Source organism: Phoenix dactylifera, chromosome 13, assembly GCF_051530095.1.
Source record: "Phoenix dactylifera cultivar Ajwa chromosome 13, Ajwa_hap1_PhDact_Kaust_v1.1, whole genome shotgun sequence".
Lineage (NCBI taxonomy): Eukaryota > Viridiplantae > Streptophyta > Magnoliopsida > Arecales > Arecaceae > Phoenix > Phoenix dactylifera.
The window spans coordinates 21601191-21673124 of NC_143202.1; the positions used below are offsets into that span (position 1 = coordinate 21601191).

Sequence of the window (71934 nt, forward strand, 5' to 3'; positions counted from 1 at the left end):
ATCTATCAAAGCCATACCCTGGAAATCAACAAGTGATTGATCCATGGGTACTATGGAGGTATGTATAAAGGTGCAGAGCAGGAAGCCCAGGCACCTTTTGGATGGAATTATTGGAGGACTTGGGAAGGTGTTTCTTTGGTGAATCTACCTTCACTACATTCTCATACTCCAATCATCAAAGAAACAGACAAAAGAGTAATAAGAGATGGTTAATAACAACATGAGAACATGCATCACATGTCCAATTGTCACCACTATTAATCACCCCTCGCAGTTTTATTTTTATAAATATTAATTTCTCTTTCATTATCTCATCACTGAGATTCTGAATCAACCAAACACTTATGCCAATTTTCAGGTGGAGATCAATACCAGTCAGTCATTTTTAAGTAGAACTAAAATAGGCCTAACAACTATACACATCAAACATTAAAACCAACCACTGACTTCATGTGAAAACAACACCGAATTATATAATCCTTGACATAGATGAAATCATGACAAGAGTTTTCTTGAAATATTTGATGATGATTGAACTGAATGAGATAGTAAAGATTAATAAGCGAGGCTAGGGAAATCAAAGAGTTCTCAATTCCAAAAACTTCTTATAGCTACCAACCACTACAACATGCTATAGTACACTTCATTGACAATGATAAAACATTCAAAACTGTAACTTCCCTTAAGGTTCAAGTGCACAACTGCCTTAAGCAGCTAGAGAAGCTCCTTTCACTGGAATATTTCAAGAAAGCAAACTATCAATTGTAATGAGGCTTCAAAATGACAGATGAAATTTCCTTATCTTTTCCATCTCAACAAAATATTTGGGATTCTCCTATGTAATTGGGTCTTCTTAAACCTTTGGGGCCAAATTTATTTGTTCCCCATAGAACAGGAATGTGGTGTCAAGCAGGCTTCATTCTAGAACATGAGCTACCATTTGAGGGTTATGAACTAAAATGAACAAACAAATGCTCAAGGATGAAAAGAAATGCTCCTGAAGAGTCAAGAAGATGCATTGATATGCTTCTCCAACAAACTCAAGAGATCGCCAAAGATTTTAAGAAACAATCCTTTGAACACGAGACTCTCCTTTCCCCTTGATCTTTTTTGGATGTTTTGCTGTTTATTGTTTGTTTTCCCAATCATCTTGTAACAACCAGTTTTATAACTTAATTTAGGCTTAAAATTCTATTTGTTTCTTTATATTCCATGGTCATAATGCCATTGTGGATCCTGAGGCTTGATGGAAAACAAGAAGGCTCTGTGTCAGGTTGACAGCTAATCATTTGAAAAAGGGTTCAAACTGCAAAGTATGTCCTTGTGTCATGGTTTTAACTTCAAGTGTCTGCCCATGCCAGACTAGTATCAGCATCCAGCATTGGGTCAGTATCGGGTACCAGGCAAGCCACTCACTACATCTTGATATGAAAGTCCTTCCTTTCTTTTCAGCTGTCAAGTTAGCATAGTTTACAGCTAAGCACTAGATCATAATGCAGACCGACAATTGATAAATGGACTGTAATTTGGTTTGCAATGCCTCTTAGTGGGCTTCAACAGGAATGGAAAATGAAGATAGGCTCAGCAAAATAACCTATTAGGAATGAAAGGCATTTTGGTTCAGTTAGTGGTTGTCATTTACAAATGTTGTTATGAATGTAACAAATAACAAAACTATGCGTAGAAGTTACCTGATCCATGACATATGCCATAGCCAAAGATCGAGAAATCATAATAGCTCTGGATCTTTTTTCACTAGTAAACTGACCATGAACTTTCATCAAGTCTTCTTTGAAAACCTGAATTTCCCAGGTTTTCTTATCAGAAGATGGTGGTAACCCATATGAACCATCTTTAGATGAGCTGAACTGCAATTGTTGTTCGTCAGTGAGTGTGTTTGCAACCATACCCATGTCAACCTTTGGAAGCTCTGCAACTAGAAATCCCACAACAAATGGATGTTTCACCATTGGCAGAACCACAGCACCAAAGTCAGGTATAACTTCCACCTACAACTCAAAGCACAAAGAAATCATCAGCAATTACAAGATTAACAACTAATATCTTTAACTAATGGATTCAACCAGGCTGATCTCAGCTGTCCTTGATCAGACCAAAGAGAGGCCAGGTCCTCAGACAGCAATGGGATCTGGGGTCCACATAAACTGGAATCCCAGTCTATGCCGGTGGGTCCTGGCTGGGTTAGTAACTGGGTCAGCCAGTACCAACTGGTACAGGACTGGGACTTGGTTAAAAGGAACAGCCTGAGGTTCTTGTGTCTTTTTTGTCTGGTTTTGCACATGGAGGAGAGTTGAAAAGAGAAAAGAGAAAGCAAAAGAAGTGGAGAGTAAGAGATGCTACCAATAGTGGTACCACAAACCTAACCTACCCTATTCCTATACTTTGACAAACAGAAACCTAAAAACCCTCTAGAGTCTAGACAATAATTCAAAAAACAAAAAATAGAAAGAACAATCAAAACAAAGAAAAATAAAAAAAGGTGTCCTGGTGAATCACCCGGATGCCAATTTGTCCCAAGTGTTGGGATGATACTATTTGACCCAGTCCCTGATCAATATCATGTCTGGAACTGGGATTCAAAACTTTGCTTAAATATTTATCAAAAATGGCAAAAAAGATCAACATACCTGCTGTCTTGAAAGAACAGCTTCAGCTGCATGTAAACCTGCCGCTATTGCAAATTTACCAACTAATATCACACAATCTGTACTTTCTGAGATGCCAATTCCTGGATAAAATGCAACTCGACGTAGTTCTAACTGGTCCCTAACATAACTGCCAGCTGGTCTGACATACACCTGCAAGATAGACAATTGAGGATTGTTTCTCAAGATGAAAGGAAACAACTATTAGATTGCACAAATTATAAAGTAGTTGTTCATAAAAAAACTGTTCTACAAATTGGCATTTGATTTAAATTTTTAATCAGAATTTTGTACGGCAGTACATTGCAAGGCAAGATGAATGATATAAAAATACAAAATTCCAATGTCGTGATGAACACCCAGCCCGTATATTGAACTTAAATTCAACTTCTCACCAATTTAACACTATTTTTAAGGAAGAATTTAGAGTTAAGATATTGCCAAATGATCAGATAAGAAGTACTCTTGTATCAATCTATAAAAGTAAAGGTCATAAAGAAAAAATTATTGAATAATAAGCCATTCAATGACATTGTGAGAATGATGATAAAATAAGAAATATATAAAAAAAAAAGTTATGAGAATCTCAGACAACCAACTCAGTCATAGACCCAAGACGATCAACAATAGAAGCTATCTCATGCTCAGGAAACTGATGAAAGATTTTGATAACGAGGAAAAAACTACAAATGGTCCTTATCAACTTGGAGAAAGTACACAGTAGGGTACCAAAAGAGTATTTTGGGGGCATTTAGGATAAAATTTCAGCATAGAGGTGCATAGAAATTGTTTAAAACAAGCATGATGGAGCAGTGACAAATGTTAGTAGTAGTTAACTTCACGATGACATAAACTACGGGTCCACACAAGCCTAAAACTGTCTGTACTGATTGTTTTAAACTTGCTGACACTATCCAAGAAGATATACAATGGGATATGTTAAATGCAGATGATAAAATGTTAACTGATGATTAAGGAACATTAAAAGCTAACTACAAATTACAAAGATCCACCACGGATCATGTCCAAAATTAATAGAAAAATAGAGCATATTGAATACAATTTCAACAGGAAGTCAGGAATAAAAATGAAACTTGTCCCAAGTCAAAGTTGATGGATAAGAAATATTTTAGCGTGATCAGCTTCATTATGTAGAATATATTATGGAAAAAGACAGTAAGATAGATGAAGACACGTCTAACAGAATTAGGGTTGTGTGGATTAAAAGAAGAGATCTACCCAGCGTCTTACATGGTCGATGCATTTTTTTCAGACTTGAGCCAAAGTTCTATATAAAGACAGGCAATAAGTCCTCAATGTTGTGAATTGTAGAATATTGGGCTATAAAGAGGGTTGTGAGTTCTCATCTGCTTAATTCTACTGACTCCATGTTGCTTCTTCCACCATCATGTTCTCTCTCTTCAATCTTCTCGTTCTTCTATCTTTCCAATGCGCACCAAACATTCCCCTACTACTTACTGAAGAATCATCAAGGAAAGCTTTTGACATACAGAAGCTTTTATGGGAGTGGTCGTGAAACTGACTTTATAAACATTCTTCCTTTATTTCAATCATCTAAAGAGCAACCAGTAAAGTTCCAAACTTCTTGGAAATCTGACATACTAAAAAAGGTTGGCCCAGTGCACGAGGCTCCTCCCACTATGTGGTTTGGGGAAGGTTAGATGCATGCAGCCTTACCCTGCATGAGGAGAGGCTGTTTCCATGCTTGGAAATCTCGTATATTGAGCATCAAAATTAGATGAATACCGACAACTTATTCAGCTTACTAGTAATCAAATAGCATAAAGGCAGCATTAACATCACAAATAACATACATGAAAGGAGTCGAAAGACAAATGCAATCAATCTAAGATCGAAATCCAAAGTAGATTTCCTTTAAATTCATCAACATTCAGTAAATGATTTAACTTGTACAACAAAGATACCATCCAGGAAAGTGCGAGGATCAACTGACCGACAAGATGGCGTCCTGCTCGACAACCATTCGGAACAAATCCAGCTGCTCGACGCAGAGCTGCAGGAAGTCGGGGCTCGGCAGGACCAGCCCGCCCTCACCGCGCTTCTCCACGCGCCGCGTGAACTCCACAGGCGAGGCGTGGGAGGCCCGGCGGATGGCCGCGGCCAACGCGGCGGCCGAGGAGGGGGCCAGTTCCTCCGCACTGGGATCCAGGAGGGAGACGGGGTGGAGCGGAGGTTGGCTCCGGAGAACTGGTGATGGGTGGTGGTTTTGGGTCGGGTTGGGTTGGGAGGGGAAGGGAATACGGGCGCCCACGGAGGGCCTGCGGCCAGGGGGCTGGAGATGCGTTGCGGTGCTGGAATTGGGGCAGTAGAAGAGAGGTATATGGGTGGCGCCGCCGACACCGGCGGCGGTGGCGATGGCGGAGAGCAGCATCGACACGGGTGGTTTGGTATTTGCCGAGAGAGAGGTGGGGAGCGGAGCCAACGGTCCCATGGAGATTATTTCGAGTTCAGGGGTGGCTGCGGTGCAGCCACATTTCTTTTGGACGCGATTGGTGGTGGAGTTATGTTTGATGAACGGGTTGTGATTCAACCAAAAAAAAAAGGATTATGCTGGAGATGTCCAATGCGGTTGGTGACTAAAAGATAAAATTAATTTTCTTTTTTATTTATTTTGTTAAGAAAATCAGTGATTTGTTGCTCTCTTTATAAGTACCTTTTTTTTTTTTTTTTTTCAAGAAATACAAAGTTCAACCAAGAAATCATCATCTCGTGATATGAATAATTGGTCATGGTTTTAAATAATGGCATTATAACATTGTAAGCAAGTTCTGTTTTGCCAGCACACCATACCGATTATCCGATAGCACAAGTTAGTATAGGCATGCATCGTATCGTGCCGAACCTATACCAATGCAGCAGACGAGGCCAGAGAGAGAGCGAATGGGAGAGAGAAAAAGAAAGAGAAGGAGAAAAGGGAGAGGGAGAGAGAAGGAGGCTGGTGGATAGTGGTGAAAGTCGGCACTCGAGTAGGAAGCAGAGGCCGCGGCTGGGTCTTTGTTTCATTTCAAATAGAGACCTGGCAAATTTTTAAGTAAACTCGGCAAATCGTTTGCCGATTTCACATAAATATCACAAAATTAAAAAAAATATGTAAAAGAATTAAGTGAAGTCAGTAATGGGTTTGCCGTCTTCAACTTAAAATATGCAAAAATAAAAGAGACCCCTCCAGGCTCCTAATTCGAATAAAACAAAAAATTGAAGGCGGAGCCCCGCCTTCGCTCTCTCCAACCTCCAGCAACCAGCTCTGGCTGGCTTCTCTTCCTTCCTCTCTCTTATCCTCCCTCCCTTACTTTCTTTTTGTGGAGTGATTGATTAAAACCCCATTTGATTTTGATGAGCTCAAAGCATTTGAGTATATCTTTTGATTACTAATGAATTCAATTGAGTGTTTCAGTGAAAATCCTGTCTAAGTGTCCCAAGACTTGATTCATAATTTTTGGATAAGTTAAGGAGTCTGTTTGAATCAATGTCTGAGACTCGAGTCGACTCCCGAGTATCACGAGTCGACTCCAAGCGTATCAAGTTCACTGGCACGAGCTCGAGTCGACTCCAGATAAGTATGACTCGACTCCGACTGAGAACAGACAGAAGGACAGAAAGCTTCAACTCAGAACCTGTCAGCGAGTCGACTCCCGAAGTGCGCGAGTCGACTCCGATGTTCACCGAGTCGACTCCAAGGAAGTAAGAGTCGACTCCAAGCAGTCACAGGCAGAAAAGTCAGAGAACAGTTTTCGGGTCTGAGATTCGAGTCGACTCCAGTGGAACGCGAGTCGACTCCGATAGGTGGCAAGTCGACTCCAGAGAAAGCAAGAGTCGACTCTCAGCGGTACACAAAGAAAAAGTCAGAGAGCATTTTATGGACTCTGAGATTCGAGTCGACTCCCGCAATACGCGAGTCGACTCCAAGACACCGCGACCCCAAGACAGACAGAAAACCAAGTTACTGCCTCTGAGATTCGAGTCGACTCCCAGACAGCTCGAGTCGACTCCAAGACAGCTTCACGTCAAAAGGCAGAAGACCATCTTTCGGAAACTGAGATTCGAGTCGACTCCCAGGACAGTCGAGTCGACTCGAGTGGACAAAATTCAAAATTGGATCCACGGACTTCAGTGGATGAGCCGACTCCAAAATTGCCAAGTCAGCTCCAGAAGTTGACGAGTCGACTCCAGGTCAAGACGAGTCGACTCCCAGTCGTGAAGGCAACTTTAATTCAAATTTGGAACAGTTGCCGAGTCGACTCCGGAAAAGCTTGAGTCGACTTCCGCTACAGCCGAGTCGACTCCTGATCGCGCGAGTCGACTCCAACCCACCAACGGTCATATTGTCAGGCTGCGCAGAGTGTTCAGAACGGGCAGAAAAAGCACTCTAACGGCTAGTTTCCGTGGGGGTTAGCTTAAATAGCCACAGAGGACTGTAGCAAGGCAGAGAACAACCATTCCACTCCAACTAATCAAGCATTCAAGCTCTGCAATGTGCTTTTCAACGAAAAAGAGGAAGATCTGCATTTACTGCTTCCAACTACATCTTCCCAGCAATTAAAAACTCCTTCTCCTGCATTCAAGTCGACTACTCTTTCAAGAGGAGACCAGAAGTTTAAGAAGCCATTCCTCATCTCCAATCTAAAAGCGTTTGAGGCTTCTTAACTTCATTTATTGTTCATATTGTTTTCATCTGCTTTTTGAGAAGCTCATTTTCTGTTTTCTTTCTACAACTTGTATTTACTTGGTTCAATCGGGGATTGAATCAAGGGGATTGAGGTTGGTTGGTGAGCCGAGTTAAAACCAACGTGTGTAAGGGTTTGATTGTGATCCCGAAAAAACAATCGGGGCGGTTCTAGTCGGTGAGCCTGGGAAAACCGACCGAGTTCGTTGTGAGCTCGTAAAACAACAAGTTTGGTTGTGAGCTTGGAAAACAACCGGCTGTAATCCAAGGGGGTTATAGTGAATTCCCAAGTGAGACTTGGGGAGTGGACGTAGGAGCAAGGGTTAGCTCCGAACCACTATAAAACCTTGTGTTTGTGTTGGATTGTCTCTCTTCTTCTTTCCCTCACATCACTCACAGCACTTAGCATTAATTAAATAACTTGCAATAGTTTTTAATTAGTCAACCACATCGTTTTAATTATTCAAATTATTTTAAAACCCAATTCACCCCCCCCCCTCTTGGGTTGTCTATCTAGGCAACAAGTGGTATCAGAGCCTAAACTCTTCCACCCAAGAGTTAAAAGATCAAAATGACAACCCCATTTGGATCTTCCCACATTGAGGGTCAGTCCACCCAAAGACCCCCTTTCTTTAATGGATCCGACTACTAATACTGGAAGGCTAGGATGAGAATATTCATCCAAGCCCAAGACTATGAGATGTGGACCATTGTAGTAAATGGCCCATACATCCCATCCATATATGTAGAGGGTATCAAGGTACCCAAACTAGAAAAGGATTGGGATGAACATGACATGAGGAAGGCACAACTAAACTCTAAAGCTATGAATGTGTTTTATTGTGCCTTGGATAGAAATGAATTCAATAGGGTCTCTACTTGCAACTCTGCAAAAGAGATTTGGGATAGACTTGAAGTGACCCATGAGGGCACGAATCAAGTTAAAGAATCCAAAATTAATATATTGGTTCATAAGTATGAACTATTTAAAATGGATTCTAATGAGACAATCACTAGCATGTTCACTAGGTTTACTGACATTGTCAATGGCCTAAAAAGCCTTGGCAAGAGCTATACTAACAGTGATCTTGTCAGGAAAATACTTCGCTGCCTACCAAGGTCATGGGAAGCCAAGGTGACGGCAATCCAAGAAGCTAAAGACTTGAACAAGCTTCCACTTGAAGAGCTCCTTGGATCCCTAATGACTCACGAGCTAACCATGAAGCAACACAGCGAAGAGGAGTCCTCCCACAAGAAAAAGGTAATAGCTCTTAAGTCTACTTCATCTAACAAGGACTTGTCTTGCAGTAGCAGCAGTGACGAAGAAGAGAATGAGGAAGATGATGGTGAGGCTCTTCTTGTGCGCAAGTTCAAGAAATTCATCAACCACAAGAAGTCCTATCATCAAAGGAGAGGCCCCTCAAATTCCTACCGCAAGGACAAAGGTAAGAAAAGGGAAAATGAGGGGATTGGGTGTTACGAGTGCAAGAAGCCGGGTCACATAAGAGCTGAGTGCCCCTTACTGAAGAAGAGGAGTAAGTACAAGAAGAAGAAGGCTCTTGTCACAACACTATCCGACTCCGACTCATCATCCTCCTCATCAGATGATGAACAAGAAGAGAAGGCCAATTTCTGCTTCATGGCCAATGAAAACGAGGTAACTTCCGATACGCATCCTGATTTTTCTTTTGATGAACTTTATGATGCATTTAATGAATTAATGGTAGAATATAAGGCCATAAATCTTAAGAATAAAGAACTAAAAATAGCTAATCAATCATACCTACATAAATACGATAAATTAGTTAAGGATAAGGATTTAATCATCAAAGAAAATATAGAACTTAAGACAAGCAACCAACTTTTAACTCAAAAGACTAGTACCTTAACTAAAGATAATGAAAAACTAACTAAGGAACTTTCAGAACTTAAAAATCATAAACAAATCTTAAATAAGGATCTCACAAAAGAACTTAATGACCTAAAAGCAGAAAATCAAACTCTAACTAAAGAACTTAACAAATACAAACCCTTAGTTGAAAAATTTATATATAGTTCTGAAAAATTAAACATGATACTTAATAGTCAACGAGCCGTATTTAATAAAGCGGGTTTAGGGTATAAACCAAGAAATAAACAAAAACTTTTTAGTAACTTCTTTGTTAAAGCTGGGGAAACTAAAACTAAGAAAATAACTTGCTTTTGCTGTGGTACTATAGGTCATAAAGCGAATGTGTGTAATTTTAGAAAAAATAAAACAAAAAGAAAAATTAAAAGAGTATGGGTTCCAAAAGGAACCAACTTGACTAACCATGAACGACCCAAGAAAACTTGGTACCTAAGATGACATGATTTGCTTGTGTAGGAGTGTCTTGCAGCCAAGGTCAACAAAAACTGTTGGTACTTGGATAGTGGCTGCTCAAGGCACATGACGGGTGACAAAGATCAATTTTTCACCCTTGAAGCTAAGAAGGGAGGTGCTGTGACTTTTGGAGACAACAACCAAGGTCACATCATTGGTATTGGTAAAGTTCAAATCACCCCTTCTACTTTTATTGATAATGTTAGATATGTTGATGGTCTTAAGCATAACTTATTAAGCATTAGTCAATTATGTGATAAAGGGTATGATGTTATGTTTAAGCCATCACTATGCATTATAACAAACCCTAATGATAATAGTTTAGTTTTTAAAGGGATTAGACGTGGAAATGTATATGTTGTAGACCTAGAAGATCTTGCAAAACATAACCAATGTTTAGTTGTAAATGAAACTAAAGATAATGATGCTAGTTGGTTATGGCACCGTAAGTTAGGTCATGCAAGCATGGACACAATAACTAAACTAGTTAAAAGAGACTCCGTGATAGGTTTGCCAAAATTAAAATTTGAAAAGAACAAAATATGTGAAGCATGTCAATTTGGCAAACAATCTAGGAACTCTTTTAAATCCATAAAATGTGTCTCTACCTCTAGGCCTCTAGAATTATTACACATGGACCTATTTGGTCCAACTAGAACAACAAGCCTAGGTGGAAATAAATATGGTCTAGTTATAGTAGATGATTACTCTAGGTACACATGGGTCATGTTCCTAGTGCATAAGGATCAAGCATTTTTTATGTTTAAGAAGTTCCATAAGGAAGTAACAAATGCTAGAGAGTCTTCAGTCATAGCCATTAGAAGTGACCATGGTACCGAATTCGAAAATCAGTCATTTAATGAATTTTGTAGTAAGAAGGGGATAACCCATAATTTCTCAGCACCTAGGACACCACAACAAAATGGAGTGGTGGAAAGGAAGAATAGAACACTAGAGAAAATGGCTAGAACTATGTTATGTGAAAGTAACCTCCCTAAGTACTTTTGGGGAGAAGCCATTAATACCTCTTGTCACATACTAAATAGAGTTCTATTGAGACCCATTATAAAGAAAACACCTTATGAACTGTGGAAAAACAGAAAACCAAAGGTTAATTATTTTCATGTGTTTGGATGTAGGTGTTTTGTGCATAATAATGGGAAAGATAATCTAGGGAAATTTGACCCTAAATCTGATGAAGGAATATTCTTAGTTATTCTACAACTAGTAAAGCCTATAGAGTCTTTAATAAAAGAACCTTAGTTATAGAAGAATCTATACATGTTGTTTTTGATGACTCTAGTGATATCTCGTCTAGTAAGAAGGTTAATTTTGATGATGATATGGAAATACTTGAAGAAAAGATAGATGAGATGGGATTACAAGATGATAATCAAAAGTTGATTGAAGGAGAATCATCAAGCCAAGAGGCTATTATGGATCATGGGCTAACTAAAGCTTGGAGGTATGCTCATGGGCATCCTAAGGAACTAATTCTAGATGATCCATCTCAACCCGTTAGGACTAGAGCATCCCTTAGGAATTTGAATAACCATCTAGCTTTTGTTTCACACTTTGAGCCCAAACATATAGAAGAAGCCGAAAATGATGTAAATTGGATAAATGCAATGCAAGAAGAACTAAACCAATTTACTAGAAACAAAGTATGGAATCTAGTAGAGAGACCTTCTGAATATCCAATTATTGGTACTAAATGGATTTATAAAAATAAACTTGATGAAAATGGAATTGTTATAAGGAATAAGGCTAGACTAGTAGCAAAGGGGTATAATCAAGAAGAAGGTATAGATTTTGATGAAACCTTTGCCCCCGTAGCTAGACTTGAGGCGATTAGACTACTATTAGCATATGCATGCTCTAAGGACTTCAAACTATTTCAAATGGATGTAAAAAGTGCATTTTTAAATGGGTATATTAATGAGGAGGTATATGTAGAACAACCTCCTGGTTTTGAAAATCATCAATACCCCAATCATGTATATAAGCTAAATAAAGCACTTTATGGTTTAAAACAAGCACCTAGAGCATGGTATGAGAGGCTTAGCAAATTCCTATTAGAACATGAATTCTCTAGGGGAAATGTAGATACAACACTATTTCTGAAAAAGCAAAATAAGGATATGTTATTAGTACAGATTTATGTTGATGATATCATTTTCGGTGCTACTAACAATCGCTTCTGCGAGGAATTTGCTGATTTGATGCAGAGTGAGTTTGAGATGAGCATGATGGGAGAGCTGAACTACTTTCTCGGGCTTCAAATCAAACAGTCTGAAGGAGGCATCTTCATCAATCAAGCCAAATATATCAAGGAGATACTCAAGAAGTTTGACATGGAGGGAAACAAGTCAATCAGCACCCCCATGAGCTCATCATGCAAGTTAGACCAAGATGAATCAGGTAAATCTATAGATCAAAAACTTTATAGAGGTATGATAGGATCTTTACTGTATCTTACTGCAAGTAGACCTGATATTATGTTTAGTGTGTGCATGTGTGCTAGATATCAGGCTAATTCTAAAGAATCACATATAGTTGCAGTTAAGAGAATTTTTAAATACTTAATAGGAACTAAGAACATAGGGCTATGGTACTCTAAAGAATCTAGCCTAAACTTAATAGGGTACACAGATTCAGACTTCGCTGGATATAAGCTTGAAGAAAAAGTACCAGCGGGTCGTGTCAATTTCTAGGAGAAAACCTTATCTCATGGTTTAGCAAGAAACAAAACTCGGTTGCATTATCCACTGCAGAAGCTGAATATGTTGCAGCCGGGAGTTGTTGTGCTCAAATCTTATGGATTAAACAACAATTAGAAGATTATGGCATTAAACAAGATAAAATTCCCATTAATTGTGATAATACAAGTGCCATAAACCTAACTAAAAATCCAATTCAACATTCAAGAACTAAACACATTGAGATAAGACATCACTTCATAAGAGATCATGTATTGAATGGTGATGTGACACTCTAATTTGTTTGTACTGATAATCAATTAGCAGATATTTTTACAAAACCCCTAAGTGAAGAGAGGTTTAGTGTGCTTAGGAGGGGATTAGGAGTGATTGATCCATCCTAGTGGTTCCACTAGATACATTGATTTTGATGATTACAATGTGGTTAAAAATAGAGTTTCTTTCCAATGATCATCAAATCAGATCTTAATTAAGTGATTTTCCGTCATTCGGCACGATTATAGCATGAGTTTTAGGTGCGTGCCAAAGTTAGAGACGACTCGAGTAAGTTTCAGAGCCGGCTCCTAAGGGGGAGTCGACTCGCGCATTGGCGGGAGTCGACTCGCAAAGATGGCAGCAGAGGGGGAGTCGACTCGCATACTGTCGGGAGTCAACTCGAGGTCCACAGGCGCATAAGGAGAGTCGACTCGCGCATATTCTGGAGTCGACTCGAGGTCGAGTCGACTCGCGACTCAGTGGAGTCGACTCGCAGTCGGGATCCGACTTTTTAACCCTAGATTTGTCGTTTCGAAAACACTTTTCTTTCAAGCCGCCACTGTTCAAAAAGCCCTAGAGCCGACTCCTAGGTCGTCCCCGATCGTCTGCAAGCCATTTTCCCGTCGATTCTTCGCCGGATATTGAGTTCTCCTCCCTTCCTAGGTCATGCCCGGTCGGTTCCGAGTCTTTTCCGTCGGTCCTTCACCGTCCTCTAGGTTTTTCCTCTCAGTTTAGGTCAAAATGCCGCGTAAGACCGTAGTTAGGAAGAGGTCCCGACCCGAGGCCGGTCCCAAGCGGCGCTCCAAGGCGCGGCACGATCCCGCGAGGCAACCACCTCCGGCTCGTTCCCCGCCTAGGGCGGTTCCCGCGAGGCCATTGGCCGGGAAGGTCGTCTCCACCGGGAGGTATGTCGATTTCGACTTCCTCTCCCGGGAAGGGTTCACCATAGGTGATAGACTTAGGGCCCAGGGCCTAGAGTACTTCCTTACACTGGACCTCCCCACATACCCGGGCCTTATTAGAGAGTTCTATGGTACCGTCCATCGGGGAGATGGAGGTATCGAGGGCACAGTAGCCGGTGTCCCTTTGCGTGTCACGGAGGATCTTATTGCCCACATCCTCCACCTTCCATTAGCAGGGGTGGCTCCCGCACACCCTGAGGATAGGGTTGAGGCCCTTACGGCCGTTCTAGGACATCCACCCCAGTCACCTCTAGACGAGGTATCCGCGAGCTCACTACCGATTGAGGTGCGGATCCTCTTGAGTATTTTGTCTAGATCCATCTTCCCTAAGACAGGGAGATTTGATTTTGTAAATGAGAGAGACCTAGCTCTTATGTTCTATATCCTTCAGGACACCCCAATCAACTTCCCTAAGCTCATCTATAGGTATATGTGTGAGCCCCTAGATAGACCTAGGCTCACCCTCCCATACGGCATGATTTTCACCCTTCTTTTTAGGGAGTACGAGGTTCCCATTCCTGAGGGGGAGCCCTTTCGCGCTTTGCGATGGACTGATCGCACGCGTGCGGGGATCCTACACAGGATGGGGTTTCGGAAGAGAGAGGGGGTATGGGTTAGGAAGTCTACCCTCACCGCTCAGACCACCAGACCTTCACCCAGTCCTGAGCCCGATTCAGACTACCCAGACCTTCCAGACCATCCAGACCTTCCATCCACTCCTCCTGCTCCTACCACCTCCGCCGGACCTTCCTCCTCGGCTCCACCATCCATGGAGGTCCGGATTGATCCTGAGCAGCTCCGGGAGCTGCGACAGGAGATAGTCAGAGATGTGAGGGATGAGCTGCTTCGGGAGCTCCGAGGTGCGGTGCCTGCTCCCACTCCTGCACCCGTATCTTCTCAGTTGGTCCCTTCCTTGACAGCCGTGACTGACATGACGGCTCATGTACGGGAAGAGATCTACAATGTCCGGAGTTTGGTCCAGGCCCAGTTCCACAGCATGAGTGAGGTCACGAGCACCACTCGACAGATGCGAGAGGACATAGGTCGTGACATGCAAACCACCACCGAGGGGGCCGAGCGCTTGTCGAATGTACTCATCGACAAGCTGGACGCACTTCAGACATCGGTGACTGGGCTTCAGACGTCGGTGACTGAGCTCTCCACTACACATAGCAGAGCCACTACGTCTATTATCACGCAGCTTGGCCATGTTACAGATGCAGTCACCCTCCTCATGGAGCAGAGCCGATTGAGAGGAGAGCCACATCCACGAGAGGAGGACCCACATCCTCGAGAGGAGGTGCCTCATCCTCGAGGAGGCCATAGATGTTTTTGTGTTTTGTCTTGTTTTACTTTACTTATTGTATTCTCACATGTATTCACATTCATATCAATACAATGAGTAGACATTTTATCTTCAATTATGTGCCATTTGATGATTGGTTGTGCCATTGATTGTGTGTGATTACCTCCTTTTTGATATGATGACAAAAAGGGGGAGAAATAAAATATGTAAAAAAAAAGGGAGAAATATGTATAAAGTATGTAAAAGGGGCGAAATATGTAAAAGAAATCAATGGAAATCAATAAAAACATAAAACTCTTAAAAACACACAAATTTGTTCTAAGTGGATTCGGTACCTCGAGGCTCATTATCTCTCTTTTGGGGCTCCTAATGGAGTAATCTCCAGAATCTATTCAAAGGATATTCGGAGATTAGCTGAATCCTACACAAGAACAAATTGATAGATTTTCCCTCTAAATACAAAAAATTCAGTTCAAAAACTTCAAAGCATTAAAAGGAAATTCAGAGAATCAAAACATAGTTGAATGCATATGTTGAGGGGGAGAATCTGAATTTTAATCAAACTAAATCATTAATGACATATAAGCCAAACAATTGATTGCATAATATGAAGGCTTATATAATTCCAAATGAAAGGGGGAGCTTTAACTCCGAAATTTATTGTTTCACTCCTTTCAAGCTTGGATAAATTGAATCCAGACATTTGAATTCATTTATGGATTTTATTTCATTATTTATTGAGCAATTCATTTTACATATACTCAAAGTTTTGTCATCATCAAAAAGGGGGAGATTGTGGAGTGATTGATTAAAACCCCATTTGATTTTGATGAGCTCAAAGCATTTGAGTATATCTTTTGATTACTAATGAATTCAATTGAGTGTTTCAGTGAAAATCCTGTCTAAGTGTCCCAAGGCTTGGTTCATAATTTTTGGATAAGTTAAGGAGTCTGTTTGAACCAATGTCTGAGACTCGAGTCGACTCCCGAGTATCACGAGTCGACTCCAAGCGTATCAAGTTCACTGGCACGAGCTCGAGTCGACTCCAGATAAGTACGAGTCGACTCCGACTGAGAACAGACAGAAGGACAGGAAGCTTCAACTCAGAACCTGTCAGCGAGTCGACTCCCGAAGTGCGCGAGTCGACTCCGATGTTCACCGAGTCGACTCCAAGGAAGTAAGAGTCGACTCCAAGCAGTCACAGGCAGAAAAGTCAGAGAACAGTTTTCGGGTCTGAGATTCGAGTCGACTCCAGTGGAACGCGAGTCGACTCCGATAGGTGGCAAGTCGACTCCAGAGAAAGCAAGAGTTGACTCTTAGCGGTACACAAAGAAAAAGTCAGAGAGCATTTTATGGACTCTGAGATTCGAGTCGACTCCCGCAATACGCGAGTCGACTTCAAGACACCGCGACCCCAAGACAGACAGAAAACCAAGTTTCTGCCTCTGAGATTCGAGTCGACTCCCAGACAGCTCGAGTCGACTCCAAGACAGCTTCACGTCAAAAGGCAGAAGACCATCTTTCGGAAACTGAGATTCGAGTCGACTCCCAGGACAGTCGAGTCGACTCGAGTGGACAAAATTCAAAATTGGATCCACGGACTTCAGTGGATGAGCCGACTCCAAAATTGCCAAGTCAGCTCCAGAAGTTGACGAGTCGACTCCAGGTCAAGACGAGTCGACTCCCAGTCGTGAAGGCAACTTTAATTCAAATTTGGAACAGTTGCCGAGTCGACTCCGGAAAAGCTTGAGTCGACTCCCGCTACAGCCGAGTCGACTCCTGATCGCGCGAGTCGACTCCAACCCACCAACGGTCATATTGTCAGGCTGCGCAGAGTATTCAGAACGGGCAGAAAAAGCACTCTAACGGCTAGTTTCCGTGGGGGTTGGCTTAAATAGCCACAGAGGACTGTAGCAAGGCAGAGAACAACCATTCCACTCCAACTAATCAAGCATTCAAGCTCTGCAACGTGCTCTTCAACGAAAAAGAGGAAGATCTGCATTTACTGCTTCCAACTACATCTTCCCAGCAATTAAAGCCTCCTTCTCTTGCATTCAAGTCGACTACTCTTTCAAGAGGAGACCAGAAGTTTAAGAAGCCATTCCTCATCTCCAATCTAAAAGCGTTTGAGGCTTCTTAACTTCATTTATTGTTCATATTGTTTTCATCTGCTTTTTGAGAAGCTCATTTTCTGTTTTCTTTCTACAACTTGTATTTACTTGGTTCAATCGGGGATTGAATCAAGGGGATTGAGGTTGGTTGGTGAGCCGAGTTAAAACCAACGTGTGTAAGGGTTTGATTGTGATCCCGGGAAAACAATCGGGGCAGTTCTAGTCGGTGAGCCTGGGAAAACCGACCGAGTTCGTTGTGAGCTCGTAAAACAACAAGTTTGGTTGTGAGCTTGGAAAACAACCGGCTGTAATCCAAGGGGGTTATAGTGAATTCCCAAGTGAGACTTGGGGAGTGGACGTAGGAGCAAGGGTTAGCTCCGAACCAGTATAAAACCTTGTGTTTGTGTTGGATTGTCTCTCTTCTTCTTCCCCTCACATCACTCACAGCACTTAGCATTAATTAAATAACTTGCAATAGTTTTTAATTAGTCAACCACATCGTTTTAATTATTCAAATTATTTTAAAACCCAATTCACCCCCCCCCTCTTGGGTTGTCTATCTGGGCAACACTTTTTCTATCTCTTTTCCGCTTTTTTTCTTCTTCTCCCCCTTTTTTTTTTTGATAAAAGCGGCATTTCATATAGCTCTAACTTGAGTACATCCAGCCATATCAAAAGAAAGTAAAGCATACAGGGTAGGAGGAATATCTCCTATAGATGTCCATGTGACCTCTCCAGAATGCCGGGCAACAAAAGAGGCAACCCAGTCTGCTGCACTGTTTGCCTCCCGGAAAACATGTAACGCCCGGAAATCACTCGACTCCTGCGCCAATCTCCGAATCTCACTAATGAGAGGGTGCCCATCACCATATCTGTCCACTCCCCGAATCCACTCTATCACCACAGAGGAGTCCTCCTCAAGGCATATATGCTCAGCACGAAGTACCCGCCTCGCATAGGATATCCCCTCCCAGGCTGCCTGCAGCTCCGCACCGACAGCGGTGAGTCCCGGCGCACAGCGGCCACCAGCAGCTATCAGACCACCCAGGTGGTCTCTGATGATAAAACCAACTCCTCCAGACACCCCGTCCACCGACATACTACCATCAAAATTCATTTTGAGATGACCAAGGGGTGGGGGTACCCAAGAAACTAGGACGAACCTGGGCGCTGTGACAGCGGAAAGAGTACCTCAGGTGTCCCTGGCCATCTCAGAAGAAGACCTAACGATAGTAGTGGTAGCCTCCCTGGCAAGCCGCATAGCTCTGTCCACCACCACCCTCGGGGGTAACCGTCTGCCCTCAAAGATACCAGCATTCCTGTCCAACCAGATAGAATGGGCCAAATAAGCCCACTGGATCCCGGCCTCAACAGTACTGGGCCTCCGCATGAAAACTCTCAACCAATGAATCCAATCCTGTGTCGACTCGACTGAGTAGGGCAGCAAAGATGGTGATCGGCTCCAGATTCCCCTAGCTCTGGGGCACTGCAGGATAACATGATCAATCGTCTCCACAGTCTCCGTGCACTCCTCACAACACTGAGTAATCCTCACCCCACGCCGTGCTAACACGCTCCTGGTCGGTAGGCAACCCCATGCCACCTTCCATATGAAGAGCGCGACACGCGGGTGAATCTGCATCCTCCAAATCCATCCTCCATCTATCTGTCGGGCTGGCTCTCGGCTCAACAACATGGAAATATCCCTGGCTCGCACCTGCGATCGCCCTGTCGGCATCCAGACTAGTCTATCCGACCCCTCCCGGGCAGGAATAGGTAGAGCCAAGATCATCTCTGCCAACTGCTCCCCAAAAGCCTCTCTAATCAACTCAACCCTCCAACGCCCCCCTCCGGGCTCCATCAAATCTCTGACCCTGAGACCGACTAACCTCGACGTATCCACCATGACCGGTAGTCTACTCATAGGCTGCTCCGTCACCCAGCGATCCTCTAACACATCAATGGATCGCCCATCACCAATAGCCCATCTAATCGCGGGAAGCACCAACCCTGCTCTAGCGCAAATCTCCCTCCAGATCGGTGAGTGGCGACGCCCCGTACGGGCCCAGGCACTAGACCACCATACTTGGCCCTCATCAATGAGGCCCACATGCTATCAGGCTCTAACACAACTCTAGCGGCGTGCCGTGCCGCTAGGACCTCCCGTCTCGCCACCAAGGACTGCAACCCCAAGCCACCAAATCTCGTCGGCTGACATACCACCTCCCATGCCATGAGATGGATGCCCCTTCCGCCTCCGTTCCTCCCCCAAATAAAGTTTCTGAAGATCTGCTCAATATTCCTCACTGTCGCCACCGGTATAAAAGAGGTAGATAATAGGTAAATCGGGATCGAGGAGAGAACTGACCGTACCAAGATAATCCTGCCCATCATAGAAAGTGAATGTATCTGCCACCCCTCCAACCTGTGCCTGATACCGATCTCCAGGGAAGAGCAATCACTGCTACGTAGACGCTGCCCTGAGATCGGCACTCCCAAATACCTCAACATACCCTCCTGCTCTTCCACCCCCAAAATCTCCAGTATGGAGGTCTTCACATCCGATGTTTCGGTTTGCTTGGCAGAATCCTCCTAGTAAGCCGATTCGGACAATTCCGCCAACTATGATTGTAACAATTAGTATAATAATTCAGCCCCTCGTATCAGGCTAATAATGTAGAAAATATAAGGGGTGCTGTTTTTCATCATGGATCAGTACAATATGAATAAAAAACCATTATAATATGAATAATGACACTAATTTACTTGTTAAAAATTTAATATTAAAAATTTGAAAGTTGCTTTTTTTGAGACGTGGTTGTTGTAACTTTTATACCGGTTAATAATGATTTTTTAAGAAGCTGTTATAAAAACTTTTATAATGGCATAATAAGTTCTTTAAAAACCTTGTCATAGTTGGCCGTCATAACATGATAGATAGTTACAATTCTATCAGGTAAAGAAATTTTGAACATTAGATTTTATATATTTGTATTTGAGTTGATAAATAAACTCTCAATGTTAGTTTGTATATTTCTCTTGTTTAAATCATCGCATGCCAATATCCAATCAATCTAATATTCAAACCATAAAGTCTTTAACCTTTGTACCACGCGTTATCTTGCTTTACCCCATCTATAAATCATATCAGCCCATATTTTGGATCTAAAGAGTGCCTAATCAAAAACTTATAAAATATTTATAAATTTTTTTGCATGAATACCTTTGTAATATTTAAATTTGCATGAATACCCTTCATAAATTAATATTTATATGTATATCCTCATAAATATTTATTGTGCATGTATGTATATATATGTGTGTGTATATATATATATATACATATATATATATATATATATATATATATATATGTATATATATATACACATATATATATATATATATATATATACACACATATATGTGTGTATATATATATAGGTGTATATATATGTATATATATACACATATATATACATATATATATATATATATATACACATATACGTATACATATACATATACATACTTATACATATACATACATATACATACATATACGTATATATATACATATATATATATATACACACACACATGCATATACACATACACATATACATACATACATACACACATACACACACACACACACACACATATATATATATATGTATGTATGTATGTATGTATGTATGTATGTATATTGCATATGTACCATACCATCTAACACAATTAAAATACGAGAGATTTAAAATTGAAATGATTGAAATACCCTTGACAAGTAGACGTGTAAAAAAGAAAAATTTACAGGCGTATACACATATATAACAACTTTATAAGGATATTCATATAATTTCTCATATTGAGGAGGGTCTATATGCAAATGAAATGCCTCTAAAATATTATCATATAATAATAAAAAAAAATTCATCCTTTGTATGCTAGATCATGATTTAGTAAATGTACCCAACTCCTAGAGTTATTATCTAAAATTTATCCGAACAATATTATCTCTTTCTTTTTGAAAAAAAGAAAAATAATGTATGTCGCAATTTTCTCAACATTTTACTTGCTAAATGAGGACCAAATGCCAAGATTTTTCTCATCAACCATTTCATGTGGACGCGTTCCTTAGTTAAAACCCACCAAAATTTCAATGGTCACAAGTTACTACCAACATTTTCTTTTTTTTATGTTACAATCCACCAACATTTTGTGACAGTCCTACACTGAAGAACTTGAGAAAGGCTCCAAACGCCTCATTGGAGCCTTGCAGCGCCAGAGGCATTCAGGGTTCATTTCATGGACCCAAGACAAGAGGCCCTCCTCAGCCCACATCAAGACCGTAGATAGTAGATAAGGCTCTCCTCCCCTTTCCCCCTTCCTCCTTGTCCCAAACCCCATCTTCTCTCTGCGGCTCTGCCCCTATGGCCTCCATCACCATGATAGCCGCCGGAGCTGCGGCCGCCGCCACCTCCAAGCCCCTCCTCCCCTCCTCTTCCCCTAAGCCTCCTCAGACTAACACCTCTTCTTTATTGTCCTCTTCCTGGTCTCTTTCTGGCACCCACAACATCTCCATCTCCGTCTCCCGGAGGCCCGCAACCAGCCTCCCGCCCCGCCGTGGTGGTGGCCTGCACGTTGTCCGCGCCGCCCGCGGCAAGTTCGAGCGGAAGAAGCCCCACGTCAACATCGGCACCATCGGGCACGTCGACCACGGAAAGACCACCCTGACCGCTGCCCTCACCATGGCCCTCGCCTCCCACGGCAACAGCGCCCCCAAGAAGTACGACGAGATCGACGCCGCCCCCGAGGAGCGCGCCCGCGGCATCACCATCAACACCGCCACCGTCGAGTACGAGACCGCCTCCCGCCACTACGCCCACGTCGACTGCCCCGGCCACGCCGACTACGTCAAGAACATGATCACCGGCGCCGCCCAGATGGACGGCGCCATCCTTGTCGTCTCCGGCGCCGACGGCCCCATGCCTCAGACCAAAGAACACATCCTCTTAGCCAAGCAGGTGGGCGTCCCCAACATGGTGGTCTTCCTCAATAAGCAGGACCAGGTCGACGACGAGGAGCTTCTTCAGCTCGTCGAGCTCGAGGTCCGGGAGCTCCTCACCTCCTATGAATTCCCCGGTGATGACGTCCCCATCATCTCCGGCTCTGCCCTCCTCGCCCTTGAAGCCCTCATGGCCAACCCCAACATGAAGCGTGGCGAAAACCCCTGGGTCGACAAGATTTATGAGCTCATGGATGCCGTCGACAACTACATCCCCATCCCCCAGCGCCAGACCGATCTCCCCTTCCTCCTCGCCATCGAAGATGTATTCTCCATCACTGGTCGTGGGACAGTCGCCACTGGCCGTGTCGAGCGTGGCACGATCAAGATCGGCGATACCGTCGAGATTGTCGGCCTCAGGGATACCCGCACCACCACTGTCACCGGTGTGGAGATGTTCCAGAAGACTCTTGATGATGCTTTGGCCGGCGACAATGTGGGGCTCCTCCTCAGAGGTATCCAGAAGGTTGACATCCAGCGTGGAATGGTGCTAGCCAAGCCCGGCACCATTACGCCGCATACCAAGTTCACAGCTATTGTGTATGTGCTCAAGAAGGAGGAGGGTGGCCGGCACTCGCCGTTCTTCCCTGGGTACCGGCCCCAATTTTACATGCGGACTACTGATGTTACCGGCAAGGTCACGACCATTATGAATGATAAGGACGAGGAGTCGAAGATGGTCATGCCCGGAGACCGTGTCAAGATGGTTGTGGAGCTTATCATGCCTGTTGCTTGTGAGCAGGGTATGCGCTTTGCCATCAGGGAGGGTGGCAAGACTGTCGGGGCCGGCGTCATTCAGTCCATTATTGAGTAATGGATACGATTATCTCTTATTCCTGTGTTCCTCCTTAATCTATTGCTTTCTTTCCAGCTAGTTGGATGAGAGGGGCTGCTCGACTCAATTGTACTGCTGTTCAGTTAGTAAGTCTGCCATTTTTAAATCAAAGATAGCCAAAGACCTGCATTTGTGATATATTTCCAGTTTTGCTTTTCTTTTTGCAGTATTGTTCAGTCCTTGTGGCTAGAAACTTGAAGCAATAGAACTGTGTTATTTCATTATGATTATTGTTTTGGATGAAAGATTTTCAGTAGAGGTAGTTCCTAGACAATAGTAGATTGTTGCTTTTATGAATGCACTAGGTTAGTTTATGAAAATCATGCTTCGATATGAAGGTACTATTCATGCTTCGATCTCAAGGTGCTTTCACTTGTATAAGCAGTACAGTTTCAATGCCTTTTCTTTTACCTTATTGCCTGGTAGACTTGATGATAAATTATAGCCATTATGGCTGTTGAGTTATCTACTATGAAAGGTATCGATCTTGTCAAATTATGTTGTTATCGATGTTGTTATCAGATTATTTTAATTATGTTGTTATCCTATGAATCCTAACCTGTTGAATGCCATTGAATTAATAATTAAAAATTATTAGTACTTAGGAAAGTATGCTTGACATTCTGCTTTCCCTCCTATATTGATGCATTTTTCGTATTTGAGCGCTACAAATTCTGATATATGTCTACATACTGTCTTACAATAAAAGATTGTTGGTGTCCTGTTCATCAAGATTATTCTGTTTTTTCCTTTTTCAATATGTGGTTCCAGGCATGGATGTCTTTATTGCTATTGTCAAACAATCTAGTTTACATTAAAAAAAAAACAAAGAACTAATAATTCATTATGGAAACTTATTTGTCTGTCATCTTACTTAGTATTGATGCTTCGTACTTTTTAAATGGCATGTTCAGTTCCTTTATTTATTTATTTATTTGTTTGTTTGGGGAGGGGGTGGGGGAGGCAAAGGGAGTGTCCAGAGGATTCTTCCATAATACTGTGTTCTACTGTTTAGCCCACATTTTCCAGCATGTAATACCATTTTAGGATCATAGAAAGCTTCTAATTTTCTAGTTTACATTAAAAAAAAAAAAACCAAAGAACTAATAATTCCTTGTAGAAACTTATTAGTCTGTCATCTTACTAAGTATTGATGCTTGTTGCTTTTTAAATGGCATGTTTGATTCCTTTATTTATTTTGTTATTTTTGTTGGGGATGGGGGGTGGAGGGGGAGGCAAAGGGAGTGCCCGGAGGATTCTTTGATAATAGTGTGTTCTTCTGTTTTGCCCACCTTTTCCAGAATGTCATACCATTTTAGCATCATAGAAAGCTTCTAACTTTTAACAGCTGGTCTTTTAGTATCAGTGCACTGACATTAAGTTGGAAATCTGGTACTAACTTCCGTATTCCATCATATGATAATCTGTATGTTGGTAACTGGCCGTACATTGATGGCGGCTTCCTCAGAATTGTTGTTGCAGAGCCTAATATTTTACTTCACAGTCATGTGCTCATATTTGCACTCTTCAACCCTTTTGATTAGTTGGATTTCTTGTTGGTTTCAACTTCTTCTAGATGCCTTCCAATATATTTATAGTTTTGTTTATTGCCTATGTTATTGCCTATGCGGACAGGTTGTGGGGGTAGTGTTGGGGGTGGGGGCATAGGGTGTTGGCAAGAATTCTTGTTTCGATGCTTAATGTTTACATCACCGTCATGTTCTCAAATATTTTTACTTTTATTACTTGCGTATTTGGATTTCTTGTGGATTTCAGCTTCTTTCAGGTTTCTTAAGATCATAGATCTTAACAAAATTTCTATCTTGCTATAACTGATCTACAGGTGTCATTGACTGCAATTTTCACTTATTTAGTTGCTACTACTGGTTTATTTATTCCATAATGTAATTTCTTTGTTGGTAAACAGTTTTAGATTGATGAGGGCCCGACCGGAATTCCTTGTCTCCCAAAAGGTTAGCTTGACAGTCATGTGCCCAAATATTTTTGGTCTCTTGTCACCATCCATCAATTGTGTTTTATTGTTGGTTTCATCTTATATTTATTGTTTTAAATATTTTGAAACATTCATATTAACTGCTTATGCAGAAATCTTGTGAATAATGTTAGATGTTTGTCGTCCTTCGTCCTAGCATCTCTGTTGTCAATTGTCACACCTTCATGTAAGATGTTGGAGAATAATGCAGAAAGAAACTTTTTAGCATTCACAATGACATCTAAAATTGGGCCCTTTTGTTTCAATCTTGACTCTTTAAATGTCCCGTTCTATTACATATCTCCTCTAAGAACTTTTTTACTTACTCTAAACTGTGCACATAGTCTCGACGAAAGCCATTAGATGAAAAATCTAAGTGCTTTCCCTTGCTAATGTGCACTTAACATTTGCAGGGTAAATTGTCCGAGAGTTGTTTATACAGATTATGAATACAAGAATGAAGCTTATTTTCTCTTGCTTGTCTCTACAGTTATTATAGAATGTTCCAGAAGTATTTAGGCTGCCTTTTGAGTGAAGTCATCTTAGGACTATTTTTGTTTGATTGATGAAATGGATTTTGTTTTTGGTACATATGAAACATGAAATTATTAGATGAAGGATGACATTTTGTGAAAATTTTGATGTAACTTTAAGGTCTTTCCGGAAGCATTCTTCTTTACTCATGCTTTCTTTTAGAAGTTACTGTTTTTGTCCGTCAATGATTCAGCTGATAATCGAAGACAAATAAGAGAACCATTTTCTGTGCATCATTTATCTCGTATCTTGATTGATTCCACCTGAATTGATCTAAATCTATATTTGGTATTGGTATTTGCTGCTGTTTCCTTTTTATTGGAAAAATGTTGACCTAGCCTAGTAGAATAGCACAATTTTGGAACCTATTCTACCTAGAATCAGCATCCTATTGTGGGATCTCAAATTCACACAAGCAACTGGAATTACTCCTTTCAAGCTGCAAAGAAGCATGTTGAATTACTTGGTTGCAGAACCAAATATTAAGTCGGCTTAATAAGCTGATGTTCCTTTTATGCAGTTCCCCTCTTGTCATAGCAGGGAGATGAAATTGGTCGGCATTCATTGACAGCATATTTACATCATTTCATGTCGATTTGCATTTTATCATGCGACAATTTTGATTCTGGAAGGTGTTACACATAGGTGTGATGGTTGGATTTTGCTGAGATTAGAATGGAGCCTAATTATGCTATCTTGATTTGGGATCCAGGTCAAAATACTGGTGGCCCTTGTGGCTCTTATAGATGCAGAAGAAAACTACCATATAACTCAGAGAGTTCATTCTATTGGCACTGGGGGGAAAAGGCATGTAAAATGGTCAAGTTGATGGTGTTAAAAAACCTACATTTAGGACAGCATAACTGTGAACTATATTTGGAGAAATTGGGGTCCCTTATGGTGATAGGTTTGCACTGGTGTTCAACTTTTACATACTGCGCTTACCATGGTTGTTGTTTTGGGCAATGTGTTGATAATGTTGCTTGGAATGTTTGGCAATGGTAACAGTGCCTTTATGAAAGTTGAGCTCAACAAAGACAAGAGACTTCACACTACAGTTACTGTGTGATGAAAATTCAAAGAATAAAGTTGAAAATGAATATGCCACAGTAATGATTAGGTAAATAAGTAGTTATGATTTGCAGAAATATAACATAATTGTGTGGTCATGCTCTGTAAGAATGGAGGGGGCATTCATAAAGGAGGCATACCGTGCTTGCATGAAAGGGCAATGAACTGGGAGAATATATGTGATTAGAATTCTAGAGGGGCTACTAAAGATCTTCTTTATATTAAGAAACTCCTAATATATTTTTAATTATTTTTGTAGCTGTTCTAAATCTTACAAAAAATTAGATGCGAGGAGTCATTGGGTCAGACAAGTGATGTGATGTTTATATGACATTTCTGTCTATTTTGTATATTTTTCATTATCTCTTGGCTAGTCTACGTGGAGCATTAAGGAGCAAATTTGTGGATTAATTATTTCAAGTAGGTTTTAAGTAAGATAAATTATCTATTTGACCTTTCTATTTTATTTTTCTTGTCTCAGTAAGTGGCAGGACTTAAAACTTCTAATGATGGTCGTCATTGTGTTTAGGAGATTCAGAAGGATCACAGTGTTGTTAAAGGCATACGCCTTTTCACTTTTTTCCTTCTTTCTCAGTTATATTCTTTCTCCTCCTCATCATCATGTCATGATCATCTTTCTTCTCATCATCATCTCCTCTGCCTCCTCCTCCTCTTCTACTATTGCTTCTTTTTCATCTGGCCATGCTTCCCCTGCTTTGATGTTTCCTCCATTGTCTTGTTTGCTAGCCTCTGTTCTGCTTGCTCCTCCTTGCTGAGCGTTGGCTGCTATGCTATTGCCCTATAGCTTGTAGCAGTGCTATTTCCTTCATCTTTTTATCGTGGATTTTGATCTTTGGACTTTTAAGCGTAAAAAAATGTTTTATGATATCATATATTGATGAAATATGAGTGCATATATGATATATAAATATGCTTATTTATCTATATCATTGAGCACAATCCTCCTTAGGCAGCTGCATAGCGCTTGCCTAGGCATAAGGGTGTTCAATGCCTACTAGCTTCACTTAGGCAATTTGACAATGTTAAAGTAAAGAAATTGGACTGGGCCTGAGATCTGTTCAGCAAAAGCTAGCTCACATGATCAAATATTTTGAATGGAGCATTTAGAATGTTTTCCATTATAAAATTTTAGGTTGTCCATTATTAAATTTTAGGTTTTTTGATGAAGTTTTAGATTTCAATATATGTTAACTAGTAGAGTGCTAACATTTTCAGTGAAGATGCTGCAAAGAAATTGTGAGGGTACAATTGTCCAGGTGGTCCCTATCTCCTCTCATTCACCATCTTCTCCTCAAAATGGCTGATTCACGCACCGTCTCCTACACCCCAATGACCCTACCACCTGGTCGGTACTTTCTCGGGCTGTGCTTTGATTCTTCCCCTCAAGTAGTTTGGTTAGAGCTGGTAGAGATGAGCAGCTAAAACCATGAATTGCCTTCTGCCAAACTATATCCTCATGATGCTATCTCGACTTCGCCCCCCTTCTCTTTCTCTCTCTCTCTCTCATGCACTCAATGCTATGCACTCAATGCTAACGGCCTCCCCCCCCCCCCCCCCCCCCCCCCCTCTCACACACACTATGCGCCTTCCTCCTCCTCCTCTCTCTCTCTCAAACTGTGAGGACGTATACGAACGTGTATCAGTTATTTGCTGGAAAAATCTTGGATGTTTATATAGAGTTAAGAAATTCAAAAAAAATATTCCAGCTAGCTTTTTTTGGATAAGGTCTTGAGTTATTATAAATAATATGAGGGCTAGGTTTCGATTTCGGGACCTGTAGGCTAACCTACAACTGCTACTCACTTTGTTGGGTCTAAACAGTCAAGACCTGCCTCTCCTGCCCCAACCCATCTACTCCAAACCTTAGCAATAGATTCCTCTCTTGAAGGCGGTCCAGAAACATTAAACGGTGCGAATCAGTGCCACCCCTAGAATAAAATTTACATTAGAGATTTTGAGGTCAATTCTTCCTAGAACTCTATTATGGTTTCCTTCAACTCGGTCCAAGCCGCCTCATGCTTCGAGAACTCCCTAGCTTTCTTGCCCGCATCTCCAAGATGGCAGAAACTTGGACTATCTGCGCGATGCCAATAGTGAGGGGCCAGTTAGCCGCAAGAAAATCCGAAAGAATGATATTATCGCATGCACAAGTGCTCTTAGCCGAAAAATGTTATTGTTTGCTTTCTTAGCCACAAATGCACCTTTGACCTCTTCGGCTACCTCTCACGCAATCACGGTCTCACATTGTAGCAAGCAAGGAACCCCTCCAATTAAAAAATTGAAGAAAAACTTGAAACGTTTATTGATGATTATTTGGTATCAAAAGTATACAACCAAAGCCTATTTAAAGGTGAAATTTTCTAAAGCCACTAGACTTTCTTAGTTCCCTGGGATTCAAATTTCGTAAAGAAAATAAAGATATAATATTAAATAATTAGTTAAAAATAGATTCCTAATTCTTGCTAGATTTTTAACTCATCTAACATGAGTTTTTAGGGGAAAAAAATAGAAATTTGGATAAAAAATAAAAATAAAAATTACTTTTAAATTTGGGCCGTAAGAAGGAAAATTATTTTTTTAAATAAAAGAGAATGAAAGAACAGTCATTTTCTAAATAAAAGAAAAACCTAAGCCTCTAACGGTCTTAAACCTGAGAAAAGAAAATAAATACGTGGGCGTTTAAATTCGTGACGCCAGGTAAGAGACGTTTGTTTTCTTCTCTCTTAAAACGCTTCTCCACCGCCATTAATTTTCCCCAATTGGTTGTAAGGCAAGATTGAGATCCGGACTCAGGACAAATTGAAACCCGCTTTCGGAAAAGATTCTGGGTTTTTCTTAGATAAAGCAAGAAAAAATTACAAACTAAGCCCCATTTTGGCAAAATTTTTAGAGGACAGAAAATACTTTTTGTTCTTTCAAAAATATTTTTGGATAGTATCCTAGTATTTGATTAAAAAAAATCAGAAATCTATTTTGGCTTTGTTGGAAAGCTAAAAAGATCTACTTGGAAAAAATTTTATTTTGGAGCTTCTTCCCAAAATACTTTTTGGCCAATATTGGCAAACTATTTTTATTTTAATAAAATTTTTTGATGGCCAAAATACCCACCAACAAATTTTATGATTAAATCTTATATTATATCTTATCTTATCATAATATATTGTTATACTAAATATAATATAATATAATAATAAATTAATAACATATTATGTCATATTATTATATTATAATAGTACAATATATTATATTATTGTAGTAATACATAATCATAATATAACATATTATAAGAATTATTATATAATATATTATAAGCATAGTATAATATATTAACTTTCATAATATTATATTATCATAATAATAATAGTTATATTGATAATATAATATATAATAATAATAATAATAATATAGTACAATATTAATAATATAACAAGATAATATATTAGATTATACTATATTATATCATATTCTATTATATGAATATTATGATAATGTTATATTATTAAATATATAATAATATTTTAAAATATAATATTATTATACTATAGTTTAATATAATCTATTATTAGAGTAGATTCTAATCTATTATATTATCTTATATTACATTATATTAAATATTATATTACAATATATTGCATTGTAGTTGTTGCCGTTGTATTCGGAGCGAGATGAGAGCATAGCTCGGACGACCTTGAGGTCGGTTGGAGATAGGCTGAACAGAATGGTTCAGGCGTTGGGTGCTGGACTCTTCCACGGGTGGCATGCAAGAAGTCCACTTGTTAGAGGGTTTTTGATGGGGAACTTCCGATGCCTAAGTCAAAACAACGAGGCAACAATATGAAAAGGAAAGATTTTGGCAGAGTGAAGGCTCCGTGAGAAGGATAGCATATTGCGTCCCTTAAATCTCCCTCATTGTTCTTCATATTTAGGGGGCCCAACCTTGTTGTTACCTGAGCCAATGTGATGTGCAATAACGTTAGACAACGGTTGGTGGTAAGGCCGTGGCGTGGGAGTTAGTTTGTGTAAATAGAGTGTGATGCAAGTTTAATGTGAGACGTAGGACTGCCATGATTACATATTATTAGGGTTGTCAGTCATTAGGTCGTTAGCCCTTGTCGATGCATGTCGATTGTTCTCCGTAGTTGGTGACTCTTCGGTTGGAAGTCGAAGTTGTTCACCTTGGTTTATGTCCGAAAACAGAGAGGTCAGTCAGACCCGAAGTCGAAATGTCCAGTATTTCTCCTATTAATAGTAATATTATACTATTAATAATACATTAGTAGATCATATGAAATTATGTTATATTGTTATACTATAGTATTCAATATTATATTATACCATAATAATATTATACAAAAATAACAATTCTTTAATATATTATTATATTATACTTTATTATATAATATTTTTTATTATTAGTTTATTAAAAAAATATTTTTTTATTTTACTTATCATTACAGTTTCATAATATTAAAAAAATAATTACCAAAGGGACGTTTTGTGTAATTGTTATATTTTATTACGGATATTTTGATAATCAAAAGCTTTCCAATCGAGCCTAAAAATTCTGTTTTAGAAAACTCCAAAATAAAATTTCTTTTAAAAAGCTGTATTTAACTTTTTGAGAAAAGTAAAATAGCTCTTAAAATTTTTACTAAATACCTCTATTTAATTTAAAAATATTTTTGGAAGACAGAAAAATACTTTTTAGCCTACCAAAGTTTGGAAATGGACCTAAATAGCTTTTTCGAAAGCTCAATTTTCAGAACCTCCAAAATACGGTCAGTCCGGGCAGTTCAAAAAGCGGTTGGCACGGTCAGCCCGGGCAACTCGGGCAGTCCTCCCTCTATTATTTTTTTATTTCTTCCCTTCGAATTCCTTGGCCCGTTAACGACGAGCGTTTTGATCTGTCGCACCCTTTTTCTCTCTCCATCGTCATCGAATTTCTAATCCCAGATCGTTATCGGAGTGGTTGGTCTGGATTCGTCTTGAAGGATCTAGTGATAATTTCGAAGAATTGGAAGAAATTGGTCGTTCCGCAGGAAGAATCGGGGTTGGAATTGCGAATTCGAAGGAATGGCGGCAGATTCGTGCTCGTCCGAGCAGGAGCAAGACGAGCCGGACGCCGAGTTCTCGGAGGTCGATCCAACCGGTCGCTATGGCCGGGTAAGTTTAATTCAATCCTAAGCTTATCCAATCCTTCCATTCCAAATTTTTTCCTTTCGATTAATTTGTCACGAATTTGGCAGCAGTTTTGCTCATAAGGATTTTTAGATCACGTCGTGTTAAGTTTTGACGACAATTTGATACATTTTTATGCATTTGTTTGTTAATTGATGTAATCTGTGCTTATGATTGCGACATTGTGGTCTCACTGATTTTTTTTTGGGTAATTTTATTTGAAAAGGTTTTATCTTTGAACAAACTACCTTAGCCTAATTATAATTGTTGTTGCCATCGTGCAGTATGGAGAGATATTAGGAAAGGGAGCTTTCAAGACAGTGTATCCTTTTTAATGCTATAGTTTTAATTTCGTTATCGCTGTACTGGTTTGGTTTTATGATGAATTTTGCTACTGTTTGGGATCCTTAATTTGTTTGGGGGGTGGGGGTTGACTTATCAGCTATAAAGCATTTGATGAATTGGAAGGAATAGAAGTTGCTTGGAACCAGGTGAAGGTGGCTGATGTACTGCGGAACTCGGAAGACCTGGAACGCCTCTATTCTGAAGTTCACTTGCTCAAGACTCTGAAACACAAGAATATAATTAAGTTTTACAACTCATGGGTTGATAGCATGCATGATAATATCAACTTCATCACTGAGGTCTTCACCTCTGGGACATTGCGCCAGTCAGTATTTTTGCATCCTCGATCCTTTGCTATCTATGATTATAGCTCATTTATAATGATGATTTCATTTGTTTATAATTTCTTGTTGATTTATTTATTCATTTATTAGGTACCGCAAGAAACATAAGCATGTAGATGTAAGAGCATTGAAGAATTGGTCCAGACAAATATTGAGTGGCCTTCTCTACCTCCACAGTCATGACCCACCAATTATTCACAGGGACCTGAAATGTGACAATATATTTGTGAATGGAAACCAGGGTGAGGTCAAGATTGGTGACCTTGGATTGGCAGCTATTCTTCTCCATGCTCATTCAGCTCACAGTGTTATTGGTGACTGCTGCTTTCGTTGGTCCAGTTTGTCAATGATCCTGGAGGCTTTAATGGATTTCTCATCTTTTTTTTTTTTTGGATTGTAGGTACACCGGAGTTCATGGCTCCAGAGCTATATGAGGAAGAATACAATGAGCTGGTTGACATTTATGCATTTGGCATGTGCTTACTGGAGCTGGTGACATTTGAGTACCCATATTCCGAATGTACCAATGCAGCACAAATATACAAAAAAGTGACATCAGTGAGTTTTCTAAATCCAACATGCCGAGATAATAGGTTGCCTAATTTAAGTCGTTATATTTGTCATCTTTAATCATTCTTTTGGCTTGAGATGTTAGAAAAGTAACTACTCCAAGGCCTTGTCTTGTGTTTGCAAACAAAACAATCTTATTCATTTGTCCATCTTCTTGATGGCTGTTATTTATGGTTGATTCTTGTTATTATGATTGTGAGTTGTCTTCTTGAAATTATCCTTTTTTTTTGTCAAAATTATAGATTTAAATTGATATAACTTAGCTTTTAGGTGGATCTCTTCAAATTTTTAAATATAGAAAAGGGGCCTTAAATTGTTGTGAAACATTGATCTTGATGGATTACACATTGATTCATAAGCTGACTCCATTCTAGGTGTGGCATAAATCAAGGAGACCCCATCTCTCTTCATTTCAGCCAAAGCAATTGCGCCAGAACATGCTGACGGCATTGTAGGCTGCTAATGGAAGATGGATTTCATTGGAAGCTTTGCATTCTCGGAGGATAATATTACTGGATATATGCATTTTTTCGAGGAGATATTGATGAACCATTTCCTCCTTTAATTCTCATACCCTGTGTTAATTTGTAAAGCTATGCTATTTAGGGGCTGCTTGTTATCTGTGAGGTTTTTAAGATAATCATAAAACCTGATTTTCTGCAACAGGTTTATAAGAAACAAAGGGAGACTTGCTTTTCTCAAAACTTATTTTTCAGGTTTTATGACCTACTAGATTTTACAAAAGAGATATTATGAAAAGCAACCAAGCTTTCGTGAAACTCATCCATTTCAGGTTTTATATGAACTCATTTTAGTTAAACCTCATATCTTAGCAACCCCTGAATATCAAATGTATAACCCCTAGGGAGCAATTTTGCAGAGTCCTTGAGTTTGTTGTGTGCCTTCTATAGAAGAGGTAAGGCAATTAGACAAGTACTCAACTTTCTGGTCCTTGTCTTGGTGTGGCATCTGTACTATGGGAGGGTATTCATATATTCAAGGAGGAAAATATTTAAAATTAGGTGGCTTTGGTTTTGAGCTAAAGAGAAGTAGGAGGAATGTCCACGTTGCATTTGTTGATTATAATAGGTTGATATTAATATGGGTTTTGCTTACTTGGTGCATTAATTACTTTTCTACTTTCTTTTTATTTTTTGTTTGTATGGTTGGTTGTGCTCATTGCATACTGTAATAATACATTTTTTTAGTGATATAGAATGCTTAGTCGAACCATTTCTATTAATTTTATATTTATATGCTATAAGTCAATAATGGAGGGGACATTTAATCTATGAATTAAGAGCTTTTGGGATGAAATTTCTCAATTAAATGCCTTTTCATCATCAGCAGCTTCACTCAACTAGAGTCTATCTCTTTCTATGTCTTCAACAAGTTCTCTAATCCCTATCCTTTCACTCCATCGTCTTGTCTCTTTTTCCTTGCTTTGCCTCTTACCTATACTTTTTTCTTCCAATGTTTAAAATACCGGACCTGATTGGTCGATTGAACCGGTTGAACTATCAATATGTCAGGTCTATAATCTGGATACAGCGACAAAACCTATTTTATATGTAAAATCAGTAAGAACCACTTAAACAATTTGTTCAACTGGGAGCCATTCAAACTGCCTTGGTCTTCTTCTTCTTTTTTTTTTGCTAAAGCAAAAAAAAAAAAAGAGGGGTTTGCTTTCTCTATAACTGAAACATAGGGGTTAAAACTTTATTTTCTTCTTATGAGAGTGTGGAAGTGACCATCATTCTATCCCTTCCTCGCCGGTCATGCAAGACCATGACCTTTTCCCTTCCCTAGTGAACATCTCCCTCCTTTCAAAGTTCATATACTCGTAAACCATCCTAAGAGAGATGGATGAGAGGTGGAGATGATGATTTATAGAGGTGGAGTCTTTGGGTCTTGGGTTTGACTAGGGGTGGAGGAGATGGCACTAGGGTTGTGGATGGGGCCAAAGAAGTGATCGAAAGAAAAGAAGAGGGAAAGCCATGGGATGTCACTAAGGGTTCAAGGTAATATAAGTTTTTGATTAGTTTTCATGTATTTATTTTATAATTTATATTTTTATTGGGGAATTGTTGGAGGAGATCATGGGGTTCCATCATAATCTTAATCTAGGACTGATGAAAATAGAGATTTTTCCCCTCATTATGATTCTTTAGTGTTCATGATAGAAGAGATTTTGAGATTTTTTTCTCACTGTTGGTTGTCTTTGGGGTTCTTTTGGTATAAAGTTTGATATCTTCCATATACTCTTGTACTTATAAGTAGTTGTTAATTAGGAATTGGAGGTAGAGATGGAGCTGGTTGGACCATATCATTACCTCCAGAGGAGAAATTTTAGTCATTAAATTTATTTAATTTTTAATATTTTATTTTTAAATTAATTAATGGGGTTCATTGCTTGGTGCAATGGTAAAAGGCTTGGGTTGACAAGCGCGATGACATAGGTTTGAGTCCTGAGGCGGCCACTTTTTGCAAAAGGAAAAAAAGCCAAAGGTTAGGTCTGTTTCTAGTTTGCCCCTCCTAGGACTCCGGATTGCTGGAACCATAACTAGATAATGTACTTATTCTTATTTATAGTTAATTAAGGATTAATATATTTTTGTTTCAAATTGATGTCATAGTTCATTTTCCGTTTATAAGATGATTGAACCAAGGAACCCATAGCTTTTCTAGTTTGACCAAATGTCCAAGTTTTTAAACATTGGTTTCTTGTCCATGAACTACTTGCTTCTTTTACTTTGTTTTGCTCTTCTTTCCTATTGTCTTTTCTCCTCTCTTAATTCCTTTGGTTTTCTTCCTTTTTTTTCATTTTTTTTCTTTTTTCCAACTGTATCTTTTGTCTTTTCTTTAAATAACAACAATAAGCATCTTGTTTTACTTCTAAAAAGTGTGTTTGCTTTCTGCCTTCCCTTTCTTTCCATTTCTCCATCTTTTATTTTTTTACCTCTGGTCCCTCTTTTCTTCCATTTGTCATGTCTCCTAACCCACAAACAGTCACGTAATTTTATAAAAGGCCATAATCTGCCTTAATTAGGTCTGGCCACCTAAATGGCCTCAGGATTTGGTTGTTTCATAAAAGCTTTTTAGTGATGGATATACTGGGAGGTTGAGGCTTATATTTATCTTTTGGGATGGTTTGGATATTTGTTGGGATCTAGACATGTGAAGTAGGTAGTTTATCACTTTGCCATCTTTATGTATAATAGCTTATTTTGTTTACAACATTCAAAAGACAAGTTTGTTGATATATGAATAATTTTTTATTTACAATCTTGTATACCTGTTGTTGGTAAAGTTGTTCATTGCATCATCTTGAATTATTTAACCTGTTTCTTTTTTTTGAACGATTGGTTAAGATTGTTGACAAATTTTCTTTATGCTAGTTACCATCTAATGCAATACTAAAATAGGCCCTCAAATAAATTTACAAGTGGTTATGTAGTTTACCATTTCTGGTTTATTTTAAATTTTAGATTTTTCAATAGGATTTGCTTCTTCTTCTTTTTCTTTTTTTTTTTTGCTAAAGGCTATGCAATCCCCTGGCACCCCTTTTAACATTACCAGCATCTTGCATGTGCGGACAAATCCATGTGTGAGTGAGAATGAGGGGGGCAAGGAGTAGGCCAGTGGAAACTTAGGACTTAGGATTGTGATAAGCAAAAAGAAAAAGAAAAAAAAAGAAAAATATCCACATGAGTAAAAGAAAAGAAAGACTGGAACTGGGGAGCATGGAAAAGACTGGATTTATCCGGAAGACAAGAGCCGGAAATGTAGGGAGTTACTTGGGAGATTGTGATTAGAGAAAAGTTAGAAAAAAGAGTTTGGCAATTGAAGGGCAGTATAGTTTCTCAAAAAATAGACACCTTTTGTCGCTAAAATAGTAGAGATTGTGTCTTCTTTCCCTTGAAACATTGTTTCTCTTTTTGTTCCTCCCTTTCCTTTGTTATGACCATGAACGAAAACTTCTTTTCTTGTTCTTGTTCCCTTCCCTTTGTGTTGATCAAGAACAGAAAAGTGCAAGTGTTTCTAGTGTCAAATGAAACTTCACTTGTTTAAGTTAGTTCATTAATAGTAACTTTCCACCACAACTGTTCTCTTTTTAGTGACCTAAATCTTCTCTTCTTCTCCATGTCTTAGGGTTGACTATTGATTACGTTGAACTGGTATTAGGGCCAGCTTTCTTCTAGGCTTTAGTTGATTTTTTGACATCATATTTTTTTTGGTTGTTTGATGAAGTGAATTTCTTTAAGTGTTTTGTAATTAATTTTTGCAATATATCTATCTTTTTTTTTCCCCATTAGCCTAGGTTCTGAAGACCTTGATTCAATCTAAAGATCCTACGTGCACTCATCAACCAAATGGGAACTTTTGAAACTTGTAACCTTCCATAGCTTTAAATTATTATCCTAGTGTCAAAATGCTTGGTTTGGTACCCTATAATTAGTTGTTTTTATACCCAAGTTAACATAATTCCAGAATTGTATGTTTACTTAGACTAAGAAGGCCATCATATCAAACAATTTACTAAGATGCCTGATGTGTTGGAGTAAAAATTCTCAAGCTTGAGTTATTAGTGTATGCAATTAATGCGTAACTCAAATGCTGGTAACAATTCCTCATAGAAACTTCATCTTAGCCTTGGCCTAGGAAGAGTCGAAGCATTTCTATACCCAAGGAAGGTATAATAGAATATGTGCAAAATATATCAAATCTATGATGATAAATTTGTGCCAATATCCAAAAGTGGGTGACAAGTGGTGGTTGGTGGATGTAAATACCTAGAACATAATGCTTTTGAACTCTATATCTGCTCCTATATTTTTCTATTTCAAGTTTTAAAGATATGAATTTTGGACCCGGTCTCCAGAGTATCACACGGAAGGTGTTCTATTACTTGAAGCCTTTCACTTTGGTATTATGGATTAAAGTGGTGGTCTATATTGATCTCTCTTATGATTCATACAATGCCAATAGGCAAGGTCCGCCAAACCAGTATCGAGACCCGTACAGTAGGGCATGTCGGTTCCGTACTGGCATGCCCAATTTTTTTTAATGGAGTATTTCAAGTTGATTTAATTAGTAATCACTCTTTTTGAAAATTTTCAATAATTTTAAGTCTAATTTGATGTCTTTTTGATATTTTGATGTTTCTATGATTCCGATTTAACCTAAATGATGCATCTTATTATTTTAAAATGATACAAATCAAGGTATGTTGAACCGACCGAAACTGGTCGGTTCAGCCTGTACCGAACTGGTGCCGACGGGCACCGGTACGGTACAGCGTTTAAAAACGGTTCTGACCCAAATTGGGTTGGAATCGTTATGTTCTGTACTTGGACTGGTGCGAACCGGGCCGGTTCGCGACGGTCCGAGCCACTCTTTCCCCGCGTGTGGGCGCGCGGGGAAGAGCGCCCACGCGGTCCGAGCCACTCTTTCCCCGCGTGTGGGCGCGCGGGGAAGAGCGCCCACGCGGCTGGAGCTCGCGTGGGCCTCTTAATGCCACAGAGTGGCTTAAATGCGCGCGGACGCGCGAGCGAGGAATCACGCGCGGGCGCGGGGCAGCGCGCCCCGCGCATGGGGAAGAGCGCCCATGCGGCTGGAGCCCGCGTGGGCCTCTTAATGCCACAGAGTGGCTTAAATGCGCGCGGACGCGTGAGCGGAGAATGCGCGCCCGCGTGCGATTCCTCGCGCAGGAACCGCGCCCTCGCGCAATTCCCCAGCAGGAAATCGTGCCCGAGCGCGGTTCCCCGCGCGGCGCACCATGCCCACACAGGCTGCCAGCCCGCGTGGGGGCATTAAATGCCACTCTGTGGCATTTGACGCGTCTGTGGATGCATTTTTTCTTTTTGTTGTTTTTTGAGAAACGCGCACGGACGCGCGCCCGCGCGCGATTCCCCGCGTAGGAACCGAGCCCTCGCACGATTCCCCAGCAGAGAATCGCGCCCAAGCGCGGTTCCCGCGCGGGGCACCGTGCCCATGCGGGCTGCCAGCCCGCGTGGGGGCATTAAATGCCATAGAGTGGCATTTTTCATGCCACTCTGTGGCATTTGACGCGTCCGCGGACACGTATTTTTTTTTTGTTTTTTGATGTCCGCGCGCGCGGCGGCTCCGGTACAGTTCCGATTCGGTACCGGTTCCAAGCTGATATCTAAAATCGGTAACTAATCATTTTATGATTTGTATCAAGGTTCGCCGGACCGAACGTACCAGCGTACCGGTGAGCACCGGCACTGGTACGGTTCCGGTTCGGTACCGGTTCCAAGCCGATATCTAAAATCGAGTCAAATGGCAATGTCTCTCGTAGATATCCAGATCATCAGCAACTGCAGGAGGATGATCTATGATCGGATGGCTTATGGGCCAGCAGCAAGAGCCAGAACCAGAACTTGATGAGCGAGGATCGCCTCCACGACGGGCCAGTTTTGTAGTCAGTAAGGCTAGGGTTGATACAAGGCAATGGGCAGAGGGCAATATTCTACGCATCTTTCTTGCTGATCAGCCACAGTCACAAGAGAGCTGGTCATCACATGACTTCTTGTTCGAGGCATCCTCTCAGAGATATGATCGAGAGATGCTTAGACGAGGCCACTACACTATCCAGTCGACTTGGTCAGAAGGGCGACATGCATCCTTCCAACATAGCCAGGTAGCGAGTGGCACGAAGGGTAAGAAGGCAGCGAGCGGCATGAATAGTGAAAAGGCAGCTATCCAGCACACAAAAAAAAATAAAAAGCACTTGCAACCCCAATGGAGAGTGTAGAGGAGCCAGTTCACTCAAATTCAGAGATCAGGAGCAGCAATTCTGGTGGTCATGGATCGACTGGCCAAAAAAAAGTGGAGAACATGAGACTACCATTTATGAGACAACCACAGGATGGTTTTCGATCCACCGGTAAGTTTCAGTTTACGCATGCTACACAGGATAGAGACCACGGTGCACAATCTGGTGGAGCCCGCAAAAATCTAATTGCATATAGTAGACGGGCTCCTCGAGGTCATTTAAGAGGACATGATGCAGCTGCAGATGAATCTGTAGATGGAATCTATAGACGTATCAAGTTCTGAGTCGTATACTGGATCCTATTACCCGTAGCTACAAGCAGCCTATGACCCATATGGATACGAACATGGATATGGTGTGTCTAAGGCATCTTCCAGTGATTACTGTCGTATACAACCTGAAGCATCTTACGGGTTGGATTTTGCTGCCGACCTATTCGGATGGGCCTCTTCACAGTCGTTTTATTAACCAATTTATCAGCTAGAGGATCTCTCAGAGCCAGAGCTTCAGCGAGAGATCTGAGAGTGCTTATAATTTGGAACGCGTTCCTTATGGGATGAACATACGATACTACAACCTGTTTGGTTAGAGGGGTGGGTTGATGTGTCTTTTGACTATGCTAATGATTCGGATATCTACGTGAGGTATCACCACTCGACGAGATTATAGATACCAGTATGTATGTTGTACTTTAAATAAATATAATTGGTTGTATTATTTTATATTTGTCATCTGTCTACTTAATTTGAGGATATTTTATTTTTCTTTTTGTAGCATGCAATATCTCACTAATTATTTTATATTTTGCATTATTTTAAAACAATAAGATGCATCATTTAGTTTAAAACGGAATCAGAGAAACATCAAAAAATATCAAAAAAATATCAAATAAACATCAAATTAGACTTAAATCTATTGAAAAAGTTTGAAAAGATTGATTACTAATTAAATCAACTTGAAAAAACTCTAAAAGATGGGCATGCTGGTAGTTATTAACTTGAAAAAACTCTAAAAAAATGGGCATGCCGGTACGGAACCGGCACGCCTAAGTGTACTGTGTCAGTACGGTACCGAACCGATACCGTACTGATCTGTCTGCCGACCGAAATGGGTCCCAGTATCGGTTCAACGAACTTTGCTGGACCTAACTACTCTAAGCAAGCTCACTTCTATTTGGAATGATCTTCTGTACAAACATTTTTTTAGGTGTTCTTTTTGAGAATTATATAAAGACTTGATTTTGTGGGCCAGACAAGGTAAGGAAACATAACGATTATACCAATTCAAATCAACTCAACTAAACTGAGCCTTAATCCCAAACTATTTGGGGTTGGCTAAAAATCAAGGGAACCCATATAAAGTATGGGTTATTGATCATGGTCCATGGATTTCAATGATAAATAGATCATGGGCTCGTAATATGTTTGATGATATCATATAAAGTATGGGCTATGCTATTTTAATGACCTGGTATGCTCCACGGATGCTTATATATGTGCATGTGTCAGGGTATGCCATACCGGCCCGTACTGGCCGGTACGGGGCGGTATGAACCGGTCCAGGTTGGTCTCGGCATCGGAAGCTTTTATTTAGAAAACCAGCTGGTACGTCTGTCGTACCGGTCGTGTATCGGTGATGTACCGGTGCAAACTGACCAGTTCACACCGGTATGTCAATTTTTTTTTAATCACAGCGTGCGCGCTGTGGTGTTAGAGCGTGTGGCCAAAAGGGCCACGCGCTCCCTCGGGCAGAGCGCCACGCGCGAGGCAGTGCACCCGAGCAGGCGTGGGCCAGTTCATCCGTGCGGGGCAGCACGCAGGTCATAAATGCCACAGTATGGCATTTAATGCCACTCTGTGGCCTTTATCTACCTGCGTCCGCGTGCGGATGGGAACCAAAAAAAAAAAGGAGGGGGGGGGGGGGGGGGTAGGAGACCGGTTCGTACCGAACCAGTTCTTGTATGAATTGGTCTCGAACCGGTCTGGTAAGCGACCGGTATGCCTACCGGTACCGGTTCAGCCTACCTTGGTGTGTGTACATAAATATATACATACATATATGTAATGTGTACATGTATATTTGTGTATATTTTTATCTATATACATATAGATATCCATTGATATATCCTAGCCAAATCATTTCTTACTTTTTAAGGTTTTTCGTGTCAGCATATCCATATTTTGTTGTATCTGTATCCATGTCTGTGTTTCATAGCTGCTCATCATAGATTGGCATCTTCAAAACTATGAATTTCCTGCTTGTCTGGTCCCTACTCTTTTATTGTTTGTTATGTAGGGAGTCAAGCCTGCATCATTGGCAAAGGTGAAGGATCCTACAATTAAGCGATTTATAGAAAAATGCATTGCCAGTGCTTCTGAGAGATTGCCTGCAAGAGAATTATTAAGGGATCCTTTTCTGCTACCAGATATTGAGAATGAAAGATCAAGCTATCTGCAGCCTGTTCCCGATCATGCAGGTAAAGGAAATAAAAACCAAGTACATTCACAAAGGGCCTAGTTTTTGGTATTGGTGTTTGTAATATAGATGTTCTGAGATTTGTGTCATGCCTTTTCTTTTTTCATAAAATTCGACTGCCAATGCAGATAATGCCAACTGTTCCAATGCAAGTGCCAGCCATGCATGTCTACAAGAAGAACCGCCCATTACTGGCCGAGATTTCACAGTCGAAGGTCGGCGCAAAGACATTAAGACGATATTTCTAAAGCTACGAATTGCAGATTCAACAGGTTTTTCCAATTGCTGATTTAGGCGCTTAGTTGTACATATGGTCTTCATATGTTACTCAGAACATCCTTAATGTTTCTGCCACTAATTTCTTTCTGCAGGTCAAGTTCGCAACATCCACTTCCCATTTGATATTGAAGTAGACACATCAATCAGTGTCGCCACTGAAATGGTTGCTGAGCTAGACCTTACAGATCAAGATGTTACAGCAATTGCTGCAATGATAGATGCAGAAATATTGGCCCATGTTCCAGAATGGATGCCAGGAGAAGCTCTTGACGGTCATGTCAATACATATGCTTCAGATAACCTTGACACTGAAGCTGAAGATGTACTTTCTCGTTTGCCCAATGAATCAGATCATCCCTCTGGTGCTCTAGTGCTAGAACGGCTACCTTCTGGTCGGAAGTACTGGTCTAGTTCTCCTAGGCGAACTGGCGAGGAGTCTCCACTGTGTCCTACACTGTCCAACGCCTCTGTTGAGTTGAATCTGCATGCAAGTGATGATGCACCTATTGAGGTTTATGAGCAGCAAAATGATGGCTTAAATAATGATGGACAGAGGGAATATCAGTCCCATGGCAGCACTTCATCTAACCAGCGGACAGATTCCCCCCAACCTAATGGCAGTGGTAAAGATAATTTGGAAATTGATTCCTCATTAGCATCTCCTGGTTTACAAAATGCATCCCCAGCTGATATGATTAATCAAGGTCATGATGTGGCTTCTGTAAGTCAGTGGTTCTGCAATCAACATCGAGCCACTGATGAGCAACGTGTGGGTGATGATGAACACTTGTCTAATACATTATTGGAAATTGAGTCGGAGGATGTGAAATCTGTTGTGCAGAAATTAAAGCATTTGATGGTCCAGCAGCAAAAAGAAATCGATGAATTAAAAAGGAAGCATGAGATGGCTATAGCAGATGTGTTAAAGGGACTGCCTCCTCAACTTCGTAATACGACATTAGATAAATGTTGCTTGAAAATTAATGTTAAATAGATCCACTGTTACGGGGAACTGTATGCAGGATATTCTGGTGGCTGTTGTTCCTTCTAACCACCAGAGTTATTGCCATCTCATATGGCCGGCTTTGCTTTGGAATGGTGTTTTGGAATAACCTTACATTTCACCAAGCACTGAGCTTTTAGAATAGATGGCCACTAATTCTGCAGGTGGATGAGTTGACTTTCAGAGGCAGGACAAATATGCTAATCCAACATTCAAGTTTTTTTTTTGATGTGGGTCTTCTTTAATCCTGTGAGAAACTGAGATAAATCGGAATCTTAGAAAGGCCCGGCTGTTGAAAAGTGTGCTGAAGTATCCTCTTGATTTGATGTCATAGAACCATGATATGGTTTCTGCAAATCCAGATCAACTGCAGTGATGGTGTTGCCCAATATAGATGCTCTTCAAGAGCAAACTTTCAGCTTGACTGTGGCTTCAGAAGAAAAAAGAAAAAAAAATTCTTGAAAGCAGGTCTGAGCAACTTGTGTGCATTGTTCAATATATCCCATAAATTATTGGAATTCATATTGTATATATTTGTAGAATCTGTGAGATAGTAGTATCTTGATATTCCTCATGGCTTCCATGTAATTTCTAGTGATGCACAAATGTATTCCGGTGTTTTATGTATGCAAGTTGATTTTATTTTATTTTATTATTTGGGTTATCTTATTTAGTCGTGATCAATATACTGTGCTTGAATTTGTTTTCAACACCATTCATATGAAGCTACGAAAACAACTTTGGTTCTCTCCATTAATAAATGTGAATGTGTGTGTGTGTCTGTTGATTTTATTTTATTTTGTTATTTGGGTTATCTTATTTGGTCGTGATCAATATGCTGTGCTTGGTTTTGTTTTCAAAACCATTCATATGAAGCTACGAAAACAACTTTGGTTCTCTCCATTAATAAGTGTAAATGTGTGTGTATGGTGTTCGTGGATCTTGTTTCGAGATATACAGGATCATGAAATCTAAATGATAACTTTCTAGCTAATCTTTTTAGGCGAGATTCTAGGTCATTATAAATAATATCAGAGCGGATCTAATCTAGAGTCTATGTAGATTAGGAGAAACTACAGTACAGACCTTTTTAGAGCTATCTATAGTTGATTGTGGTAATTATGATTGGATTTTGTTAATCAAACATTTGTCCTGTGAGGATGTTCGGGCTTAAATGTGGATTGCATAAGGACTCGTGCAGATATATATTTAATCACATATCAATTATATAGTAGAAGATATTAGGTATTTATATAGGACTAATAAATACAAATGATAACTTCTTGGCTAGCCCTTTGGGTGAGATCCTGAGCTATTATAGAAATGATGATCCAATGGTAGAAAGTGGAAGGTGAAAAGCTATTGTTCCAAGGTGTTCAATTCGACTAGCTAAAAGCCTCCTCTGGTAAGGGTGCCAACTGGTTCAATTGGTAAAGTGGATGGCAGCGGTTATCTGTATCTATGTCCTACCCTCACCTTGATTTTAGTTGGCCTTTTTTGAGAGATGTTCAAGCTTTTCTTGAGAGAGAGAGAGAGATGTTCAAGCTTTTCCCTTCAAGAACATAACAGCCAAAGTGCATGATTGTTTGAATGATGAGCTATTTCCTAACTTCAATATTTTAAAAGTACTCAATGCCCGTATGTGTGAGCTCTGGGTCGACATGGATGAGTTACTTAAATAATGGAATCCTCAAGTGAAGAATGGAGTTTAATTTATTAGAGTTGGATAAACCAGTCCATGCAGGTCCCTTGAAGAAGATGACGGACTTCAAAGTTTTGCCATTTCTAACGAGCATATTACATGTTGACTAATATTGCTCCCATAATGCTTCAAATCTGTATATCTTCGTTGTAGAATGGTTGCTTTCTTATACATTAACCGGACCAGGAAATCTGATCCAATTAACTTATCAAGCTGTACCATTTGAGCGGGCGTTCTACTTCAATCCAAAATGAAATAGCAATAATTTAATCATGAATTCATCCAACCAACCCTTCCTTCAAATAGCAAAGGGAAAAAAGAAAAACAATACATCCATTCCACCAACCGTAAACATTGCCAAATCGATTGATGTAGAAAATTTTGTGATTCACCAGCCCAATTAAGACAAACCATAGTCAGCATTGCTGCAATAGATAGAGAAAATAATGAAACAAGAAAAAAAAGAGAGAAAAAAACATGAGCACAGAATATTTATGTGATTTGATCTATTAAACTACGTCTATGAGCAGAGACGGTACAAAAGTTTTACTATAAAAAATAGAAGATTATGGAATATAAGAATTCCTCACAAACTCTAGCTCTCAGTATATCTAATCTCTAGAATACTCAATTGCTCTCTTCTTTTAGAGTTACAATATATATATACATATATATATTAGAGCAAGTCAATTTGGACTTAAACTGGTGTCTTATAATAATCAGATTAGTCTTTCCAGCTAACTCATTTGCTAACTCATTGTACAATCCAACGTACGGCTGCTGGGAGGGACCTTTTTAGAACAATTTAGCTGCACTTCCCTCGACAACTCAAGCAAAGTAACATGTACATACATATAATCTTTTTTCAGAAAGGGAAACTAAAGACTCTTACTTTGATGCATATATTTCTGAAACCCATGTGAGAAGATTCACTGATATGTTGTTATATGACTACATTTACTGCTCCAAAACAAATCAAGCTAGTGTGCACTCTCCTTCCCTCTTACTGTCCATGCATGTCCTTTAAGCTGCCAAATAAAGCTCTTTAGTTTTCTCATATATTGTCCCTTTCAAATCCTTGTCACGGAGAGGACCATTGCACTGTTCCCATCTTCATCTTTTTCTGCAACTGATCATCATGCCCCTCTACTTTTCAACTACTGCTCGAAAGACCTGTTAACCAATCCCATTAACACATCCCATAAAGCTTCGAAAACTCCCTGCCTGTTAAAAAAAGAAAAACAGATCACATGACTCTTTTTACAATCTTTTCCTCACGTTGCTCTGTCCCCCTCTCTCACAGTATGATCCAACTGACCGCGTACGTTAAAATCTCAGGCTCCAAAATCCATGGTGAAAGTACAACAGATGAGAAGTAACCTACTTCAATTACGGAGATGCACTCCTTTTTACTGTGTATTGGAGTTAGTTCTTTGTTTCTTTAATTAAAGAAGGAAAGCATGGAAGCCTGTACATATAAAACTAGATTTGGTCAAAGGAAAGCCCAAAGGCTCCAAAAATAAGACCTTCAATCACTCCCACAGACCACTCACCAACTCTGCTTCCTTCTGTCCCCAGCTAGGAAAAATGATTGAAGTTTGTGTATTTCCTTCCTGTTATTATTATATTGTTGATGATGGCCAGCTATAGTCTCATTCTCTCTCTCTTCTTCTCTTTATTATCGCTTATTTCCTCTCCCTCAACTAGGCTTTTTCCAATTCCATTGGCCAGCCATCTTCTTACTTTACGAAGATGCAAGACACATTCTCCATCCCTTCCTGTTTCACGCCGGGCGAGCCGACGGCCGATGATCCCACATCTATTGCTGCAACCAGGTCAGGCCGGAGCATCGTGGCATCGGTCTATCGGACCATGATCGCCGGCCACTGCCGATTGATCACTGTGACTTGGTGCAGAGATGTCCGAGTTCATGGACTGTCCATTTCGGTGGTGGAGGATTCAGACAATGTTGATGAGACTAACATGATCAGCAGCAAACGGCATAGCTGCAAGGTGGAGCTGCGGCCATGGTGCTTCTGGCGCAAACATGGCTGGAAGCGCTTCCACGTGGAAGGGAAACCTGTCGATGTGTTCTGGGATCTTAAGAGCGCAAAATTCTCAGGCGAACCCGAGCCTCGATCCGACTACTATGTCGCGGTGGTCTCCGACGATGAGGTGGTCCTCCTCCTTGGTGATCTTAACAAGGAGGCCTACCGGAGGACGGGGTCTCGGCCAGCAGCAATAGATGCCACCTTGGTGTCCAGAAAGGAGCACGTCTTTGGCAAGAAGAGGTTTGTGGCAAGATCCATACTCACTGAGAAGGGGAAGCTCCATGAGATACTCATCGAGTGCAGCAACAGGAGCAGCAGCAGCAGCATTGGAAGAAGCAACATGGATCCAGAGATGGTGATAAAGGTTGATGCGCATGTGGCCATTCATGTGAGACATCTCCAATGGAAGTTTAGAGGCAATCAGTCTATCACAGTGAACAAAGCTAGAGTGGAAGTGTATTGGGATGTTCATGACTGGCTCTTCAGCCCTGGTCTGACGCACGCATTGTTCATATTTAAGCCTCGGTCTCTACTGCACTCTTCTACGTCGTCCTCCCCTTCATTGATGAGTTCTTTTGATGGAAAGGATTCCGATGCAGACGGATCATCTGGATTTTGCTTGTTTCTTTATGCCTGGAAGTTAGAATGATGGATTAATTTCTTACGCTAGTCTAATACCATGTTATTGTTGCAAGTTAGAGGGAGTTGAGAGGTTGCCTCGATCAAACCTTGCATGCAATTTACTGTAACTTATGTTCGATGTAAATTAAGTTCTCTTCCTTCAGGAAAAAATGAGAGTGAGAGGCATTTGGTCCCACTGAAAAAGTTGTGTCCGATATGTGGGCTGGACTTTCCTTTAATGGACGAGCCCAACATGTGAAATGTTTAATAATGGGGTTAAAGAGTACGGAGACAGAGTTTGAACTCAAGATCTCTGCTCTGATACCATGTTAAAATCACCACTTGTCCCAAAAGCTTAAGCTAATAGGATAAGGTAGATTTATTTATATATTTTATATTGTTGGCAGCGCCTTCACTATCACCTGCGGGTTTTAGTGAGATGGCAGTGCCTACGATCCTAATAGTTGAGAGGTTGCCTCGATCAAACCTTGCATGCAATTTACTGTAACTTATGTTCGATGTAAATTAAGTTCTCTTCCTTCAGGAAAAAAATGAGAGTGAGAGGCAGTTGGTCCCACTGAAAAAGTTGTGTTTGGTTGAAGGCCAGACAAAGAGACTCACAGTGAAGGGAGGAAGGAGAGAGGGGAGAGAGAGAGAGAGCACATGGGAAGTCGGAGGTGGGCTCCAGTGTAAGATTGTAAGTTAGCTACAACTTGTCTTTGACCAAAAGGACAAGATAAAAGATGCCAAACTGGAATCACGCTAGTATGCAGTACTCCAATAATCCCCGTATCAAAGCATCCCCAGCTTTTTTTTTTATTATTATTATTTTATTTTTTAATTTTCATGTCAAAATATCCTCCAATACTCACTCTCCCAGTGATTTGCAGTTGGTTCAGATCCACCACTGAGTTTGTAGGCCAATCCAGCCATGATGAAATATGCATGGGAGTATATATATTGTATTCTTTTCTAATTTGCCCAGCTGAACAATAGATCTGGTCTAACCAATAACCATCTCTATACGAGGTTATGTGCTTGGAAGAATGGAATCATGTTTTTACCAATTTATTTTGTATAATGAAAAGAAAAGAGTACAAAAAAAGTTTGAAGAAGGATTTTGGCATTTTTTTTTCTTTTTATTATTAGAATGCTTGAAGAAATGCAAATATCTTTCTAAGTACAAAAGCTGATTATTTTTCATTACCAAAGTTTTCACTTCTTGAGAAATACAATATATATTATTCAATCTAATAATCCTTCCTGTTTTCCTATCCTTGGATACGCATTGTCACCGTCGCGCTTGTTGTTCTAGTTTGCTTAATCTTTAACAGGCTGTGGAGATTCGCAAGCCCTTAAAAAATAAAATTCTTTATTAAGCTATAGAGAGATGAGGGCATACGGAAATTCTTCTATTCCTCTCCTTTCTTTTCCTTTTATACATAGGACCATGGTTTAGTTGTACTTTTTTTGAATTAGATGACAGGGTCTCACATTAATAATCCAAGCCGTTGATATGATTTACTATTCTAAACTATTTACACATTTACACATTTAAATTAGAAGATGGCATCTAGTCTATGCATTAAATGATCAAAAGAATTCAATTTTTTGGTCCCTTCGATATATGGATTAAAGATCTCCAAATTATATAATTTTTAGTATGTAAACCATCAAAGATAATATATATATATATATATATATATATATATATATATATATATATATATATATATATATATATATATATATATATTCGAGTGCAAGTAGGGATGGCAATCAGATCGGGTCAGGTTTGATATAGTTCGGGTCAAAAATTCATCAACCCAAATCTGACTTATTTTTTAAACATATTAAAATTTCAAATTTGAATCCGATTTGTTTGTTAAACAGATATCCTGATCCCGCCTATATAACCCATTTATTAAACAAGTTAAAAGGATTAAATGAGTTAGACGAGTTTTAAATAGCTTAAATTATTTTAAACAGATTAAACGTGTCGGGTTAAACAAGTCAGAAATAGTTTAAGTAGGTTTCAAACAGCATAAATAAGCTTTAAATAGGTTAAACGGGTCGGGTTATAATTCAACCTAATTATTAAATGGGTCAAAATGGGTTAAACGGATTTAAGGTTTAGATCTGAATCCAACCCATTTAATAAATAAATTTAGACGGTTTGACCCATTTACGATCTAAATTTATTTATGTTAAATTCAAACATGTTTAAAATAGATCGTTCACGAGTCAAATTGGCGGATCAGATCATAAATTACCGCTTCTAATGCTGGAATCTCCCGGACTAGTCATGGACCTATCCTTCGTCCTTGCGTAGGGGCATGTGTCCCTTGTCTCTGGTCATGACACAGCAAGCTCTGGTGCTAAATAATAAGTTGTCTTCCAATTTCATATTTGGAGCGGTGAACATGGAACCCCTGGCGTCCAAAGTCTTGCATGCCCGAAAAGTCCAAAGCCACCTTTGAGAACCGAGAGAGACCACTTGACTCTATTCCGATGGGTATTGGACCCGTCGCCTGGGGCTGGGGTCAGAGAGCTAGTAAACCGGGACCCACCTGGTTGGCTTGAGCCATCTGAATCCGGTACGACTGCCGCAATCAACGGATTGATGATTCCAACTTCTTGTAGGACTAAAAATTTCATAAGTGAATTAGAAAAGGAATTGAAATAGCAATATTTTTCAATACTTGGTTCGTAACTAGAATCAGAATCGGAATCGAAATGAGAATTAAATACCTGAGAAGAGACGAGATGGGATGTTTGGGAGATTGGCAGTTTTTCATTCTCGTTCGGAATTCGGAATGAGATTTTTCCCTAACCAAACAGCTGGAATGAGAGTCGCTCATTTCCATTCGCATTTCTAAGGCTAGATATGGGTTCGGACTAGGCCGAGCTTCGAGCTAGGCCCGAAAAAATTCAGACCGAATTTGGGATTAAATAGAGCTAATTTGTTTTTCGAGTATGTCATGGCCCGGCCCGACTGGGCCCACTTCCAGCCCTACCCATTCCAGACCCCAAATCCCCAACATGCACTATGTCCCAATTTAATAGGAATACTTTATTGCTAAAACTAGAATGAAAGGTTGTGTTTGCTAAAGCTTCCACAATATGACATCTTTAGGGAGATTCAATTGAGTTACGTGCACGGTACCACCTCTAAGGGAGCAAATTTTGGCCTTTTACTCTATATTAGACAACCTCTGATTGTAAGTTATATTCATCAAGTTGTTGAGGGAAAGGATGATATCTATTCTGACGCTGACGAGAGGCAATCAGAGAAAGGTTAACAAGTTATGCAGGATGCTTATAAGCAAGCATATTAAGTATGATTAGCCTGTTAGCTAAACATGGCCATGATAGTTCCCAAATTGTTAAATAATAACAAAGTTCTATAGCATGTACACATTTCACCATGCTAATAATATTTTTTTTAAAGTCTCACTCATACTATAATTACTCAGTTTGCACTAGACTAACAAACAATTAAACTCCTAAAATTTGCATTCACATTTTGTTCTATATCAACAATTATCGCAAGTACTTAGTAGCATCAGCAACAAAGAAAATAAACTCTATGATCACAAACTACTCATGCTACTAAGATTTGTTTTTGCAGTCTTTGGCGATGCCAAAATTTTTGTGCTCATGCTGCTCATTATGCCTTTTTTCTTTTTGTGCTAAAGCAGGTAATTCATACAATACTTGTACGAATGCATCCAATAAAATTAGAAAACAGAATACTGCGGAGCTCCCGAGGTAGCTCTCCATGCCCGACCCACAAGGTGCTACCAGCATGTCTGGCCATATAGGCGGCCACCCAATCCACAGTCCCATTAACTTCTCTAAATACATGTTTAGCTTAGACGGCCCCTCAATCCCTCATCATCATCCAGATGCTCAAAGCAAGAGATGGTCGGAGTCGGCAGTCCTCGGACCCTTCTGGATCTAACTGATGACCATGGCCGAGTCACTCTCTAGTATGATTAAACTAGCTAGTAGCACTCGCCGAATATGTTGAAGGCTCGCCCAGGCAGCCCTCAGCTCTGCACCGGAGACCGTGATATTGAATAACTGACAGTTGTCCGCTGCCACTAAGATCTTTAGTGGGGTCGGCATGCCATCCCGCTGCCTTTTTTTTGGCATGCCATCCTTAGCGGGGTTGGCGGATCCGAAAATTTACGATCTACAATCCGATCAAACACCCATCCGTTCGCAGCTTCGGTGTAATGAACTCTTGAGGGATTCTTGCTTGACTTCCCAACCAAAACCTCGGAATCATTCACCGAAATCTTGGCTCCACAGCAAAAACGTGCATTGTAGTTGTACTCGCCACCATGCCAACGCAAGCAACAAGTACATGGATGCTCAAATCCTGGCAAGTTTTAGCAAGTTCATCAAGGTATGATCAGGAATCGAAACTACTACGATCTAGCCTTCGACTAAATGTTGTTCGTGAGATGGAAAAAATTTTTGCTCTCACCATGCTTCTTGGCATGGCTGATGAGCTTGAAACTTGAGAGAATAGACATCGACATAGGTGAGCACGATGAATAGTTGAGCCACCTCATTTTTTTTATACAACGGTATCTCACACCGTACGCGTATGAGTACATCCATAAGAGTCAAAAAGAAGACGACGACTGAGAGGAGAAGGAATGGAGTTGAGACTCTTTCAAAAAAACTCTTCTAAATGATGTACAACGAAGGAGACAATCCAATCAGTAACACTGTTCGTCTTCTGATAAATATGAGTCGCCCAAAAGGCTATGAGCTAGATGTCTACTAGATGTTTGGAGCTTCCTTCAATAAGATGGCTCAAGCACCTCATTGAAGGGAGCTCCAAACATCTGGTAGACAGCCAAAAGGACCAGCATTATGAGTCCAAAAGAACCTACCACCCTGCCCATATATATCCTGCACAAAACCCATAGTATAGTGATTAGAAATCCCGGGTCTTGGTGATCCAAACATCTGGCTTCAGATTCTAATACTAGTAACAGTATCGAGCTTTCCCTTGCCTTTATATCGTTAGTGAATTTGCTTGGCACTTCTAGATATATGCCCTGACTTCCTCAGTTGTCATGTTTGTGAAATAGCCCAAGGTGAGATCATTTTGGCCTATGCCAAAGGTATAAAGTGCTTGAGAGAACTAATCTTCTTTGGGTAATTGGTCCTTGAATACTCCACCTATGGCACCAAAATTATCTTAACATCAGTAATATGAATACTGTTCCACTTCCATCTAATATGCATTCACTCTTAAGCTAAGGAACCACATTGATGAGATTGCATTTGTGTTCGAAGATTAAATTAATAGACATTTATACTTGCCTTGGTTGCAAACAAATTGGGACCCAGACTTGAACTTAGTGAACTACCAAGTTTTCACGTTCAGGGAGAATGGACTGAAGCCGGTTTGGAAGAAAGATGTGTTCTGATTTCGGATTGAGATATTTGCCCCAAACGAATTGAGATATGCATCAAGGTAAGGCCGGCCAAGGTGCATGGCTAAAGACCAACATGATTAGATAAAAATTTATCCTTTCAAAATTGTGACATAACCTAAAATTTTGTTCTCGAAAATCTTACTACCCGAGCGTGAAATTTTTCGAGCACATACATTTTTCAACCATGTTATGAAAATAATGCAAAATACCAAAACCCAAGATTAATTACTAATTTTTTTGTTTGCTATTGTTATAAATAGAAATATGAAAGTGGTATCACATACTACCTAGAAATCCTTTAGAGAACTTGTTAATAAACAATTAACTTAAAATTGCATCGGTATGCAATCTATATCAGGGTATATTTGGTTGCAAGGAAATCTGACCTTTTTTTAAAAAAATAATAACTTTAGAAAATTCTTTTCTATATTTTGAATTTTTTAAGAAGATAATTCTTAACAACCAAACATACCTTAACTGAGATAAAAAGGACAAAGATGTAATATACATTATATATTGCTCAAAATATGTAAAGAAAATATTACTCAAGATATCATAATGTAATATATGGTGTTGGTAAAAGCTGGATCAACTGATTTGGCTGCTTGACTTTTGCCACTTTACACAATAATAATAATAAAGTAGAGATCAAGGGCAGCTTGTCATAGCATCGAGGATGTTACATGAAAAAAAAAAAAAAAAGACATGAGATCCAACAGAGAATCCAAAAAGTGCATTACGACTGTCTTTTTCTCTCTTTTTCTTCTTCTCTCTCTCTTTTTTTTTTAACGCAGAGGAAGTGAAGAAGAGTCCACGAGATGATGCTTTTTTTTATTGCAGAAATGTAGGTTCCCCCTAGATTCATTTCATGAGGAGAAATGAATAATAAAAGGATATCGGAAACGAGTCTAACAAGAGTACAAGAAACCAAGAGACGCATACGTTCTTACAACATTCCTTATCTTTTCAACCTTTTTTTTTTTCCTCTAATTCTTCCTCGTTGCTCCTCACCCATTAGATAGCTAACATATCTACTCTCAAAGAGGCCTTCAACTAACTATAAGGGTTAGATAAGCATCTCAGATACAACAGCACAGGAAACAAAAGAAAATGAAGGAAAAGTAATAAGAAACAGCTACTCTGGAAGTTTTCTGTCATCAAACTAAGAAAGTAGCTGTAGGGGCAAAAAAAGATATGCACAGGATTGTGTTGTAGTTTTAATTATTTCAAGTCAGGAGAAACTCTTGGAAATACACAGATTTTTCCACTCTGAAGAGGGTTTCAAGTTTGAGTAGGAGTAGAAGTTTTTAGGCGGCCATGTCTCTATCCATATTGTCGGTGAAGGACTTCTATGAGTAGGTTTCGGTTGGGCTATGATAAGTTTCAGTTGCTCTATCTAATGGTTCCTGGCAGGATCAATGACTCCCTCTTATTGAGGAGTGCCATTAACTTGCTGGTTTGATGCTTTTGTAGCAGCATTTTGAGCAGTCTTTTTCATCCAACCTGGAGGTATCTTAACCTATATCTACAAGATAGCAGCAAACCCTTTATAAACTTATAATTTATTAGATAACTTATACCACGATTATCATAGATTAACATCCCAATGTCCCTAGTATTTACCTACCTATGCTCATCTTAAGTATAATTATATGACTTATGATTTATCCACTTATGCTCTAAATACTATAATAATTATCTACCTACCTGTGCGCATGCAAAGCACGTGCGGGGCCCTTTTTTTTGGATTGGGCCATTTTATGTTTACTGGGCCAGTCAAGTGGACCAGGTCTAGTTCGTTATTAAGCCCAAATAGGCTGGCAGTCACCTTCACAAATTCTTTTTATTAAAACATATTATAGTTTTTTCAACTCTAGATGAATTTCGGTATCAATTCTCAGTTATTTCGAACGCTTCGACTTCTAAAAATATCTTTTTTCTGCAAAACAGTAGGGAAGGCCACCATACATTAGAGATAAGACGCACAAAAAAAAGGAGAACAAGGCGACCAGAAAAAGGAAAATAGAGACACAAATAACAAAAGGGAAAAAGATAATGAGAGAAGCAAAGGGAAAGAGGTAGGAGAGCCCATCCGGCCCAAACTCATGTAACCATGAAGCCCAACCACTAATCATGGATCAATCCCAACCGGCCCATTCATCCAAATATGAGCAGAGGTGCCCCCTAAAAATATCAAGCATTCACAAGTATCTTGTTGTTTGGAAAGGCATAATTCCAACTAATAATTTCATTAATGCACCATAGCATAGTCCACCTTCCTATGTTTTGTATGATATTTTAGGTACAAATGGGGAAAATGATCCCAAAAAGAACAAATTGAACTACATTAAGCTGACAAGGACTAGACTCCATAAGCATATGCATATAACAAGGCTTTTGGCTCTTGCTAGTCTATCCGTTGGCTGGTCGGCTTCTCTAAAAACATGGCTTATAAAGAAGAAATCCAATAAAGAAGCAAAATAGATGATATCTGAAAGTAATGGAAGCTTTGAAGCCGTGGAGAAACTATTGAGACGTTTCATGATCCAATTCATAATGGTGCTTGAATCACCTTCTAACCATATTCTGGTTAATCTAAGTTGGTTAATAACTGCTAATATTCCTTCCTCGATCACTCTAAGTTCTGCTTCTAGAACTTGAGATGCTTTAAATTTTGTAAAATGGATCCATTGTGATCTCTTATAATAATTATGGCCCTATTTTTCCTTCCATGAAATATCGAAGTTCACCTTTGCGAATCCATAGGAAGGGGGTGTCCATGTAAATTTGAGCTCACTGAGCTGCTGGCACCCTAGTTTCGGTGCTGTAATTTATCGGCCTCGATGATGCTTGATATGGCTTCAAAAAATTCCTTCGTAAGATGTCAAGCATGGTGGCTAATTTCATATTGATTGTTTGATTTCCCCTTAAAGATGTGCTCATTTGTTGCATTCCAAGTAATCTAGCCTGGGTAACATATCAATGATCTATCAAAATTTGCCACTTGCTTGTTCGAATAGAAATCAATTAGATCTTGCATTGAGTTGAATGTGAGAATTGCTGCATTATTTTTGTGTTCCACATAGTAGCTACTACTGAACAAGTAATAATGCAATGTTCAATGTCTTCTTTAATTCCTTGGCAGATATCGCATTCAGATATCCTTTTACTAAAGTAATTTATAACTACTTCTAGTCTGAATCGAGGACTTTGGGCCAGTTACTTTTTCGCTTTCTTTCAGGAATCTTAAAAAGGCTGAAGAAAATGGGATGTTATGTGTCATTTGGTGAAGAATGTGGAAGGAGAGGGAATTGAGGAACATTTAGTGTTTCATAAAAACCATGGAAGATATATCGAGATAAGTCTAGTGCTTTTATTTTTGTAGTATAATTAAAAATGGCATTCGTTCTTACAATTTATTTTGCTTTTGTTCACTCTTATGTGTATATCTCCATGAAAAAATGAATTTAAATGGCCATTCCTTAATTTTTCATCTCCAAAAAATATAAAGAATTAAAGGAAAAGGAAAAAAAAAAGGATCTATTGGACCAAATGAGGGGATTTAGAGATTGTCTTATCGAGTGACCCACTTATGCAACATTGCTATGGAACTACAATGAAAGGGACATCAGCTCTATAACTTATATCAAAATACAAGTTAAGTTCATATTATTAGAAGGTGCACCTTTATCTATTATCTCCTTGTTTTGAATATATTTTGATTCACAATGCTTCTGGAGGTTTTCATGAACTTGTAATGAAGCTTTCATAGGAGATTCCCTCATATAAAAAGGTGTTAAGAAGCATTTATCTCCCAAATATAAATTATGAAGGGATAATATGTTATTAGGAAGATTTTCCAAACTATGGGCAACTAATTTGTCAATCAACTCTCCTATTGAGGAACTACAAGCACAGAATCGTACTGCAATTAAACATCTGTATAAAATTAATTACCAGAAACATCTATATAGAATTGGGAAGAAGCATATCAGCTCTATAACTTATATAAAAATACAAATCAATTTAACATTATTACAACGTGCGCATTTATCTATTATCTCCTCATTTGGATTACATTTTGCTTGACGATATTTCTGGAGTCTTTTTTTTTCATGAACTTATAATGCAGTGGCCTTTACAAAGGATTCTCGTATATAAAAAGAATGTCTAAATTACCGAGGGATGGTGTCTTATTAGGATGGTTCACCAAACTATGGGCAATTAATTTGTTGTTGACAATCAACACTTCTATCTAGGGGTGCAAACGGGTCGGATCGGATTTAACGAGTCGGGTCAGGTCAGGTCGAATCACGGGTCAACCTGACCTATTTATAGCCGTACTTCTATCGAGTAGCAAATTTCTTAATCATTTATCTTTGGAGGGGAGGTGCTAGCTTCGTTGTTAGGAGTCCGGACTTTAGGGTGATCACAGCTGGGAGCTACCATTCGTTTGACACCTCGGTGCCAGGGGTAGAGTTGAGAGCGGCCTGGTCTGCATTATGCTACATATGGCATGTTTTGCAGGGGAGAGAGGTCCTTCTAGAGGACGACTCTGCAACGATCATTGGATGGATTCTGTAGGTTTCGGGGAGAGCCGGCGATTACCGCCCACTTCTAAGAGATATTCGGACTATGGTTTGTGGTCGAATGGTACTTCAGGCGAAGTATGTGTTTAGAGAGGCCAATGAGACCGCGGATTGGATGGCTTCTTTCATTACCGACCGCTCCGGGGACCACCTATGGGTGGAAAAGGCAGAGTTGCTCAGTGTTCTGCGCGATGTTTTGCTTTTTGCTTTCTTGGCTGTATCCATACACGTTACGTATGATACTCCTGTTTTTAGCCAAAAAAAAAAAAATCACAAGTCAAGTCATCTATATCACATGATTTTTAATGTACATATTTGAAGTCCACCTTCAAGGGCCATTTATATATGCTCTTGCCAACTCCAACCTCTCATTGACCAATAAATCTTATTATTAGTCCAAACCATTAAACCTTAAGTTAGCAACGATGGAGACTGGTCATTGTGACGCATTCAATTCTCAAGCCGGATTCCACCAAACTAAGTGGGTCGAGCCCATCCTTTAATGATCATCCTGTGGGCGAATTGAATCAGCACCAAGTTTGAGCATAAACAATAGGCAATGGGATCATCTTAAGGAAAGAAAAAAGCAGGGGAGAAAAAAAAAAATAATGATGGGCCAACAACCCCCACTGTGGGGTGCGAGGGAAAGAAGAAAACCAGCCGGTGAGCCAACCAACTACCAGCCACCTACTCCCTTCCCATCTCTCATGTTTTGCATCCATCCACACCGTCCATTAAAATCAGACACCTGAGATTTGTTCAGCCTGATGCTTTCAAAACTGTCCATTAAATTTTTTTTTTTTTCTTTCAGATATATCCTCCAGAACATCAAATTTTGTATGAATACCCTTCCAAAATTGATATTTATAAATATATTCTCATAAAATAATTATTTTGTTATTCTATTTTTTTAATCTCTATTTTTGCATATGTATCTAGATCGTCTAAAATCGTTAAAAAAATAATGGTTTTAAATTAAAATAACTAAAATATTTTTAATGGATAAAAAAATATTTATAAGGTGATCGTGATGGAGGACAAAAAAATAATTTTAAAATTTTATTTTATTTTATTAAAATAAATATAGTTTTTATTAATGATGTTAGAACAATATTTGTAAAAAATAGTATTTTATGAAGTACAAAAATAAAGAAAGTATTTATGTAAATTTAGATTTTTAGTAGGGTTTTATGAGCCAACTACCAGCTACCTACTCCCTTCTCATCTCTCATGTTTTGCATCCATCCACACCGTCCATTAAAATCAGACACCTGAGATTTGTTCAGCCTGATGCTTTCAAAACTGTTTATTAAAATAATCTTGTTTTTAGGAATTAGGAAGTCCGTCAATACTACCCCAAAGCAAAGTTAGGATCTGCTGTTTCCTCTTGAACAGCGAAGTATAGATTCAGCTCATCACAGCCGTCCATCTATGCGGATCTTAAAAAACACGTTCTCTTGGTGGAGTCGGGTTTCCGGAAAACCGTAATTGCGATGCCCGCAAGTTCCAATGACGTGTCAAGATGGCATTCGTTGATTTCTCTGGCTGTCCATCCTTAGATTGCCATGTCAGATTGTGACTGGGTTTGGTAAATATCCGGGTAGATTCTTGTCTGATGACAGGGATCACACACCTTTTCCTTCCATTTTCTATTAAAAAAATGAGATATCTTTATATAAATATGAAATAGACGTGCTCACCTACCGTGCCTCTCTACCCCCCTCCAAATCGTCGTCTTCTTCGTTGCTGTCTTGGTTTCGTTGGGATCCAAGAAAGAGTGAGGGGGAGAGAGATGGGGAGCGATGCGAAGGTGTACACGTTGGAGGAAGCCTCGAAGCACAATTCCAACGAGGATTGTTGGCTCGTCATCGGCGGCAAGGTATTCTTGGATTTGATTCGCGATCTGTGGTAAAAAAAATCTCATCTTTTGGTAGTTTGGTCCATTTTTGTACATGTTTGTTTGGTCGTCCATGAATTGATCTATCTATCTGTGGATCCGTCTCTTGGGATTGGTTTAATGAAAAAAGGGGAAGGGAATATTTACCTATCTAACGAATCGATTCTGGGATACTTTTAGTGGGAAAAGGTGAAGCTTTGTTGATTGTTGCTGCACAGAAAGGGCTGATCTCTCTCATTGGAGCAGAAGTATTTTGATACACTAGGATTTTTAGATAAAACCCTTTGATATCTATGAGTACATGCAAAATATTTTGCTTAATACTTACGTCTATGCAGAAAAAAGATTAAGAATCCAGCCATACTCTACTTGTTTGCACAATTGGTTAGTTAGATAATTAATCATGCCAAGCATATGTTGTGAAGTTTTAGTAATTCAGATGAGCATGAGGGGACTCCATTCAGTGTTGAAGATCAGAATTCAGAAGACAATCTTAAAGATTATAATTTTATTAAAGAATTTTCTCTGGGAACTTATGCAATCAGAGAGAGAAAGAGAGGGAGCATACCTACTGATGGTTGTGCTTTGTCTAGTCGACCCTCATATCTTGGTAATGTGATGGGGCTTCATTTGAGTTGTTTTGCTAATGGAAAACCCTGCTAAATTGCACTGGGAATTTGATAGATGTTAAGGGGCTTTGCCTGCTTATTCATCTCTTCATGGACATTGTCAGGTTTGTTCTCTTGATAACTCAGTTTGCATGTGTTCTATAATCCATCCAAATGCTACTTGCCTATACATTGTTTTTGACATCTTCGTGCTTCTGTTACTTCTATTGTCTTTCCTGCTCTTCGAACTGAGTTTTGTAGCTTTATTGATTGAGGCACTGATTCTATTGATCATTCTTTTGTTGAATCTTGCATCTTGTCTAGAAAAACTCATGTTATATAGGCAGCAAGATGTCATTTCTCGTCCCAATATTATTATTGAGTAATGTGCAATGATCTCAATGCTAGCCTGGATTCATCAATTGCCCTCAGACATAGGCAATACATGTGCAATTCATATATCCATTGTATTACCTAAAGGTTGTCTAAATCAGTGTTTTAAATCCTGGTGGGACGGGAGCCATCCCATCCGTCCTATCCCGTTCATGTGAGAAATTGGGACTGGGACATGGACTCCAAAAGCCATCCACTTAGGGGAAGAATAAGAAAGAGGAAAGAAAGAAAGGAATGAAAGAAGAAGAAAAGGGGAAAAGAAAGGAAGAAAAGAAGGAAGAAAGGAAATAAAGAAAGGCAGGAAGGGAGAAGAAAAGAAAGAAAGGACAAAAATAAGAAAGAAGGAAAAGAAAGAAGAAGAAAAAGGAAAGAAAGAAAGGAAGAAGAAAAAAGGAAAGGAAAGAAGGAAGAAAGGAAAGAAAGAAGAAAAGAAACAAACAAAAGAAGAAAGAAATAAAAGAAAGAAGAATGGGAGAGAGATGGAGGGTAGCTACCTGGACACTTGACCGGGATGGTTGCTGCGATGAGGCACTACAGCAGGGCCTCTCGTTTCATGGAGAAACTGAGACAATCCAGTCTCACGGGATTTAAAACCTTGGTCTAGATGGCTGGCAATCTAGTTTCTCATGAATGTGTTTTTAATATCATCTACTATCAATATGAAGACATGTGGTACTTCATGCATTTATTATCTTATTGGCATATTCTCTATCTGTAATCGATCCTCAGTTTCATAAGGGGGATATATATGTGTGCAACTCCCTGCAACTTTTACATACATGCAAATGTTATGCATTGCTATGTTACATCAGTCATAATTAAGATTTATCATCTAATGATAGTATATATAATACCTAATGGCTCATTAGTGAATAGCTCTGCTCATTTCATTCATCACAACCTTGCTCTGCAGCTTTCTGAAAACTCAAGACACCCTGCCCATTTTCAAAGTTATTACTAACGGCACGGTAGTTTCTTATATTTGAGGAGGGCCAAGGTGGCTGAGGAAAAATGTTGTATTAGCTTCAAGTTGGTGCAGATTTGGATGTGCTCTTATACGATCCATATTGATTCCATCTTTTAAACAAGTCACATTTTCTTGATCCAAGCTTGATCTAAAATCCAAATGATTGGTTCAGAGAATCATTTTTTTCACTTGATAGATTCATATTCTTCCAGTTGGTTGTGGAGCTCTTATATGATCCATATTGATTCTATCTTTTAAACAATGACATTTTCTGGATCCAAGCTTCATCCAAAATCCAAATGACTCGTTCAGATTGAATCAGGTTATTTTCACTTGATAGGTTCATATTCTTCCAGTTGGTTGTGGACCACAAAAAAGGTCAATCTGATCCACTTGCAGCATTTAGAGAAATAGGTCAATGTGATCCAATCCACTAAGTATGCTTTCTAAATTTCATCCAAATCTTTATAGTTATTCAAGATGTACAATGCAACTGTCCAATTTCATTTTTCTTTTCTAATTTTTATTTTCTAGATCGAGTTTTACAATGAAACTTTTAGGTCTGGACAGGCCTGTAGCTCGAACGTGCAATTGTGTGACTTATCCCTTGATATTTTTCTCAGTGCTTGATATTTTTCTCTTATACTTCTCAGCGCTTGATATTTTTCCATCATGTTGTGACTTATTCCTCGAAAATTTGTGGTCTTAATGTGCTTTTGATGTCCAAGTACTATATTCTTATAATGGACAGTGTTGTTTTTTCCAATTTCGCTCTTGCTTTTTCATTTTCACTCTTGCTTTCAATTTCATTCAGCAAACAGTTTATGCAGCATTTTTAAGAAAACTGCTTTAAATTCTAAGGAAATTATGGCAAGCCTAAAAGGTCATTTGATAGGTCAAAGCTCCTAAATATGTTCTGGTCATTAAGCAATAAAACTTAAGAGGATGTCCACATAAATCTCAATTGCAGTCCAAACAAACTTAAAACAGTGTGTTAATCCTATGATGATCAAAGAAGTCTGTGTTGTCTGTTTGGTGACAGAAAATTGTTGCATCATTCAAGCACGTGTGCAATTAAAATAGAAGAGAATGAGGACAGTCAGAATAGCAAGCTATTTAAAGGAAGAAACTACATAAGTTGAATCTTTCAAGAATGTACAAGAATAGTCATAGATTGACTAGAAGACAGCAGATAAAAGGGAGAGTTCAGAAAAAAGATAATGAGGAAAAACATAAGATTAGAGGAGTAGAAGGGTAAGATATGGAAGGCAGTGGCCATGCATGTCCTTTTTCTGCTCTATCTCACTACAAATTTTTAGACATACTATTGGACCCTTTTAATTGCAGTCCTTTGAAGTCCACTAAACTTGGGGCTTGTTTGGATAACCCGGCTGGATCTTCAAGATTGGAAACAGGATTTCTAGTATTACAGAATATGAGGCCTGGCCCAACCCATGTCAACCAGACCTCTTCAGCCTATTTCTGCAAGGAGAAAAAAAAAGACATGCTAAGGTTTTTTTTTTTTCTCCCTATGAGATTTGGGCCGGCCTACTCCGAAGGTTTTTTTTTTTTGTGAATTCTGTGATTATAGGCCTGGTCCAACCTGTGGTCATGTGAATTCTGCTGGATTGCATAGGATTATCTAAATAGGCCCTTAAGTGCTACAATATTATCCAGTTTGGACTTAAGCAGCTGCTTATAACCCAATTGTTGTACCTCTCCTCCATTTGAAGGATGTTTTGGGTTTCAAGGGAAGTGCTTTTCCACGTGTTTGAGTTGTTTTTCCCCATCTCTCTTAGCTACTTAATCACTTTTCTCTGTAACTGATTGTGCAGCAGTCTTTTCTTAAAGTAATGCTATTTTGCATAGTGGGGCCTATTTCATTTTTTTTCAATAAAGAACTGCCATTATCGCTGATAACAGGTATTATATTCATTGCCATCATATATGTTCTACTTTGTGCTGTGCTTTTCAATTGAATGGTATCAAAGATCGAAACTTGGTTTTAGCCTTGGTTTTGGCTAGAGCACGTGGGTTTGAATTTCAGTAGTTTCAATGTTTTTTGTTAGATCTCAGAGTTTTGATTAAAACAAAAGAAGAGAACCTTTTCAAGCTGAGAAATAACAGAGCAAAATAATGCACAAATTGGGAAAATAATTATGTATTGATTTAGGTTATATTTGTCATGGGGATCCACATAGCATATTATGTAGTTTCAGTCATTTTTAGACCTTTACAAGCTATCTAGGATATTTAAAACATAGTAATACTCAAAACTAAAGTCCGGCAGAAATAGAAATAGAAAACAAAAGGGAATACCAAAAAAACTTAGAAGTTGTATTGCAATCAAAATTATATTTGTTGAGAATATAAAATAACAGAAGTTCTGTATTTTTGGATACTTTATCAAACGTCTGCAATGCCTCCAAAAGAACTTGCATAGTTTATACATATATAAAACAAAACATGAAGACAAAAAAAAAATTTAAAACAAGAGTTGGACTGCATACTTTATTTTAATTCCTTGAAAAAAGTTAAGTTTTCAAAATCAATGATAGGATATCCAAATTCAAGTTCTGAAATGTTGAACATGATATACATTATAAAAAAAGTGCTATATACCAAAATTCATGTGTTTGGGTGCTCTCCAATCTAATCAAGTAGATGTTAAAATGGATGGTTCTAATAATATGATACCATGTCTAACTATGATTTAATCATCAAAACCTACTGAATTTAAATATATCTATTTTTAAGATGTGTAGATCATGACCTATAAAGTGCTTTTTCAATTTATATGCTCTATCATGTCTTGTAACCACAATAGTGTAATTGATACTACTCATTTTATACCAACTTGATGCATAGATTAGAGATCTTCGAAATGTATGAATTTTGGTTTCTAGATCTTTTTTGCAGTATAGATTATGTTCAACAGTTTGGATCTTCAATCTGAATGGTCTATCATTATTTTAAAATTGTTGGCTCCTTTTACAAGGAGTTAACATAAAGTGTGTGGTCCAACTCTTAACCAATATTCGTGTAACAAAATATGAGTTTGATATTTTGAAAGGCCTCCTATAGTTGTTACCAAGGTTCGCAGTCTCGGTACTGGACCTTGTACCGGTGATGCATTGGCACTTTCAGACAAGGCTTGATGATTATGATTATGGTTATGGATTACTAGCACTGCTGGAAGTTGCTGATTCCATAAGACATTCATACTTTGCAGCTGTTCATGTTGATTCTTTTCCTTGCCGTCACAGTTGCCATTAAAACTGAACATCTCGTTTACATGATCTCTATGTTTGCACAGGTTTATGATGTAACGAAATTCTTGGAAGATCATCCAGGCGGAGACGAGGTTTTGTTGTCGTCAACTGGTAAACCTGTTTAGACTTGCCAATGCTCAAGAATATGTGAAATATTTTTGACAATGTGGTAATTTACCTGTGATATGATTCTGCAATTTGTAGGAAAGGATGCCACAGATGATTTTGAGGATGTGGGGCACAGTACCACTGCAAGGGCGATGATGGATGAGTACTGTGTTGGGGAGATAGATGCATCGACAATTCCCACCAAAGTCAAATACACCCCTCCCAAGCAACCTCACTACAACCAGGACAGGACTTCTGATTTCATCATTAAGCTTCTCCAGTTTTTGGTTCCATTGGCTATCTTGGGGGTGGCTGTTGGTATCAGAATCTACACAAAATGAGCTTAATGTGTTGCCAAGTTAAATAAATTAGCGAGAAGTCGGTATTTGCAATGTCTTCCATTACTGCAACTCTAGGAGACTTAAGTGTGTCTGTTAACTCTCTGCTTATGTCTCATTTCTGGGGTTACTTCTCATTTCTGGTTAACTTATTTTCATCTGTTATTCCTGTGATACTGGAACATATACTCTTCTCCATGCCTGAGATTCCCTTGAATGTTTTCATTTGTTGCCTTTTGAAATGTTATCTTCTTCAACAATTATGTTTGTTATAGCTGACCCTAACTATAGAAAAGAGTGGCAGCATAGCTAATCGTAAAATATGACTCAAACGGGTATCAGATTGTGCTATATAAACTTGATGAAAGCTTAATTCACTGAGAGAAACTTAATATCGTATTTTCTGTTCACGAAGAATGCACAGATCAGAATATTCATATAGCAGGATCAATGTCATGCTACAATTGTTGTCTCCCAAGCACTCCACTTTAGGTCCTCAGTGCTTGCTAATAATTGCGAAATCCATCAAGCCTCAATTTATTTCGACAAAATGAGGAATGATGGAATTGGAGTTCATTTTTCATACATGCACTGTCCTCTACAACATGATAATACTGACTTCAGCTATTTGTTCCTCTTGACTGATGCAGCATGTTCTGAATCATGTTTTATGTTGGTTCTTCTGACCCTGGATTTTCCTCAAGCATGGTAATTCAATGATGCAATCAACAGTGGAGTGATCGAATGGCAATATTATCCCATCCTTTATTCTGCTAATTAAAAAAGAAATTTAATGGTGACTTTTGATTTTTAATGTTCATACCATGACTTTCTGAGGTTTACCTAGAAATTATTTACAGAATTTGCAACTGGGATTTGACTCACTTCTTTGATTCTTATTACCATTTTTTTGTTTATGACCAACATAGTCATTTAACACCAGAAAAGTATTCTTATTATTTCTCAGAGGGGCCTCTTTTTCGGTTCTTGTTGGACAGTGAGGGAAAGGGAACGATCCTGCTGCACTTTGCTTTTGTTATTTTAATATTCTCTCAACCACTGAAAAAGCAAGAGTTCGAATGCCCTGTCAAGTAATAAAGTTCATATTTTTATATTTAAATGAAGTTATTTGCCCAATTTTAAATAATAAATTATTTCCATAAAAATAGTTAATTCATTTTCCCTTTTGTACAAGATTAAACAAAAATACATACTTTCATGCTATTTATTGAATATTTTAAACTTTAGCATTTAAAAATTAAAAATATCAATAAATTCTACGGGTTTTTTTTTGAAACTTAGATGAATCATGTTTTTTTCTATCTGCAACAAATGAGTAGTGTATGATATAGATTAATATAATTCAAAAATAGTATTTAAAATGAAAAATTGTCAATAATTATGCATGTTTTTATATTATATCTAATTTTTAAATTTATTTTAAATTTTTAATTATAAATCTAACCGGATCGATAAATCCAATGGCTTAGTCGAGGTTGTAGTGATCCTGCCTCTTGGCTAGGTCGATCTCCGACTTGGGTTCGATATCAATGCTCTAAACACTATGAACATGCACCTCACACACCATCTCTAAACCATCTCTACACATTAGTGTGACCTCTAAGAAATTAACCATTGTCCTATTTGGAAACATTTTGAAGCAGACTGGATTTGTTTAGAGAAGAACTGGCACTGGATTTTGAAACAGAGTAGAACGCAGTAAAAAAATTTTATAGAACTAGAAGCAGTAAAAAAGTTCCTAGTCAAGATTCTAGAAAGTATCCACTTCTAAAAGATTTGACTTCCATGTCAGCCCGAGACAAACTGTGAATCTTCATTCATCTCGGTCTCGGCCATCAAAAATCTTTGGGGTAATAAATTTTGAAACTGTAATAAACTTTGAATTTTGAAACTGTAAATTTTTATCTGGTCATTGATTTTATTATATCAGTTCCTTTTATACATACAGCATTTTTATTCTCCAAATCCTATAGAATTTCAATGTCAACTCAGCTTCTTTGGCTCATTTCTATTTAAAATATGATAAGTTAAGCTCAAAGCATGTAGATATAACTTCACAGGCCAACAAAAGGTCATGTGAAAAGGACCTGAAAGTAATCATGTAAAAGACTGCAAGACCATAAAGATGAATGGCGTTAAGATAATTTAGATTGGCCCCAAAACAAATTCAATTATAGTTATGCAGTCGCAGTGTGACATTTATGACAAGCCATAGTACCCTTCAGAAAACATAGTTTAATTTCATTAAGAAAACTTAGAAAGATTATAATTGTCAATCCATTCTATTGACTATAACAAAGAAATTTTATTATTTAATCTCAAATATAGAAGCTCCAACAGACCAAAAGGATAGTCATTAAAATATATGAACAAAAGTACATATGTCAATATATATGTGCAAAAGCACACCAATGTTAGAAATTATAATTGAATTTAAGTCTATAATTGTGTCTCATCTATTTTGCCACAATTAGTACATGTTCTACACAAAAAGAAAGAAAAAAGACAAAGAAGACATTAAATCAACTATTTATATTGTATACTCATGAAGATGGAGTATTAGAAAATTCCAACTAGAAATAAGAAAATCTAGAAAAGGGGTAATAATAAGAAATGAAATAGAACTTACTTGGACATTGCTTTCTTCCATCAAAATTTCCTTAGCCTTACCACAAAGAACTCTTACCTACGTCAAGAAGATGATCAATAAAGAAAGACCAGTTGAAAAGATTATATTCTTAAATTCGATAGGGAGAATATGCAATTTGAAAGCAGTAAAATCATAAGAAGAACGTTCAAAACATAGGTCAGTAAAGCTTCACTATGAAATCCATCTATAACTTCTTGCTTATCACAGACTCCAGTATGGACTTCAACAGCTAATCTGGAACAAGAAGTTCATAATGGTAGTGCTCTTATGAAACTCCTCTCATATTGCAAAAATAGAAAATTTGGGTAGTTGACTGGATAGCAAGCCCAATAGTTCAGCATGTGATGAAGAGTGGCTGAGTGGATTTAAAGGAAGATCAGAGGAATTTTGGCAGCAAAAAGATATTTACTAGTTTGGTGAATAGCCTAAATTGATGGGGACATCAGAGCCGTTCGTTTAGACAATCGAGCCATCAGAGCAGCTCGCTCGTGTTCGTGCCAGAGATTGACATCATTATAGCTAGGAGATGATTTTGAGCCACCGGATTAAGTCAGGCTCCGGATTGGGTTCATTCGAGTCTGCGTCATGTTTCTTTTATTGCCTTATTAGTTGCTTTTGTTTGAGTCGATTTAGTTGTGTTTTTGTTATTTTAGAGACGATTTGGTTGTGTTTTTGTTATTTTAGAGACGATTTTAGAGTCAATTTGACATATTATATCAAAGCAAATCTGGCCCATAACCTATGTGGATTATGGGACATTGTAGCATTGATTTCTTTGGGCTGACCACGTGCCGATTGTGGCAAGTCCTAGGTGAATGTCCATAACACCAAGTTTTTGGCTTTGTAGCATCAAGTAGAAAACTGCTGCATAATCAACTATTTTTTTCTCAAACCCTAGATACCAACTCCATTTTGCAGTTATGCAACTGCAATTATTGACATCCATCATTCACCAAAGTTTTGAAAACTATCCACATTCAAGTTTAGAATCTACATAAGAAATGAAGCAGCGTTGGATGGCATCACTCAAAATATATTAAGCAAAGGATCTCTAGAAGAACTTAATGGATCAACTAAAAATAATTTGGCCGGTGAAATCACACGTCGGCACCTGTCTTATTATGAGATTCGGATCCTCTGTGGTGCAACTTTTGGATAATTGAGTTTGGTACCACGCAACCTATATTTTAATATCTTGCGGTCGGTACCTATATTTTAACTAGTAAATGGAACATGCCATGTTGTTCCCTCGATAATGTTTTGATTTTAAATGGAAAGAATAGCTTCATCTTCTCTCACAACCCTATCACCACCCTACCTACCTCTCCGACAAAGAAGCCTATTAAAAGTTAAAACCATCCTGGTGGTGGATTAATTGTAAATTTTTCCTCTAAAAACCACTCAGGTTAGAACGCCGTTATTTGTACCTGTTGTCCTCTACTTTTATTTCATTGCTTTTGCCATCCGTACCATCACCAAATCTTGATCTTTAAAGGAGAAAGACCTTGATTTGGACCATGGTTTTTCAGAATTTAGACTTAACCTATGATAATTTGCCTGATTGTTTGATGGAAAAGTTTGTTAGGAGAAATGGACCGGAAGTTTCTAATGGTGAACGGATTCCCATTGGCAAATAGAGAGAGGTGAAGAAATCCAGGTCGGAAATTCCCATTGGAATTTTCTACATCTTGGATATCTAAACCATCTCTATGATGGGCAGATTAATGCTGGTTAGGTCAGTTTTGCGCTCCATGCCTATTTATCTCATGGCCAATACTATCATCTCGAAGACAGTGCTGATAGGGATTGAATGGCTTTTTCGGAGTTTTCTGTGAGGTTCACACAGAGCTAGCCACGGGGTGCATTTGGAGCTTAGGAGAGAGTCTGTATACCGATATGCAAGGGAGGTTTGGGGGTGCAGTCTCTTTTGGAGAGGTGCGAGGTGCTCATTGCTCGTCATGCGGTGAGGTTTATCCTTGAGCCATAGGGCTTTTGGAGTCAGGTTATGGCAGCTAGATATGGCTGAGTGGGGACTGATGGGGCGGTCCCGAGCAGCCGAAGATATTCCTACATGTGGCGAAAGATTGGGAGATACTTGCATGCTGCCTTGGTGAATACTAGATGGCTGATCGGCAATGGATGGAGCATCGATATAGTAGAGGATCCGTAGGTGGACACTCTCCTCTTGCGACTCTGGCCGATATGGTCAGTGCCGAGGCAGCAGACGGACTAGACGGACTTTGGGTTTGTGACCTCCTCAGGCCTGGGGAGGCAAAGTGGGACTGCGTCAGGCTTGGCCAGTTGTTTGGTGAGCACTTAGTAGAGCAGGTTCGATCGCTCCCGGTTCTAGGATGTGCGGGCCCGGATGTCAGGGTTTCAAGCACGTCATGCAGAGCTAGTGTCAGGGTGGGGGATGTTTTCCATGTCCTCTAGCAGGAACAGGAGCCAGGCTCGGAATGTGCTTGGATCTGGAGATTCCGACTCCACCCGAGGGTTGCTTTATTCCTGTGGAAGATGGCCTTGGAGCGCTTGCCGACAAGATTGGTGCTGAGCAGACAAGGATTGAGCATTCCCTCTGATGTCTATAGTGCGGTGTGGATGAGATGGTGGATCACGTGGTGTTCCAGTGCATGTGGGTGAGTGTGGTCTGGAGGCTTACTGAGGTCCCGCAGGATGCTCGGAGTTGGAGGGATCTATTCCTACAGGCCATCTGCCGGAGGTCCGGCATCCCTCAGCTGCGCCGGGGGGCCATTGGAGCGACCTACACAGCTTACGAAATCTGGCTAGGAAGGAATGCTCGAACTTTTGGCAAGCACAGTCCGTCCCCGAGGTTTGTTGTGGAGCATGCCCGAGCACAAGTCGCATAGATCATTCATGCAAGCTTAGCACATGGGCCTTTGATAGCTCGGGACACCTGAGGGCCCCATTCTTTTCAAGCAGCGCCTCATATGGTGTTTTTCACTTGGGAGCCTCCACCCCCGAATTTTCTCAAGTTCAACTTTGATGGTTCCGTTTTGGATGGAGGCAGAAGGAGAGGTGCTAGATTTGTCATTAGGGGCCCGAACTCTAGGATGGTAGCTGCCAGATCTTCGACATCTCGGTTTCTGGAGCGGAATTGCAGGTGGCCTGGGCTGGCCTGTGTCATGCGCGATGAGTGCTATAGGCTAGCTCGATCATACTGGAGGGTGACTTGGCCACCGTGATCAGCTGGGTCTAAGGGGGCCCATGCGGTGGTGGAGGGGGACACCCCTACTTCGAAATATTTTGGCGATGGTGAGAGATTAAGTGGCCTTTCAGTTTAAGTATGTATTCAGAGCGGCCAATGGGGTGCGAACTAGGTGGCTGAATATGTGGCCAACGACTCTGGAGGCATTATATGGGCCGAGAAAGGGGAGTTGCCTAGGACACTTTGTGACTTATTGTTTGTTGATTTTATTGGGTATATCCGTACTCAAAATGTATGAAATACCCGTTTTGGCAAAAAAAAAAAAAGCTTTTGAGATGAGTCACGGAGACATGAGAAGAGCTGAGGCATTTGCATTAGAATACAAAAAATATGTTTGTAAGCTTGGGAAGAAAAAAAATACAGTGAAGTAGATTTTAGAAACTTATCTTGAATTAAAATCAAACCTTCACTAATCTGATTTCTCTAC

General features: G+C 39.4%; 5 protein-coding genes across 8 annotated transcripts in view; 4 read left to right on the plus strand and 1 right to left on the minus strand.

Moving 5' to 3' along the window:
• Positions 1-5217, minus strand: part of CSK (chloroplast sensor kinase) — a 16078-nt gene extending 10861 nt beyond the window's left edge. The window contains exons 1-3 of the mRNA XM_008813527.6: positions 4642-5217; positions 2649-2819; positions 1692-2009 (exon numbers count right to left, since the gene is read on the minus strand). Of these exons, the coding sequence (XP_008811749.5) occupies positions 1692-2009; positions 2649-2819; positions 4642-5139 (987 nt within the window). The 5' untranslated portion in view covers positions 5140-5217. The remainder of the gene's footprint in view (positions 1-1691; positions 2010-2648; positions 2820-4641) is intronic.
• Positions 5218-21365: 16148 nt separating this feature from the next.
• Positions 21366-26574, plus strand: LOC103722824 (elongation factor Tu, chloroplastic-like). Of its 4 annotated transcripts, none has more exons than XM_008813517.5 (3): positions 21366-23076; positions 24918-24963; positions 26230-26574. In XM_008813517.5, the coding sequence occupies exon 1, from the start codon at positions 21521-21523 to the stop codon at positions 22967-22969; it is 1449 nt and encodes a 482-aa protein (XP_008811739.2). In that variant the 5' UTR covers positions 21366-21520; the 3' UTR covers positions 22970-23076; positions 24918-24963; positions 26230-26574. The 4 variants fall into 4 exon arrangements, with proteins under 4 accessions (XP_008811739.2, XP_088566201.1, XP_026655662.2 ...); XM_088710075.1 differs by lacking the exon at positions 26230-26574 and adding an exon at positions 25397-25619 and having other exon boundaries at positions 21413-23076; XM_026799861.3 differs by lacking the exon at positions 24918-24963 and having other exon boundaries at positions 21413-23076; positions 26230-26538.
• Positions 26575-31478: 4904 nt separating this feature from the next.
• Positions 31479-44254, plus strand: LOC103722826 (putative serine/threonine-protein kinase WNK3). Its single transcript, XM_008813520.4, has 8 exons — positions 31479-31772; positions 32072-32109; positions 32230-32457; positions 32567-32790; positions 32877-33034; positions 42141-42321; positions 42449-42592; positions 42692-44254. Exons 1-8 carry the CDS (start codon positions 31683-31685, stop codon positions 43591-43593), a joined length of 1965 nt encoding a protein of 654 aa, XP_008811742.1. The 5' UTR covers positions 31479-31682; the 3' UTR covers positions 43594-44254.
• Positions 44255-46248: 1994 nt separating this feature from the next.
• On the plus strand, positions 46249-48425 carry LOC103722827 (uncharacterized). The gene has a single exon (XM_008813522.6). It carries the CDS (start codon positions 47057-47059, stop codon positions 48002-48004), a length of 948 nt encoding a protein of 315 aa, XP_008811744.2. The 5' UTR covers positions 46249-47056; the 3' UTR covers positions 48005-48425.
• An 11296-nt stretch (positions 48426-59721) lies between these two features.
• LOC103722828 (cytochrome b5-like) lies at positions 59722-65852 on the plus strand. The gene is made up of 3 exons (XM_008813523.6): positions 59722-59906; positions 65209-65275; positions 65369-65852. The coding sequence occupies exons 1-3, from the start codon at positions 59820-59822 to the stop codon at positions 65611-65613; spliced, it is 399 nt and encodes a 132-aa protein (XP_008811745.1). The 5' UTR covers positions 59722-59819; the 3' UTR covers positions 65614-65852.
• The last annotated feature ends 6082 nt before the right edge of the window (positions 65853-71934 follow it).

What these genes read in the sequence shown, in the direction of transcription:
- LOC103722824 (XM_008813517.5), top strand. Translation starts at nt 21,521, where the DNA reads ATGGCCTCCATCACCATGATAGCCGCCGGAGCTGCGGCCGCCGCCACC.
- LOC103722826 (XM_008813520.4), top strand. Translation starts at nt 31,683, where the DNA reads ATGGCGGCAGATTCGTGCTCGTCCGAGCAGGAGCAAGACGAGCCGGAC. An exon ending in CAACCGGTCGCTATGGCCGG is followed by an intron (nt 31,773 to 32,071) that starts GTAAGTTTAATT and finishes GCCATCGTGCAG; the next exon opens with TATGGAGAGATATTAGGAAA. An exon ending in TTCAGCTCACAGTGTTATTG is followed by an intron (nt 32,791 to 32,876) that starts GTGACTGCTGCT and finishes TTTGGATTGTAG; the next exon opens with GTACACCGGAGTTCATGGCT.
- LOC103722827 (XM_008813522.6), top strand. Translation starts at nt 47,057, where the DNA reads ATGCAAGACACATTCTCCATCCCTTCCTGTTTCACGCCGGGCGAGCCG.
- LOC103722828 (XM_008813523.6), top strand. Translation starts at nt 59,820, where the DNA reads ATGGGGAGCGATGCGAAGGTGTACACGTTGGAGGAAGCCTCGAAGCAC. An exon ending in GGCTCGTCATCGGCGGCAAG is followed by an intron (nt 59,907 to 65,208) that starts GTATTCTTGGAT and finishes ATGTTTGCACAG; the next exon opens with GTTTATGATGTAACGAAATT. An exon ending in GGTTTTGTTGTCGTCAACTG is followed by an intron (nt 65,276 to 65,368) that starts GTAAACCTGTTT and finishes TGCAATTTGTAG; the next exon opens with GAAAGGATGCCACAGATGAT.